Genomic DNA, 72,089 nt, shown 5'->3' with positions numbered 1-72,089 from the left:
CCCTGTCACCTGTTTAGACCTCACCTGTGTCCCTGTCACCTGTTTAGACCTCACCTGTGTCCCTGTCCCTGTCACCTGTTTAGACCTCACCTGTGTCCCTGTCCCCTGTTTAGACCTCACCTGTGTCCCTGCCCCTGTCACCTGTTTAGACCTCACCTGTGTCCCTGTCACCTGTTTAGACCTCACCTGTGTCCCTGTCCCTGTCACCTGTTTAGACCTCACCTGTGTCCCTGTCACCTGTTTAGACCTCACCTGTGTCCCTGTACTTGTCTCTGCTGCCCTTTGACCAAAAGAGGTCTTTATGTTCATTTTCCTTTTTTCCTCTGGTATATTTGTTTTACCAGCTCAACTAGTAAAAGTGAGACGATTGATAATATCAAGAACATGCTTGCACACACATATAACTTACTCACACACAAGTCAGTGTTACTGGCCCCAATTTGGTACAATTATTACTGAAATTATTGAGAATAGAGACATTGTTGACATACGTAAACTAGCTCTTGTAATCTTTAATGTTCGCTAACTAGCGAACTCACTAAAATAACATTAGAACATGTTTGTACTGACAAAACATGACATGAACTTGTGCATTACTATGTTACATTTGAACCAACAGTATGTAAATGGCATTTATACAGTTTGTTTAACCCACCTGAATGAACGAGAATCGTGGACAAGGTTTTAACATGAACGTTATCATGGCTTGTTTATTGAGGAACCGATGTCCCGCTCCAGTGTTGCCAGATAGGCCTACTTTTGGTCACACTGACTAGACGTGTGAATTTGGCAGCTTTTAGACTGGTTGGGCTGGAAATTGTCAAATCCCGTCTGGCAACCCTGCGCTCCACTACAGCGCTTGGCTGGTGGGGTGAGATGGAGCCGGGAGGTTTTGAGTTACCGTTGTGTGGAGTGGATAAAATCACCAACATGACTAAACGTGTTTCAGATTTTAAAAAATGTTAAGCCAGGTATGGCGAGTGCCATGAATTGCCATACCAAAATGACGCCTATTGAGACACAGAGAGTGAGCCACGCACGTTTAATGAATGGATTAAAGAGCCGCACAGAGACAGGCAAAGAGCCGGGTTGGCCACCACTGGACTGGGGCTGCATTCGTAAATTCGCCCTGAGAGCGCCGGAGCGTCCCTGAGACTGCCTCTAGTCCAATCAAATGACTTGGTCCCATTGTGATGTTGAACCCAGTGTGCGCGAATTTACGAACGCGGCCAACATAAAAAATAAAATAAAAATCTCCCGTTCTCGCACTTATTGCTTGCGTGCCACTGTTTAAGCTGTCGCGTGCCACTGCTGGCACGCGTGCCATAGGTTGCCGACCCCTGGTCTAACCTATAGAAGGTCTAACCCATAGAAGGTCTAACCCATAGAAGGTCTAACCCATGGAAGGTCTAACCTATAGAAGGTCTCTAACCCATAGAAGGTCTAACCTATAGAAGGTCTAACCTATAGAAGGTCTAACCCATAGAAGGTCTAACCCATAGAAGGTCTAACCCATGGAAGGTCTAACCTATAGAAGGTCTAACCTATAGAAGGTCTAAACATAGAAGGTCTAACCTATAGAAGGTCTAACCTATAGAAGGTCTAACCCATAGAAGGTCTAACCTATAGAAGGTCTAAGCCATAGAAGGTCTAACCATAGAGGGTCTAACCATAGAAGGTCTAACCCATAGAAGGTCTAACCATAGAAGGTCTAACCTATAGAAGGTCTAACCCATAGAAGGTCTAACCCATAGAAGGTCTAACCATAGAAGGTCTAACCTATAGAAGGTCTAACCCATAGAAGGTCTAACCATAGAAGGTCTAACCTATAGAAGGTCTAACCTATAGAAGGTCTAACCCATAGAAGGTCTAACCTATAGAAGGTCTAACCCATAGAAGGTCTAACCCATAGAAGGTCTAACCCATAGAAGGTCTAACCATAGAAGGTCTAACCTATAGAAGGTCTAACCCATAGAAGGTCTAACCCATAGAAGGTCTAACCATAGAAGGTCTAACCCATAGAAGTCTAACCATAGAAGGTCTAACCTATAGAAGGTCTAACCCATAGAAGGTCTAACCCATGGAAGGTCTAACCCATGGGCAAACTACGGCCTGCGGGCCATATGCGGCCCATTGGGCTTTTTAAACCGGCCCATCTGTTGGTACAAAATTGTCCAAATTATAGTAAAGACCGCATTCATTTAGGCTTTTTCCTGCAATACCCGGCGTTTCAGTTGATCCCACTAGATGGCGCACTCCAGACCCAATTTGACCTTTGCTGGAGTCTGGTCTATCCTCTCACGTGGAACAAGTTAACCAATCACAGCGAGGAGTTTCTCACTTTGTACTTTTGGTTCGCTCCGCTAATGTTAGAGTTGGCTAGTTAACCCCCATCACATCAGCCAAAGTAGTGATTAATATAATTCCACAAATGGATAGTACTTCATTTCCAATCATAGTTAGCTAGATTACCTACTTAGCTAAATGGTAAATGGTAAATGGACTGCACTTATATAGCGCCTTTTTTGCTGCTCCAAAGCGCTTTACAACGGCCTCTCATTCACACATTCAAACACCAATGGCGGCAAGCTACCATGCAAGGCGCTGGCCCGCTCACTGGGAGCAATTTTGGGGTTCAGTGTCTTGCCCAAGGACACTTCGACATGTGGCCAGCCAGGGCTCGAACCGCTGATCTGCCAACCTTGCGATCATTAGACGGCGACTCTACCTCCTGCGCCACAGCCGCAAGCTAAGCTAGCTTACTTACTTATCAAATGTACATTTTGTGATATAGATGCATCGCGCAATCAGCAGGGAGAGAGCCCGCACCGCAGAGGGCATAAGACCTGCCCCGATCCTGAATATCGTTCTACTAAATATAATTACACAACTGTATACTACTTCATTTCCAATCATAGTTAGCTAGCTTACTTACTTAGCTAGACTTATTAAATGCACATTTGTGATATGTTTACGCAGTGTGCATCAGTGGCACTTCCAGTCACTCCCTCGCTTTTACTGTGCTTACTCGGGCCGACAATACTGTACGCGCTGTGCTGTTCCGTCTGTTTATTGTTACTAGCAATAATATTGTGTCTAATTGAGTTAACTCGTATTATGCTTACCATCACCAAGTTCTCCTATACTGTGCTTTTGGACTAGTATAGTATGTTTTTATCAACGGTAATCAGGTGCTTTAGTTGTCGAGCGAACATGGTAATGGTAAGCATAATACAAATTAACTTGCTGTTATATTATTGTGAAAGATATGATGCTAAATACATATAAAGAAGTATAATATATGGCAGATATAGATATGGTATATGGCAGTCTCACGTCTACTACGTTCCAGTTCAACAAATCACCCCACAGATCCTAGTAAAGTGATGAACACCTCAGATCTGTCGTGACAATTGCCACAACCGAACTGACACCAAACTTTGATGCACTGGCAAGTTTTCTTTACTTTTTAGGTAATGTCTTTTACTTGTGATATACCGTATATTGGTTCACACAAACACTCTCCATCCATCTGCTACCGGCCCGGCCCGTCTGTCAAATGTTAAAACTCATTGTGGCCCCTGAGCCAAAAGGTTTGCCCACCCCTGGTCTAACCCATGGAATGAGATCTGTTCATCCAACTGACGTTGTCATGGGACTCAAACACACGACTCAAAGACCAAAAACTTAAAATCCAAAAGAATATTCTCACTTGTAGAAAAGATTTGATACACAGGTAAACAGTCAACAGGCAGGTAATCCACTAGGAGTTGGCAGAGCCGGGTTCTGTACGGAAGTAAACAGTCAGAAAACAAGCACAGAGCATCTACTAGGAAAAACTAAACACTGCTGGGAAGCTTTGACACAGAGGCACACAAGAGGAACCGGCAACGAGATAGAAAGAGAGAGATCCAGAGATACAGGAATGAGACGAAGGAACACACAGACTATGTGCGTGTGTGTGTGTGTGTGTGTGTGTGTGTGTGTGTGTGTGTGTGTGTGTGTGTGATCTAGCTGTACTGGGAGGTAGATACAGAAGGCTGCATCAGGAGGTTGCCAGGTTGGTGGACAGGTGGTCAGACACTGGTATAACCAGATAACACACACACACACACACACACACACACACACACACACATAGTGAGGAGTACTAGTAGTAGGAGTACATATTACTAGTAGTGTGATGACTAGTCTAACTGTTAAGACTAGAACAGCTGTGCATTTTTACCTACTAAAAGAGCCCCTCTTTACAATGCTCAAGCTGCTATTTACACACAACGACCACTAGTTGGCCGCTTGTAAATTAGCCTGCCTCCTATACAGAAAAACGGCCAAATAGCTTTATACTAGCTTATCCTGATGAGATTTTGAAAATGTAAGGATACTGGGTGGTAGAACGCACATATCTAGGAAAAGTCATGAAAGGAGGGTCCTGAAATGTTACATTTTGCAAAGATATAACTTAATAATGTATTTTTTCTTTACTCACAGGGGTCAAATGACTCACGGCTGCTCTAGGATGTACTAGTAGGTGTGATGACTAGTCTAACTGTTCTAGGATGTACTAGTAGGTGTGATGACTAGTCTAACTGTTCTAGGATGTACTAGTAGGTGTGATGACTAGTCTAACTGTTCTAGGATGTACTAGTAGGTGTGATGACTAGTCTAACTGTTCTAGGATGTACTAGTAGGTGTGATGACTAGTGTTAAGGACACATGAGAAAACCAGCCGGTGTGAAGAGTTATCTGACAGATGGCTTTTACGACTTCCTCAGCTTAGAGAATAAAAATCTCTCTCTCCCTCTCTCTCCCTCTCTCTCTCCCTCTCTCCTACATGTGCTAGTACTTCTCTTTGTTGTTTTAGGGTCTCTTAACAACGCAGTACAACGTTGGCGGCCATTTTGAAAATCCCCACTCAATGGGCCTCTATAAAACACCACCCTAGCAACGACCCTGCGTAAAATACCCCCCTGGCAACGAGGACGTCTAGCCACGGAGGACTGGCTGCCCTTATTACTGCGCTGCGTAGGGCAGTGTGATACAGACACACAGGGTGTGAGCCGTTAGTCTTGTGCCTGTGTGTCATAGACCCTCATCTCTCCATCCATGAGCTACAGTTTTATATACACACACACACACACATACACACACACATACACACACACACACACACACACATACACATACACATACACACATACACACATACACACATACACACATACACATACACACACACACACACACACACACACACACACGTCCTATGGTAGTCCAGTGAGAGCTGTGTCCAGGCCTGGCTGTGGAGGAGAGACTCGTTAACCAGCTGTGTTAACGAGATCTTACTGTTAATGAGATCTTCCTGCCACATGAGCCTTTCTTTTACTGCCTTTGTTTTCATGCTGATATACTATCTCACATAAAGCGTCTGATTGGTTGATCGATGATGCCTCCTGCCCTGGCCGGCATTTTTTACAATGTGAAGTAGTGTTCTAGTTAACTAGGCAGCAGTGGGGGGATTACTCACCCAATCCATTGCGTTGCAGCATTTTGGCTCGACTAGCGAATTTGTGTTGTGATTCTCAACAACGCTGAAACGTAGTTCCGTCTTTCAAAATAAAAGTCTGAACATTCTGATCGGTTGCCGACATGCAGACGAAAAAAACACTAGAACGTGTCACAGATCTGTTCCCCCCCAGTGACACAGCAGCCAGGGGGCTAACTAACTTCCCTTTTGTTTTGCTGGTTTCCACAGCGGTATCTGTACTGTAGGGTGCTGGGGCATAACGAATATGGTGTTAAAAATGTGTGGTGCGTCCCTTTTAACGACAGCACGCACGGGGATTGTTAACAGCGGCGGGGCGGAGAGGCGTGTGTGTGTGTGTGTGTGTGTGTGTGAACCTCCTCACTTACTCACCTGGAATGGGACAGCCTTCTAATTGGCCACTTTTTTACGGCTCTGAGCACTTCCATATGCAAATCCGAACTCCATAAAGAAAGTTCGCCGACAAGGCCTCGTTAGCCACGTTGTTTATTCTACATCACCCTCCGATCCGGGGCGCTGCATCGACGAAGGCACATATAAAAGTCATATGTCAAATTACCCACAACCCTTTGCACCCGCGGGGGCCGCGCTCTCCGTGGTACACAAGCAAGGGGTCCAAATTAATCTCTGTCATTAATAATTCAATCGGGGCCTTTTTGTTTAATAAACACTCTGTCAGTGATGTATTGGGCCCGAGTCGCTAATTTGATTGCCTGTGGAACAGGAGGCGGATACACATGTGACTCCACCGCTCAGATAGACAGAATTATTACAGCCGGTTAGCACAGAAAGATCAGGCACACACACAAACTCTCACACACACACACACACTCACACACACACACACACACACACTCACACACACACACACACACACACACACACACACACACACACACACACACACAGCCAGGACTGGGGGGGTGGGGGAAGAGCTGCAATTACCCCCCCCCCCACCTCCAGAAAATGACATAATCAGTCCTGATGGCTGTGGCGCAGGTCTCCAGACAGGAGAATGTCTTTCTCTTTCTCTGGGCTTGTTTTTCTCTTCCCTCCACTCTGCCTTATTGTTGTGGTTTATTGTTGGTGGTTTATTTCATAGCTGAGGTCAAAAGGTCACGTTTTGATGGAGGGAAGCGCGTTACAGAATGATAATGGAGTGGGTGCATGTGGAGACTAAGAGATGAGGCTGGTTCTAGACTTTTTTCTCTCTCTCTCTCTCTCCTTCTCTCTCTCTCTCTCTCTTTCTGTCTGTCTGTCTGTCTCTCTGTCTGTCTCTCTCTCGTTCTTTGTCTCTCCGTCTCCGTCTCTCTCACTCTCTCTCTCTCTCTCTCTCTCTCTCTCTCTCTCTCTCTCTCGCTCTCTCTCTCTCTCTCAGCTGGTGGGGCTCCCTGCCTAAATAAACACATTCATCTTCTTTGCTTTCATTATGGATGGAACCATTTCTCCAAGACAGACACTGCAGGGTCTGTCTAACACAGCCTGTTCACTAGTTACTGAGCAGTCAGAAGTATAGGCATACAGCATGGCATAAGCCTAGTGTGTGTGTGTGTGTGTGTGTGTGTGTGTGTGTGTGTGTGTGTGAGTGTGTGTGTGTGTGTGTGTGTGTGTGTGTGTGTGAGTGTGTGTGTGTGTGTGTGTGTGTGTGTGTGTGTGAGTGTGAGTGTGAGTGTGAGTGTGAGTGTGAGTGTGAGTGTGAGTGTGAGTGTGAGTGTGAGTGTGAGTGTGAGAGTGTGTGTGTCTGACTATGATGACTGAGTTGTGTGTTAGTTGTGTTGTTTTAGTCCAGTATGCCTGAGGTCAGAGGTCAGAGGTCAGGTTTTGAATCCCATATTGCCCCTTTAAGTTCGCCAACGTGAGTATTCCCCAAGCTTATAGGACACCCTTGGTACAGTAACCATAAGGGGAAACACACTGATTTTGCACTCCTAAACTCTCATTAGGAAACTGTGTCTGTCTCCAGCCCATGTTCCTTCTCTCTCTCTCTCTCTCTCTCTCTCTCTCTCTCTCTCTCTCTCTCTCTCTCTCTCTCTCTCTCTCTCTCTCTCTGTCTCTCTCTGTCTCTCTCTGTCTCTCTGTCTCTCTCTCTGTCTCTCTCTGTCTCTCTCTGTCTCTCTCTGTCTCTCTCTCTCTCTAACCCTCGCTCTCTCTGTCTCTCTCTCTCTCCCTAACCCTCTCTCTGTCTCTCTCTCTCTCTCTCTCTCTAACCCTCTCTCTCTGTCTCCCTAACCCTCTCTCTCTGTCTCCCTAACCCTCTCTCTCTCTCTCTCTCTCTCTCTCTCTCTCTCTCTCTCTCTCTCTCTAACACTCTCTCTGTTTCTCTGTCCTCTCTCCATGCCATCTCTCTCATCGAGGCGAGGGGGGGGGGGCAGGCAGGGGGGGGGGCTGTGAACAGGAACATAAATATGGTAATGACCCAGACTGTGCTGCAATCTGTGGAGAGGAGAGGAGAGGAGGGGAGAGGAGGGGAGGGCAGGGGAGGGGAGGGAGGGGAGAGGAGGGGATGCCCAACCGACATGTTGCATCGACACCCTATGTAGACAGACCCTTCCCTCCACACGCCCAGGCTGTAGACAGACCCTTCCCTCCACACGCCCAGGCTGTAGGCAGACCCTTCCCTCCACACGCCCAGGCTGACACCAGGCTGTAGACAGACAGACCCTTCCCTCCACACGCCCAGGCTGTAGACAGACCCTTCCCTCCACACGCCCAGGCTGACACCAGGCTGTAGACAGACAGACCCTTCCCTCCACACGCCCAGGCTGTAGACAGACCCTTCCCTCCACACGCCCAGGCTGTAGACAGACCCTTCCTTCCACACGCCCAGGCTGTAGACAGACCCTTCCCTCCACACGCCCAGGCTGTAGACAGACCCTTCCTTCCACACGCCCAGGCTGTAGACAGACCCTTCCTTCCACACGCCCAGGCTGTAGACAGACCCTTCCCTCCACACGCCCAGGCTGTAGACAGACCCTTCCCTCCACACGCCCAGGCTGTAGACAGACCCTTCCCTCCACACGCCCAGGCTGACACCAGGCTGTAGACAGACCCTTCCTTCCACACGCCCAGGCTGTAGGCAGACCCTTCCCTCCACACGCCCAGGCTGACACCAGGCTGTAGACAGACCCTTCCTTCCACACGCCCAGGATGTAGACAGACCCTTCCCTCCACACGCCCAGGCTGACACCAGGCTGTAGACAGACCCTTCCCTCCACACGCCCAGGCTGACACCAGGATGTAGACAGACCCTTCCCTCCATACGCTCAGACTGACACCAGGCTGGTAGTCATCATATTCAAGGTTTCTGACTATTAAATTCCTCTACATGAATCAGAGTCTAGATGACTAAAAATTAGGGGATACAGTAAAAAAAAAAAAATGATTCTGTCTGTCTGTCTCTTTGTCTCTCTATCTATCTCTCTAACTATAGTCTATCTCTATCTTGTTTTTAAGGCGAAACAACGACATTGGTTTTATGTTAAGTGTTTTTGGCTAATATGTTTTCTAAATGAGTTTTAGCTTGTCATATTTGCAAATGCACAATCATCATTCCATGTTATAGAAAACTGCTTTATCTACAGAGAACAAAGATAACCGTGACCAAACCAGTAATCAAAGGCAGGAGACTTTAACAACTGCTCGCTCCAGGGGTTTTATATGTGGTGCATTCTGGGTGAAATAGTGTGTATCGTGAATCTGTTCTCATAACTGGTAACAGGGATGAAATATTAATGTAATAAAACATCTTATGAACCCAAAGCAGTTTCATTATTCCAATACGTGACTATGTGTGTGTGTGTGTGTGTGTGTGTGTGTGTGCTCGTGTGTGTGTGTGTGTGTGTGTGTGTGTGAGTATAAGCGTGCATGTGTAATCCAGAGAGGACTACTCTAACAGTGCTGTTTCAATACAGGAGTGTATGGTATTGTGTGTGTGTGTGTGTGTGTGTGAAGATCATTGTGTGTGTGTGTAGATCATTGTGTGTGTGTGTGTGTGTGTAGATCATTGTGTGTGTGCGTGTGTGTGTAGATCATTGTGTGTGTGTGTGTAGATCATTGTGTGTGTGTGTGTGTGTGTGTGTGTGTGTGTCTGTGTGTGTGTAGGGGTGATGAGCCCTTTGACAAACCTAGACAGTCAGCGTCTCTGAGGAGGCAGAGCAGAGTGTGTGAAGGTGTGAAGACAGACACACACACACACACACACACACACACACACACACCCACACCCACACCCACACAGAGCAGAGTGTGTGAAGGCGTGTGAAGCTGTACTAATCAGCCACATCTCCACCGGCTCATAACTGCATCATTAGGAGAGCGGGGGGTGATGGTTAACACATTCACACACATCCACAGAACATGACAGCAGTCCCATAATGGGACTTTATATAGACGCTGTGAATGTAAGCATTTGTGTGCGTGCATGTGTGGGTGTGGGTGTGTGTGTGTGTGTGTGTGTGCGTGTGGCCTGTAGTTCAAACCCTTCAGGAAGCAGAGCCAGATTGCAGTAAAACCTGCATATTAACATTAAGCGTGTGTTAAACTTTATTTCTTTTTTGTTTCTTTTTATTATTACTACTCTATCTTTTCAGATTGTAAAGCGTCTTTGAGTGTCTAGAAAACCGCTATATAAGTCTAATGTATTATTATTATTATAATCCATCCTCCATCTCTCTCCCTCTCTTTACCTCCATCTCTCTCTCTCTCCCTATCCATCCAAAGCAGTGACATGCAGTGAGATCAAAGGTTGGGGAGGCACTGGCTAGTATCAGAGCCAGATTTACACACACATGACCCTGATAGAGGTAGCTGGTCAACACACATGACCCTGATAGAGGTAGCTGGTCAATTGGCAGGTCACACAATGACTATTGCCGACCGTATGTTTAATATTTCAGATCAGCACCCTGATATTCATCGCATCTCTAATAGGTATCAAGGTTGACAAGAGAGGGAGAGAGAGAGATGGCAGTAAAGAGGGAGAGAGGGATGTAGGTAAAGAGAGGGAGAGAGAGATGTAGGTAAAGAGAGGGAGAGAGAGAGAGGGATGGAGGTAAAGAGAGGGAGAGAGAGATTTAGGTAAAGAGAGGGAGAGAGAGATGGAGGTAAAGAGAGAGAGAGAGAGATGGAGGTAAAGAGAGGGAGAGAGAGAGAGGGATGGAGGTAAAGAGAGGGAGAGAGAGATGGAGGTAAAGAGAGAGAGATGTAGGTAAAGAGAGGGAGAGAGAGAGAGGGATGGAGGTAAAGAGAGAGAGATGGAGGTAAAGAGAGAGAGATGTAGGTAAAGAGAGGGAGAGAGAGAGGGATGGAGGTAAAGAGAGGGAGAGAAGGATGGAGGTAAAGAGAGGGAGAGAGAGAGAGAGATTGAGGTAAAGAGAGGGCGAGAGAGAGATAGCAGTAAAGAGAGGGAGAGAGGGATGGAGGTATCCGCCCCGTAATTTTCATAGAAGATCAAGTGTGTTGGATTTCACCAGAAATATGTTCATCGTCCATCAAAAGCTGTTCTGAAGGGGGGAGGTGTGGAAGCAGAGAGAGGGGAGGGGGGGGGGGGGGGGGGGGGGGCTTTAACGTCTCCTGAACAGTGGTGGATGTTGTGGTGTCAAGGGGATTCCAGACAGCCAACACATTTCGCTGACAGAGTACCACTTCCTGCCCCGGACAGCTCCCATTTCCTGTTTGACAGAACAAGACTTTCCCTTCTCTGACCGGCAAGCACCACCGGCATGGCTGGAATTCAAGGTCACAACCGTATTATTGAGAGTGAGCGAAGTGTGCGAGGCGAGGCAGGGAGAAGAAGAAGGGTTGTTATTAACGGGCTGGACCGCGGGGCTGGGAGAAGAAGGGTTATTAACGGTCTTGGACCGGGCTGGGCTGCCCATGTTCATTAGGTGGAATCGACTCCTGTAGCGCCCTGAGATGGCGGACCGTAACTCCTCTTTAAACACATTCCGCAGTAACAATGAGACCACCTGGTCATCTGACGAGGAGGGAGGGAGGGAGGGAGGGGCCCTACAGGTCTGTAGAGAGGAGGGAGGGAGGGAGGGGCCCTACAGGTCCGTAGAGAGGAGGGAGGGAGGGAGGGAGGGGCCCTACAGGTCCGTAGAGAGGAGGGAGGGAAGGAGGGAGGGAGGGGCCCTACAGGTCTGTAGAGAGGAGGGAGGGAGGGAGGGAGGGAGGGGCCCTACAGGTCCGTAGAGAGGAGGGAGGGAGGGAGGGGCCCTACAGGTCTGTGGAGAGGTGGGAGGGAGGGAGGGAGGTAGAGGCTGTGGCTCTAGAGATAGAGGCTGGTAGAGGTGGAGGCTGTGGCACTAGAGGTAGAGGCTGGTAGAGCTAGAGGCTGTGGTTCAGGAGGTAGAGGCTGGTAGAGGTAGAGGCTGTGGTTCAGGAGGTAGAGGCTGGTGGAGATAGAGGCTGTGGCTCAGGAGGTAGAGGCTGGTGGAGGTAGAGCCGTCGTCTAATGATCGCAAGGTCAGCAGATCAGTGGTTCGAATCCCGGCTGGCCACGTGTCGAGCAAGATACCGAACCCCAAATTGCTCCCAATGAGCGGGCCAGCCGCCGCCACCATTGGTGTGTGAATGGGAGAAGAATGAGAGGCCATTGTAAAGCGCTTTGGAATAAGGCACTATATAAGTGCAGTCCCCCCCAGCCCTGTAGCCGACGGTCTCCTGAGCAGCACCGAGGTACTGTAAAAGACCCGACCCGCCGAGCATGTCATTGATCACCTCCCCTCTAGCCTCCGGCCCACAGCCGGGCCACTGCGACTGTCTGCCTCCCAGCCGCTATTGATTACGATCATTACTCCGGCACTCGTCCGTAACGAGGAGCTATGAAACCAGAAGTTGACGAGTGGAGAGATAGACACGGCAGATTCATTACCCAGGCCAGGAGGCTCGTATATCACCAGGATCCATACTCCCCCCGACCAGCCCCCATCCATCACCCCCATACTTACACGGGCAGCTGGAGCCACCAGCGAGTGTGTTGTGTGTGGACTGTTTAAGTTTAGCGTGGGGTATGTTTGTACCACCAGTACATATGAATTTAATCTCGTAAACTTATCAGTGTAATAAATGATTAGTGTATTATGGATATCGAGGATATGTAATGTGTTGTGTGTACTGTGACAAGATTTGAACCGAAAAGTCGTCCTCTAAAAGATGCCTTGAGCGTTTTTTTCTGTTATTGTGACTCACATATTTAATAAAATCAGAGGTTGAAATGTCAAATATGTTTAAATATATACAGTATATATACTATGAACCATTCATCACCTCTATGATCCATTCATCACCTACCTCTGTGATCCATTTATCACCTCTGTGATCCATTCATCACCTGACTATGATCCATTCATCACCTGCCTCTGTGATCCATTCATCACCTGACTATGATCCATTCATCACCTCTGTGATCCATTCATCACCTGCCTCTGTGATCCATTCATCACCTCTGTGATCATCCATTCATCTCCTGCCTCTGTGATCCATTCATCTCCTGACTATGATCCATTCATCACCTGACTATGATCCATTCATCACCTGCCTCTGTGATCCATTCATCACCTGACTATGATCCATTCATCACCTGCCTCTGTGATCCATTCATCACCTGACTATGATCCATTCATCACCTGACTATGATCCATTCATCACCTGACTATGATCCATTCATCACCTGCCTCTGTGATCCATTCATCACCTGCCTCTGTGATCCATTCATCACCTGACTATGATCCATTCATCACCTCTGTGATCCATTCATCACCTCTGTGATCCATTCATCACCTGACTATGATCCATTCATCACCTGACTATGATCCATTCATCACCTGACTATGATCCATTCATCACCTGCCTCTGTGATCCATTCATCACCTGCCTCTAGGATCCATTCATCTCCTGCCTCTGTGATCCATTCATCACCTGACTATGATCCATTCATCACCTGACTATGATCCATTCATCACCTGCCTGTGATCCATTCATCACCTGCCTCTGTGATCCATTCATCACCTCTATGATCCATTCATCACCTGCCTCTGTGGTCCAGACAGCCAAAGGGTTCCATCTGCATTGATTCTGTATGACAGCATAAAGCATGGAGGCCCCACAGCCCAGCAGGCAGGAGGCAGGCACCCGCTAGAGGCCCCCATCCATCACCTGCCTCAGCAGGGAGCCACCCAGATAGCGCAAGTACAGTGTGTGTGTGTGTGTGTGTGTGTGCACGTGCGCGTGGATGGGTTGTGTGGGGTGGCTCGCTGGGTGGATGCGTGTGTGTGCTTGTGTGTGTGTGGATGGGTTGTGTATGTGTGTGAATGGGTTGTGTGTGGGGTGGCTGGTGTGTGTGTGTGCACGTGTGCTTAAAGTACAGACGAATGTGGAAAAACTATCAGTATTTTTCCACAGTTAACCCATCTCCCCAGCCTGGCCGGCCCGTTCTGCGAGTGAACGTCCATCAGATATGAGTGAGCGGCCAGCTCTGCCACAGCCTGCGCTCTAGACAAACACGTCGGTGACTGAGTGACTCGTTCCCAGAGTGTTACAGTGCATATGTCCACACGGCACATTCTCCCTCCTGCTCCCCCCACCCTCCCCACCCCTCCAGCCCCTCCCCCCCTCCACCCCCACCCGCTGAGAGGCACCATAAATCCTCCTGCAGACCGACAGCAGGTCAGCCACGGCGCTGTGCTATCCCAGCCTGGATAAACACAGACTTTTAAAAAGTTTCCCTGAAGCTGTAAAGGAGTATGAATCTGTCAAGTTGTGCGAGGGAGGCCTTGTTTTTTTGCGAACAGAACGGGAAATGTGTGCGAGTCACATCACGATGTCGTCTGTCATCGCGGCCGTTCCTGTAATGACCGTGGTCGTAGTTAGTTGGCTAGAGGACTTCGATCGCGAGCACGACTCAGAGACAAAAACAAAACATAAATCCAAAAGAATAGTGTTGTTTACTTTCAAAAAACAGTTGTGTACGCAGGAAGGCAGTGGATGGATAACCTAAACAGATGATCCTGTGAGGAGTAGGTGCTAGCATGGCTCTGTATCTGTGAGGAGTAGGTGCTAGCATGGCTCTGTATCTGTGGTGGTTATGACATGGCGTTTCTGGAGGGGCAGTTTTGTATGACGTCACCATCACAAAAAAGAAAGGTAGTCTACGGTAGGCTACGCTATGGGCTGTGATTGGGTTAGGGTCAGGGGTCAGGGGTCAGGGTTAGGGCTATGGGCTGTGATTGGGTTAGCAGGGCTGCCAAGTTTCACCAAAAGTTTGGAGTGAGATTTGGCGGTGGAGCGACCCAAAACTGTGCACGTTTTGGCAGCGGCGGCCCCTCTCTCCCACCCAATTATTTGTGCTAGTTTCCTGCCATTTTACATGTCGTTCATAATAAACCAGCACAAGAAATGAAAATAATTAACATTTTATAAAACAAGACAACAATTCAGACAATATATCATATTTATGAAATCTTAATAAGCAGCCTACAGACTCTAAAAGAAAACTGGGCCCCATCAACAGGACTCAGCCCCTTGGTCATCATCTTATATACAGTGCATTGCTCATAGATGGCTATCATGTTATACAGTACATACCAGGGTTTTTCCTGGGTCAGAATGAGGGCTTGGAGGGACACCCAATTGTTGTATTTGTATTGTAAATTGTAATTATTATTAATGTACCATGTACCTGGTTATGTTACAGTAGAGAAACAAAAACAGTTACCAAAACGGAGTATTTACTAGCTAATTGGCAAAAGATTGGCGTGGTGCAACCGAAATTAGTAAACGACCAGTTTGAAACTAGCTAGTAACAACTAGGGGTTTAGTAACTACTAAATGCCTGCATTTAGTAATGACTTACGCCAAATTGGTGCAACCCAGTCCAGTAGGCTACCAGATACGATGTTATAATGTATGCACATATTTTGCTACCACGGTCGCCAGATGGAATTGACAATGTCCAGCCCAACCGGTCTAAAAGCTGCCGAATCCACCCGTCCAGTGTGAACAAAAGTAGCCCAATCTGGCAACACTGCTTGCTACGTTCTTGCAGCTCGCATGAACACAGGTTCTTCCATCAGCGCTCACCTGCCGCTTCGATTGCAGACTCAAATTAACGCACGTGCAGAAAGATGCCACGAAACTCATGTCCGGTAGCTTTCTTTCAAGGAATTCTTTTTGTAATCATTGATGTTTCGAATTTGCACTTTTTAATATTTTATTTTATTTTATATGTAAAGCACCTGTGCATCCGTGCTGGGAAGGGTGCTATATAAATAAAGTTTTACTTACTTATTATGCATACTGCAGACACGTCTCTTCAATAACTTGCACGCTTTATCAAAACACAAGCATGCGGCACACTGTTAATTAAGTTTTATCAATTGTATTCAAAGGTCAAATAAATATCATCAGAGCAGAGGCTATATAACACACTACAAAAGCCACATTAACACACGTAAAGTAGGCTAGGCTAATTAATGGAGATATATGAATATACAGCCCAGGAACATACCGATTGTCCTCGGTCTGTTTGTTGTGCTCTGCGATGCTACAGCGATACGCACCATCTAGTTGCGCCTGGATGTTGAGCTGTGCCGGTACACCCAACCTCGTGGCACAATTCAGATGGGACGCAGAGCTTCCATGCTTCGCTGTTCTTTCTTTTATAAAAAAAAATCTGAGTGACACTCATATTTTTCTTTTTATTGAAAGAGACAGTAGAGATTTGACAGGAAGGACGGGTGAGGGAGAGAGAGAGAGAGAGAGAGAGAGAGAGAGAGAGAGAGAGAGAGAGAGAGAGAGAGAGAGAGAGAGAGAGAGAGAGAGAGAGAGAGAGAGAGGGATGACATGCAGGACATGACCACGGCTGGAATGGAACTGGGAACCCTGTGGTTACATGGTCGCCACCTACGCGCCCCTTTGCTGTTCTTTCTCACAGATGTTTAATGGACCTATCGCTAAGCCACGCCCCCTTTGCTCGCTAAGCCACGCCCCCTTTGCTGTTCTTTCTGACAGATGTTCAATGGACCTATCGCTAAGCCACGCCCCCTTTGCTGTTCTTTCTGACAGATGTTCAATAGACCTATCGCTAAGCCACGCCCCCTTTGAAAACTCGGACAAACAAACAACGCTACAGTGACTGACTGACCGACCGTGACTGAATGACATTCTATGACTTACAATGACGGGAGTTGGCAAATTTCTGATTTACCACAGCAAGTACGTTTTTTAACAAGAATATTTCATCTAGAAGCTTTTCACCATCAGATATTAGCGAGTTGTTTGTCCGAGTTTTCTGCCTGTCGTGACTTTTGCTTTAATATGATTGGACAATTTCTATTTTGTGGCGTGGCCAGGGCTGGACTGGGACAAAAATGAGGCCCTGCCATGTGGCTCAGACCGGCCCAACACAATCGGTCCGACACCGCCGATCAACATGCTGGCAGTCTGTTGAATATACCATTTGTAAAAAAAAACTATAGAGCGGAGTAAGTGACATGGACAGCAAGTATACCAATGCAAGTGTGAACCAGTGTACTCACTCACTGTTGACGTACTCCACGGTGATGAGACATGGCTGCTGTATCTGTAGTAGGCCTAGCCCCCACAGTCGATCCAGAGAACATATCTGTCAGTTTCTGACATTTTGAGGCATCTTACTTTTTTTCTCCGTAATTTTCTGGGCACCCCCTTTCACTATCTTATCTACGAACATGACACTGCACTTGGGTTGTCGGCCGAGGGATCAGAGTGGGGGAGAGGGCCGATGGACAGCAGGGCCTAAGCATGTGATTGGGCCAGCCCATGTGTTAGTATAAACGGGGGCCGCCTGATTCAGCGCTAGTTGATGCCGTGGTATTTTGGGCCGTGCTATTTTGGGGTCGGCCGCACTAGTTTTTTTTTTTTTTTTTTTTTTTTGGGGGGGGGGGGGGGGGGGCGGGGGGGCGGCCCGACCGGCCCAAAACTAGCACGGCCCACCTGCCAGCGGGCAGGTAGATTGTATGGCCAGTCCAGCGGTGGGCGTGGCTTAGAGATAGGTCCATTGTCTTTGAATCCAGCCGATGCTCAAACAGTCTCCACCAAAAGCATACATGGGAAACAGAACAGAGCTTTGAGAATTTCTCTCTCAAACCAGTCCAGTTTGAACGTACGGGTCACTTTATCCTCAGCCCGAAGCTGGACCAAGTCTTCTGGTGTGTGTGGCGTTAAACTTTTTATCTCCAACTTCTCTTCCAAAGGCAGAGAATGTACTACTAAACGCGGACGGTCAACAAATAATCTACAATCTGATCTCTGTCTGTATGCCCTGACGCCTGCCTGTCTGCCTGTCTGTCTGCCTGCCTGTCTGTCACCCTCTCACCCTGTCACCCTCTCACCTCAGAGAACACAGGGACCTCACCCTGTCACCCTCCCACCCTGTCACCCTCTCACCCTGTCACCCTGTCACCCTCTCACCCTGTCACCCTGTCACCCTCTCACCCTGTCACCCTCTCACCCTGTCACCCTGTCACCCTGTCACCCTGTCACCCTCTCACCCTGTCACCCTCTCACCCTCTCACCCTGTCACCTTCTCACCCTGTCACCCTCTCACCCTCTCACCTCAGAGAACACAGGGACTTCACCCCGACTCTCACTCTGTCACCTTGATCTCACCCAATCACACCTCTATGCATGGTGGCAACCTAGAGGGAGACAAGAAGTGGTGTGTGTGTGTGTGTGTGTGTGTGTGTGTGTGCGTCTGAAGGCTCAGACTTGTCTACAGCCACTAAAACAAAACAAACAGCCTAATTTGGAGGTTCGCTAGCTCCACCGCGGAGGGGCTACTGTTTAACGTTCAGTCAGCCATCACAAACACAAAGTAACGTGCAGTTAAGAGTGTAATTACAAAGGTAATAAACAAGTGAGTTGGATCAGAGCCTGGAGGAGAGGGTCAGATGGGTTCAGATACGACGGTCTAGAGGTGCCTGGGAGACTCGGCTGTTATCGGTTCAATATCAGACTTTAATATTCCACCACTTCGTCATCCAGTCCAGTCCTGTCACGATGTCAGGAGAGCACCACCACACCCCCACTCCTCCCACCACCAGGAGAACTCCCAGCTGATCTGAGTGTTCACTCATCAGCACAGGAAGTCATCTCTGATAGGCTGCCTGGGAGGAGAGGAGGCGCAGGGGAGAACAGCCGGGGTTAATCGTTCCCAGGCGTGTGTCTCCCTCCTCCTGGTCTCTCATACCGGCCAGCGTCAATAGACTCATACCAAAACCTGCCGTTATCAGCTCCCATCTAAATGTTGGCTAATGTGATCCTGCCTTTACGGTGGCTGGAGGGGCTGTACATTTACATTTTACAGTTTTTTCCCCCCATTTAGCCTTTATCCAAAGCGACATAAAACAAATACATTTGTCTAAGTAAGTGAACCATCTATCCATCAGTCATCACAAGACAAAGTAATCTATGCTAGGACCAGGGGCCATTGGCAGTTTTTAAATTAATTTACAATAGAGAAACTGTACAGGGGGTTAGTGGGGATGAGGAGGTATTTAGGAGGGACAGTTCAAATGTAGCCTGAGGAGATGGAGCTCTTCAGTCTACGGCGGAAGGCAGGTAGTGTATTGGAGGGGCTGGTTGGTTCGAACCCCGGCTGGCCACATGTCCAGGTGTCCTTGGGCACGACACTGAACCCCAAATTGCTCCCAATGAGCGGGCCGGCGCCTTGCATGGTAGCTTGCCGCCATTGGTGTGTGAATGTGTGTGTGAATGGGTGAATGAGAGGCCGTTGTAAAGCGCTTTGGATAAAGGCGCTGTATAAGTCAGTCCATTTAACCGCAGAGCAGAACAGAACCTTATCAGGCCTGGGGCCCTGGGTTTGAACCTACCCTGACCCCAGCAGGAGCAGAGATCAGAGCCCACATCACAGGGGCTGTGGCTGGCTGGCTCCTCACATTCAACAGACTGAGGAAAAACAACGGAAACAAGAACGTCCTGCTTGACTTGGACTCCTGGTTTACTCTCTCCATTTGGCACTTATGGGACATTAAACACAGAAACATTATACCATCTACAGGCAAAAGCACTTTATCTCAGCCTCTCCAATACAAACAAACCAAAGCCGTACAGCATAGAATGTCCTGAGATAATAGTTTTAGACTCTTGATTCGAACAGCAGAGTGGAGCAATACTGCCCTCAGGTGGAGAAATAAGTTAGTCGACATTGTTTGCGTTTCAATCCCAGTTTCCTATGAGAATCCATCTATGTGATTATCCAACATAACCTTAACCGATCTAGCGTGTCATCACAATGTCAAATAATGTCAATGAACTGATCAATATTCATGATACACATTAAATGCAGTAGTAACATGTCAACAACCAATCCTCATATTTTGCAAGATTAAAGCACTTCCTGTAGGTAAACTGCTGTAGACTTGGTGTATTGTATTGAGGGCATCTCTATGTACATTTGAATAAGCTGTTGTCAGTGTTAGGGCCCTTTCCTTTCAGTCTATCCGGACGTTTTCTATCACCAAGACGAGTCATAACAAATAGAGCAAATAAAATGATCTCTGACCCCTCCCACCCTGCTCACCACCTGTTTCAACTGTTGCCCTCTGGACGGCGCTACAGATCCCTGGCCACCAAAACATCCCGCTTCAAAAACAGTTTTTTCCCCTCTGCTATAAGGACTCTCAACACCTGACTCACTGCACTAACCCTGCCAGATGTACTGCACTTTATAAGTTGTAAATATTGACTATGTTTTTGTCTTGTGGTTATGTGTGTACATGTCCATTGTGATAGTCATGTGCAATGTGTGTAATGTGTGTATGTTTGATGTAATTGACACTGCTGTATTGAGCTTTTCCACCTGTACCGACAACAAATTCCACCAACCTACTGTAGGTCGTGTGGTCATTTAACGATTCATTCATTCATTCATTCATTCATAACTAAGTTCACTTCAATTCAACTTTCACTTCATTTGATCTTGTATTGGGTTACTCACGGTAGTCGACTTTTTATGTTGGAGAATTTAAGTTTTATGGTCAAATATATTTATTACATTTCCATTTTTTCAATTGTGTTACAAAAAAGTGCTACCGCCGCATTTTGTAATAACCTGCACAATATGTAATACATGTATTACATAATAAGGCAAACGTTATTACATTTTGGGATTTTATTACATAATGTGCAGGTTATTACATAATGAGGCTTAACAAGCCTGCTAACAATGTACAGTAGTTTTATAGTTAACTGACCACACTCTACGAGCAGACAAACTATTTGGGTATCAGAGCACCAGCAGGGTTAGGGTCAGGCCCAGGTTAGGCCAAGGTTAGGGTCAGGCCCAGGTTAGGCCAGGGTTAGGGTCAGGCCCAGGTTAGGCCAGGGTTAGGGTCAGGCCCAGGTTAGGCCAAGGTTAGGGTCAGGCCCAGGTTAGGCCAGGGTTAGGGTTAGGCCCAGTTTAGGCCAGGGTTACGGTCAGGCCCAGGTTAGGCCAGGGTTATGAATGGTCTTTATTGTCATTGATATAGTACAGGTACCAAACAACGAAATTTGGGAGGGGGGGGCTCCCCTGGTGCTAGGAAAAAAACAACTAAAAACAAGAAGGGAAAAGAGCTGGTTTACATAAATAAAGGCTATGTACACTATCCACTATACTATACTATACAAATAAAACACTGTGCTGTACTCTATGCTATGCTATACCTATTCTAACATTCACTATCTCTGAACCTTATGTACCCGAGGGTTGTCATATTGTACAGGTTAGGGTTAGGCCCAGGTTAGGCCAGGGTTAGGGTCAGGCCACAGACATATTTTAAGGATCGATTCATGGGAGTTTTAAATAAGCATGCACCACTAAGGAAATGTAAGGTTAGGGGGAGGGACAACCCCTGGTTTTCTGATGCATTATCCTCTCTGTTACATGACAGGGATTTAGCCTGGGCAAAGGCAAATCTGGTTTTAATCTGATTGGTCTCCTTTCCGATGCTTACGCCTTAAGAAACGAATGCACCATACAGATACGTAAAGCTAAATCACAATTTTACTTGGATGAGACAACCAGAAACCTACAGAATCCAGCAACATTCTGGAAACATTTCAAGTCTATCAAGTTCCACATCTACGATTCTACCTAAACAAATTAGTGTTAACACTGTACAAATCACTGATAAAAAAGAGATAGTGGACTCCTTTAATCAGCACTTTGCATCTGCCGGGCATCTTTTTCGGTCAGTGCCAATAAATCAACAAGCAGATAGGCCTACACTCTCCCAATGTTGGAAGATCAAATATGTTTTCTTTTGAGCCGTTCTCAAGGGAAATGGTTCTGTTAGCATTGCAAAATATAACTAGTAGGAAGTCAGCTGGACCTGATGGGCTTGATAGTCTCTCCTTAAGCTTGCAGCTGATAGTATTGCTGAGCCATTAATGTAGTTTATTTCTACTTAAACACACACACATGCATAGATTGTATATGATATGGGCCTGTATATATGCTGTGGGGGAGTGTTGTGGAATGGCTCTTGTGGTCTGACCTGCCCCCTGACTTAAGGCCATAGTGACATCACAGGTGACTGCCCTCTTGACCATCTAGGTAAGGTGATAGGCTATGGCCTGTGACTGTATTTGCATATTGTGATAAATAAGGGTGAGACCCAAGGTCTGGCCTCTTGACCAGCCAGCCCAGCAGAGGAGAACAGATACCAGGCTCCAGTGTTGGTACCGTATATGTATACCCTGTTTTTGTACTTTAATTAAATCGTCTTAAACTCAATAACTGTTCTTTGATTCATAACCAATAAGATAAATACACAACATAAACTCACATGTTTAATTCATCCTTGGAACAAAACATTATACCGGAATCATGGAAGACAGCACATGTAACACCACTTTTGCAGGGATCCAACTATATTGGACAATTATCGCCCTATCTCAAAACTTTCAGTCCTGCATGGCTAAAATCTTTTAGTCATTAGTTAGTGATCAATTAAAATAATGTCTAACTTGTAACAGAATTCTCACTCCTTTTCAGTCAGGTTTTAGGAAAAGGCATCGTACCATCACAGCTGCCACTAAAGTGATTAATGATGTTGTCATTGTACTATTGAGTGTAAAAAGTCACGTGCTGCGATATTCATTGACCTTTCCAAAGTGTTTGACACAGTTGACCATAATATTCTGTTACAGTGTCTCAATAAAATCGGGTTATCTACAAATGCTATTGGGTGGTTTAAAAACTATTTCACAAGTAGATTTCAATGTGTCATATGTGATAGTACTACATCAGAGAAGGCAGAACTTAATTAAGAAATGGCTTGTTTGCAGAAAGTTGTTTCCCATTTGCATGTCAAGGACAGTGACTCCTCCCTTCTGAATAAGGACAGTGTGTGTGTGTGTGTGTGTGTGTGTGTGTGTGTGTGTGTGTGTGTGTGTGTGTGTGTGTGTGTGTGTGTGTGCATGCGTGCGTGTGTGTGTATAATGAATCCCAAGTCACAAAGTAAATGTACGTACAGGTTTTTAATCAATGCAAACAAATCCACCATGAAATTCATATTTTATGTTTTCACAGTCTGTGCACCACAGAGTAGATGCTCTTGTTTATTCAGCCTCTTTGCCCTGTGAAGAGAGAGAAAGATAAAATAAGGGATACATATTAATTAACCTCTTATGTATGATCATTTCAAAGAACACATTGTTAAGGGCAAGCAAGTACTTGTCTCTGGGTTTAGCTTCAAACAGGCTCAAACCCTAAAACTATTTAAATCTAATCTAAAAACCTTTTCTTGCAACAGTTATGATTAAACACTAACACATCCATCCATGTCTTTTTATTCATTTCTATTATCTTATTAATTATCTTATATATATATATATAGACAATATATAATATTATATTCTTAACATTCTTTCTGTTTACTATTCTCCTCTTGATGTATTTTTGTAATGCCGTATGTAAAGCACTTTGCATTGCCCCTGTTGTATGAGATGTGCTATACAAATAAACTTGCCTTGCCTTGCCTTGCCTAGCTTGAAAAAGAATGGCCTAGACCCATTTATACTGAACAACTACAGACCCATATCAAAACTTTCCATTAATTCTTCGATTAATTTCAATCAGGCTACATAAGACTGAAACGGCCAAAAAGAAGGTTTATCCGAAGGACACATTTCTCTGAGACAGTTGTGAATGTAAATGTCAATGTTGATGTCTGTGTGTACACTGAACCTGAAATTCTGTTGTTGATGAGGTCATATTTGTACAGGAGTCAGGTATAGGTTTGATAGCAGCTTTGTACCTTTCCAGAGTCGCGGCTCTTAGCCCTGAGCTTGTTGACCTGGGACTCAGCGATGTCAGCGCGCTCCTCTGACTCCTCCATCTCATGCTGCACCTTACGCAGTTTACCCATGTGGGAGTTGGCTTGTTCCTCCTGGGAGAGAAAGACAGACCAGAATGAGACACAGAGACAATAACACTCACAATGTTTGAAATTTTGTTTGAACAAATTAACTAAATTAAAAGGGAACATTATATTACTATATAATAATGGTTATATAGAAGTAAACACTATACACTATGTGTAACATTACTTCAACAGTTATTTGCAATATTGTCATCGTGGATAGACATGCGTCAGCAACAATAGATTCCACTTAACTATGGATACCAAATGTTGTAATGTATGTTGACTATGTACAACATTGTATATGCTGTAATAATATTTGACTATCAGTATGTGACTCACCGCTTCCTCAGCCTGCCTCTTGTAAGTCTTCACTTTAAGCTGCAGCTTGTCGACCAGGTCCTGAAGTCTGGCAACATTCTTCTTGTCCTCCTCAGTCTGTGGGAGAAGATTAAAGAAAGTCAATGCCCACACTTCAATTGCATTCAGATGCCTGACTCTGCCAGAACGTGTGAAGGTGTTTCTGGTAGTCTTACCTGGTAAGTGAGCTCCTTGACTCTACGCTCGTACTTGCGGACACCCTTTACTGCGTCTACCCCCCTTCTCTGCTCGCCCTCCAACTCAGTCTCAAGCTCACGCACCTGTATGGGGGGAACACAGCCGTAACAATCAGTCATGAATTATTGGAAAGAAGTAAAGATCGATTCTTCAAGGCTAGACAATTTATTGAATGCCCTTAGCTCTGCACACTCACCCTGGACTCCAGTTTCTGGAGCTGCTTCTTGCCGCCCTTCATTGCCAGGTTCTCAGCCTCATCCAGACGGTGCTGCAGGTCCTTGACTGTGACCTCCAGGTTCTTCTTCATCCTCTCCAGGTGAGAGCTGGTGTCCTGCTCCTTCTTCAGCTCCTCTGCCATCATGGCCGCCTGAAATGGTAGAGTGTCGATTCATTTAATTCATCCACAATGTGGCACAGATAATGTGCTCAGTCCAACTACAATTGTCCTTTGGTGTAGAGGTCTTTACGGGTTCAAAATGTGAGGGGTTCTTCCTGCTCCAACTCTATCTCGCATTCAATTGCTCGCACGCTCTGTGCAATTGCTTTGTCTGATGGTGCACTTGGCCAGAGGTGCGTACTAGACTATAGAGCAGGTTTAGATGAGTTGGGATTGATGGTGACAACTGTATCGCTATCATGATCAGAGCCGGTAAATAAGCTGTACTGTTATCTAACCGGGTTTCTTGGATCTATGAAGACCTCTATCTTGGGTACAAATACAGTTTATTGAGTTATATTGTTTTGAATATGGGGACTTACATCAGTGATGGCCTTCTTTGCCTTCTCCTCTGCGTTTCTGGCCTCCTGCACTGTGTCGTCCACCTCTCCCTGCACCTGAACCAGGTCAGTCTCCAGCTTCTTCTTAGAGTTCAGAAGGCTAGTGTTCTGTATGAGGAAACCCAATGATTAGTTGAATAAGAAAACACACAAAAGTCACACTGTGGGTAAGATGAGACTGCCTAGGAATCACCCGTACCTGGGAGTTAAGCAGTCCCAGGCGTTCGCTGGCATCCACCAGCTCCGTCTCGGCCACTTTGCGGCCTCTCTCTGTCTGCTCCAGGGCAACCCTGAGCTCCTCAATCTCAGCCACCATCAGACCGTTCCTGCGCTCCACCATCGCTGCCTGCTCCTTCAGATCTTCTGCTGCGCGAACAGCATCATCAAGGTGCAATTGGGCATCCTGGGAACAAACACAGAGTATTAAAACGTGTTGTTGTAGGACAATAGGATGGGTAAGGGATGCTTTCTTTGTGTTCCCTGAAACCCCTTCAATTACTTTAAACATCAGTTCACTTTATTCCTGTGTTCTATGGTATTGGCAAATAGACGAATACCTATCTCCATTTTCACGAGACTTGCAATGTTGCTCCTTTTTTTATTTTCAAGAATTTATTTTTATTTTGGGATTTATTTTACCTTGAGCTGTCCCTGGACGTTCCTCAGCTGTTTCTGGGCCTCGGCTGCCTGCCTGTTGGCGTGGCTCAGCTGGACCTCCATCTCGTTCAGGTCTCCCTCCATCTTCTTCTTCACCCTCAGGGCGTCGTTCCTGCTCCTCACCTCTGAGTCCAGGGTGCTCTGCATGGAGTCCACCACCCTTTGGCTGTTCCTCTTGATCTGCTCCATCTCCTCATCCTTCTCTGCCAGCTTCCTGTCCACCTCACCCTTGATCTGGTTCAGCTCCAGCTGCACACGCAGAATCTTGGACTCCTCGTGCTCCAGTGTACCCTGAACAAAACAAGTATTCACACTTTGTTTGTGGGGGGGAGTTATGGACTGCCACTCATGGACTAAGGGTTGCTCTGGTTAGGGGCCTGCCAGTGTATGTGATTCAAATGTGGGAATACATATAGGTATAGGAGGAGCAGGTCTTACTTAAACCACATATTTGATCTAAATGAGACTAACGTGGACAGGAAAGGTTAAATAAAAGGAGGAGTATTGCTCCAATGAACAGGATTAAACAGCATTAGTTTCTACCTCAGCCTCCTCCAAGGCTGTCTGGATCTCAGACTTCTCTGTCTCCACAGTCTTCTTGGCCTTCTCCAGCTCATGGATGCTCTTGCCAGTCTCCCCGATCTGCTCAGTCAGGTCAGAGATCTCCTCTGCAAACATAAACACAGAAGTCATTCAGAACAGGGAGATTTTCTTTGTATTATATTGTGATAAGAAAATGTGGCTTGATCAAATTAGACACCCCTTCGCAAGCCAAATACAACTGCTGCTGTTGGACTCACGTTGCAGGTTCTTGTTCTCTCTCTTCAGAGTCTCCAGCTGATCCAAAGCCTCCTCATAGGAGTTCTTCATTTTGAAGATCTCCGTGCTCAGAGAACGAGCCTCCTTCTGAGCTCCTTCCAGCTCTGCCTGGCCCTCCTCGAACTTCTGCTTCCACTCTGCCAAGACCTAGAGAAATCCATGTGATTCATGTGATCCATGTAATATTTTGCCATTTTCTGTCCATTATTGTATTGAGGGCTTGGGGCTTTTGTAATAAGAAATATGATGTAACAATACACCCATTTTATCAATTAAATTTAGGCCAATATGACGCTAGCACGGAATATATTTATTTTGTTATTTCACACCTTGTCAAAGTTCCTCTGCTTCTTGTCGAGGTTGGCAGCAAGAGCATTGGCTCTCTCCACGTCAATCATGAGGTCCTCCACCTCTCCCTGCAGCCTCTGCTTGGTCTTCTCCAGAGAGGCACACTTTGAGTTGGTCGCCTCGATGGTCTCCTCTGCCTCCTGCAGACGCTGGGCCAGCTTCTTCCTGTTCGACAGATGAAGGATTTTAAATCTTCATGTCTGAGCGATTGTGTCAGAGAATGTCTGCACATCTGGCTCTTGAGGTAAATGGTACAATATATTGTGTGTGACTCACTTGGCCTCCTCCAGCTCCTCAGTGCGCTGGACGGCATCAGTCTCGTACTTGGTCCTCCACTGAGCCACCTCACTGTTGGCCTTGGACATGCCGCGTTGCAGCTCTGCCTTGGCCTCCTGCTCCTCCTCAAACTGCTCCCTCAGGAGGTCACAGTCATGGCGGGCAGACTGGACACCGTGGGCCAGTGCGTTCTTAGCCTAGGGAGAGAAATAGAAGAGGCGACAGGGATAAAGAGAAGGAGAGAGAAGGACACAGAGAGAGAGAAGGACAGAGAGAGAGAAGGAGAAAGAGAGAAGGAGAGAGAGAGAAGGAGAGAGAGAGAAGGAGAGAGAGAGAAGGAGAGAGAGAAAAGGACAGAGAGAGAGAAGGACAGAGAGAGAATGTGTAAAAGCGTCAGTGAAGCTGTAGTCAAAATGTTGTGGTTGGTGGAGTCTACTTTGAGTCCCTTACCTTGACCTCCTCCTCAACAAGTCTCTTCAGCTCCTCAAGCTGCTGGACGAAGGCCTGTTTGCCTCTGGTCAGCTGGGACACCAGGGCCTCCTTCTCCTCAAGCTGGCGACCAAACTCACCTGTGGGGAACAGAGCATCTGGTTAATAGGGTATCTGTTCGCTGATGGCCAAGTTTTAATGGTTAATGTTCATTGTTGTTGGTGGAGTAAGTTGTGTTGTAATGGACAAAAAGTAATCCTGCCAATACTTGCTATTCTAATTTGTATGTCAAGTTCGATTTATTCTAAGTGTTACTCCCAACTCTATTTCGTTATATAGTACTCTGCGATGACAATAAAGTTTAATCTAATCTAATCTAATCTACTGGTTAAGGGTATGGTATGGCGTGTGTAAGATGGTCCTAGATCAACTTCAACAGTATCTGGAGTATAATTTTTACCGTTCTCAGTCAGGAGTCTTGCCCTCTGTCCGCTCATGTCATTGACCTGGCGCACATTCTCATCATTCTTAGTCTTGATCTCGCTCAGCTGATCCTCAAGAGTACGGCACATCTTCTCCAGATTGCCCTGGTAGAGAAACATAAACCGTTATTACTTTACATGATTATCTTGTGCCAAGCACTGAGTGCCAGGCTTTGGACTTTGTACTTTGTGCTTTTTCACGTTTATTAGAATTGACCCCCAGAAACGCTGATCCATACAAACACTGACCTTAGACTTGGCGACGGCCTCCATGTTGCTGGAGAGGTCATCAATCTCCATCTTGTACTCGCTCTTCTCCTTCTCCAGCTTCTGCTTGACGCGCTGCAGGTTGTCGATCTGCTCGCCAAGCTCTGCCACGCTGTCCGCCTGCTTCTTCCTCAGAGCGGAAGCGGTGGACTCGTGCTGCAGGGTGGACTCCTCTAGGTCGCGTCTCAGTTTCTGGAACTCGGCCTCGCGCTTCTTGTTCATCTCTATCTGAGAAGCGGTAGCACCTCCGGCCTCCTCCAGCCTCTCGCTGATCTCCTCAAGTTCCCTGGAGAGATCGGCCCTCTGCTTCTCCACCTTAGCCCTGGCAGCGCGTTCAGCCTCGATCTCCTCCTCCAGCTCCTCAATACGGGCCTACAATGGGGAGACACAAACAGAGAGCTGAAATCAACAACACAGTCAAAACAAAGGATACACAAATGATTATTTTATTATTAAGATGTGTTTATCCAAAGCAGCTTACAGTTAACATACGGAACGGAGTCTATGGTGTTTAAGCATCATGCTTGAACTAACTGAACCATTGAAAACCAGGACTGTGCTAACACGAGGATAAATTGATCACTGTTTCTGATAGCAATCCTGACCATGGTAACTGTAGTGTTAATGGTAACCATGGTAACTGTAGTGTTAATGGTAGGCATGGTAACTGTAGTGTTAATGGTAGGCATGGTAACTGTAGTGGTGTTAGACACTGTACAGCCAACTGAGCCGTCTGACGGTCCTGTTCGGTACCTGGAGTTCCTTGATCTTCTTCTGGTTCTGAGCTCCCAGTGACTGTTCATCCTCAATCTTGGCGAGGAGCTGGGCGGTCTCGAAGTCCTTCCTGAAGAACACAAACACATTGATTGCAGTTTGGAAGTGGAAGTGGTTCATAGCATTCACTTTGGTTTACAGAAAGACATCTGTCCAGATTTGTGTATTTTCGACTTCAATAGAAACATGTTTTTGTTCGTTCAAACACAATGCTGGTTCTGACTATTGCAACAATGTAAAGAAAAATAATGTTCAATGTATATCAAATCCAACTTTGTGGTCATTTGTTTGTGTTTACTTCTTGATCTTCTCATCAGCCTGCTGCTTGTCATTCTCCAGGTCCATTACGGACTCCTGGGCCAGTTTCAGATCACCCTCCAGCTTTCTCTTGGCTCTCTCTAGGTCCATACGGAGCTTCTTCTCTTGCTCCAGAGAACCCTCAAGCTAGACGAGAAACACACATATTTGTCATCAAAATCTAAATAATGAACAACAATGATAAAGTACACTAGATGAATAAAGTAAAGCCTTTTAGAGCATAAACTGGGGTGCAGGTTCATGATGATTGCCTCAAACTAAACGAGCAACCTTAGCTTTCATACTATAATAGCCATCTAATAATGCTTAGCTTGTATGTGACTGTTTCATGTTCTTGTGAGTTTTAACTTATGGAAGACAATGAGCTTTACTCTTTCATTACAATCTTGGTTGACACTAGCACAGCTTTGTGTTCATTGGCCACTCACATCGTCCACTTGCTGTTCCAGCTTGGTCTTAGCCTTGGTCAGAGTGTTGACTTTGTCCTCCTCTGCCTGCAGGTCGTCCAGTGTCTGCTGGTGGGCCTCTTGCAGGGCTTTCTTCTCCTTGCTGAGCTTTGCAACAGCCTCATCCTGAGATGCCATTTCCTCAGTCAGGTTTTTAACCTGAACACAGCCACAACAGAGTCGCTTGTCACTTCACCTCACAAAGGGAAACAGTTTATATTGAATATACTGTCACTTGTAAATCATGTTCTCTCTTTCCAGGACCAACACAACACAGATTAATTGATTGTTTGACATTGACAGTTTGATCAGAGTGTAGTTTGTATGTGATATGAGACCTTGTTTTCAGTGGCGTGTTTCTCCTTCTCCACTTTGGCCAGAGTTAGCTCCAGGTCATCAATGTCTTTCTTCAACTCAGAACACTCATCCTCCAGCTTCCTCTTCTTGGCTGTCAACTCAGCATTGATCTCCTCTTCATCTTCCAGCCTCTCGGTCGTCTCTTTGAGTTTGGCCTCCTGCTGGATCTTGCTCTTGATGAGCCCCTCGCACCTCTCCTCAGCATCGTTCAGACAGTCTCCTTCCTGGTTTCGGGAGGGAAGAAAAAGTCAATGTGTCTCAATGTGTATTCAAATATAAACTGATTCTAGTCCAAGGGCACACAGTAAATCAATACAAATCTATGACAAATGCAAACTTAGGGACAAATGGTTGTGTGAGAGAGAGAGAGAGAGAGAGAGAGAGAGAGAGAGAGAGAGAGAGAGAGAGAGAGAGAGAGAGAGAGAGAGAGAGAGAATGTGTGTGTGTGTCCTTGTGAGCCCGGTCACTCACAGATGCAACTTGGAGGGCAAGGTCATTCTTCTCTTGCAGGAGTGATACCATCTTCTCCTCCAGGTCCTTCTTCCGGGCCTCTGCCTTAACCAGATTAGCTTTGCATTTCTCATAGTCTTCCTTCATGTTGGCCAGCTCCTTCTCTGTCTCAGCGCTCTGCAGCAGAGGCTTGATCTTGTAGTAGACCTTCATCCATGGCCAATGTTTGACATTCATGAATGAGCGGACGTTGTACTGGATGGTGAAGATGGACTCTCTGGTTGACAAGAGGAAGGCAATTGTCGCATAGTGAGTTTTATGCTTTTGAAAGGCACATTTATATTTAAAAGATTTTGCTAAAGAGATTATCCTCCATCCCATACCTCCTCTCCATCATCTTCACGAACTCCCTCCTCATCAGGTATGCGCGGCAGAGAGCCTGAGTCATGGTAACCAGACTTGCCAACTTCTCATCTCGCATCTCCTCCAAGACACCCAGAAGACCAGCTTTGAAGAACACCTGAGCACAGATAAACAGGCATGTCCAAAGGAGGAGTTACACATTGTAACATATAGAAAAATTGTTATGTGGCAACATCTCCTGACCTTGGTGTGTCCAAACTTGTACTCATCGTGAGGAATATCAATGGACCCGAGCAGCTTCTCAGAAGCCTTCTTGTTGTCCATGAACTGACCCTCAGGGATGACACCGGCATTCAGTACTTTGTACCTGTATGGGGAGAATTGTTAAATATGTTACTGCTGTTGCTTGGGACTACAGATGGAAATCAGCCATGGAGGCTAAAGTTGCTCCATGTACTGCTGTTAATTAATGGGGACTGACACGAAACTATGAAGTAATAAACTAAACTAAAGTAATTCTGTCATGGAAGGGCACTATTGTGTGTGTGTGTGTGTGTGTGTGTGTGTGTGTGTGTGTGTGTGTGTGTGTGTGTTCTACCTCTGCTTGAAGTCAGCATAGAGGATTCTGCTGGGGAAGCCCTTCCTGCAGATCCTGATACCTTCCAGTACACCGTTACACCTCAGCTGGTGGATAACCAGGAAGTTCTCCATCAGACCTGGAAAACAAAAATGCATCTTAACCCTTAAATAAACCTGTACAGTAATGTAAGGATAGTAATGATTAGTAGTTTAATCATGGGCTTAATCTGTCGTATGTCTCTCTGTGTCGTACCTGGAGTCTTTGACTCGTTGGGGATGAGGCAGCGCACAAAGTGAGGGTGGGTGCTCCTCAGGTTGGTCATCAGCTTTTGCAAGTTCTCCTGTGAGGGGTTACAAAACATAGTGCTCTCACAAAAAATGCACACTTAATTCACACTTTTGAAGAGATAGTACTTTTCAACAGACACTGGCAGGCAGGAGGAAAGCTCACCCTGAACTGGGAGGACACAGTCTGCATGGAACCTCCCTTCTTCTTGCCTCCCTTCTTTGTAGTGTCTTTTTCAAAGAGTAAAACAAAGTGTTATAAATCTCTGATCAACTCCCTTCAATGTTTGTTCATTAAAGTAGAAATGGCGCTGGCCACGGAATAGTAAAACATTTCAGCTGTATAGCCAAATAGTCAGGGTCAGGTTAGGGTCAGGGTTAGGGTCAGAGTCAGGTTTAAGGTTAGGGTCAGAGTCAGGGTTAGGGTTAGGGTCAGGGTTAGGGTCAGAGTCAGGGTTAGGGTTAGGGTCAGGGTCAGGGTCAGGGTCAGGCTTAAGGTCAGGATCAGGTTAGGGTTTGACTCAGGTTTACAGCCCATATGTACATTGAGTTGTGGGTAATTTCATGGCTAAAATCATGTTGTGTCTGCCCGGCTTAATGCTAATTATCGTGCTAATGCTTAGTTATTAACATGATGCAAATGTTACCTTCAGCTGCAGCAGCAGGATAAAGGAGGGGCAGCAGTTTGACTGAGGACTTCTGGTACAGCTGGATCACAGAGTCGTTCAGGGGATCCTTGTTCTTGTCCAGCCAGCCAGTGATGTTGTAGTCCACAATGCCAGCGTAGTGCACCAGGGAGAAGTGGGCCTCAGCCTTGCCCTTGGCGGGCTTGGGCTTCTCAAACGCCTTGGTTTTGCCAAGATGTGTGTTGTTCAGCTTGTCCTTGAAGGTGGTGTCTGAAGCCTTGGGGAACATGCACTCCTCCTCTAGGATGGAGAAGATGCCCAATGGCTGTGCAGAAAGAGATTTGAATTAAATTAGTAAGTTGGTATTTACACTATTTTCATGTTTATAACTTCAACAGTCACTGTTATAAGTTGATAGCCATGTGGTGGAAGCATATGAACCCTTTAAACACATTGTTTTCTATATGCAACATCTGGTGTTAAACACTTGGTTAAAGGTGTGTATCAGACTAATGTACAAAAGTAAAGTACTGTATTTAACGAGAGTTCCTAATAAAGACACCTTCTGGTGGCTGATTGTCATAATTACACCAGCGTAAGTTCTCTGGAAAAACTGTCTATAAACAACGGAAATTCTGCTCTTATAGAATTGTCTCACACGTGGTCAAAGGGTGAGTTTCTGAAATTATACATAGTCTGAAAATTCCTACTTGAAATGTTAATGTTGAGTAAATGTTGGGATGCAACATCAGCCGTTAATGAGTGTAATCAGACCTTTATGCTTTTATGGCTCAAAAAAGCTGAATGAAAACATGCATTCAGACTGGATCTCTTTATCACACATATGAGTTATAACTGACTATATATATAAAATAATAATAAAATAAAACATTTATTCATAATAATAACAATAATAACAATAACAACAATAATAATAATAATAATAATAATAATTGCTGCTTACCTTCTCAATAAGCTCAATGCAGGCAGCCAAGTCCATGCCGAAGTCAATGAACGCCCAGACGATTCCCTCCTTCTTGTACTCCTCTTGCTCCAGGACGAACATAGTGTGGTTGAAGAACTGTTGCAGTTTCTCATTGGTGAAGTTAATACACAGCTGCTCCATGCTGTTGTACTGTTGATGGAATTTGAGAATAAAGGAATATTTTCATCATACATGGCTGTTAATCTTTCAGAATAACAACATGTTTTCTTGTTTTGACAACATACTCACATCAAAGATCTCAAAACCAGCAATGTCGAGCACACCGATGTAGAACTGCCTTGCATTCTTGGTGTCCAACTGTTCATTGATACGGATGACCATCCACAAGAACATCCTCTCGTAGAGGGACTTAGCCAGAGCCATAACAGAATTGTTGACCTGGAAAAAAAATACTTCTAGTTAATAACTGAGATATTGACCATGTGTAGGCCAGGTGATGCAGGTGGAGGGTCGTTTTTAGGGTTTAAGGATTAGGGCACTGAATCAGAGAAACTATATACAAGTATTGTGACTGCATGAACTTGGAGAGAGGGAGGGGCGCTGTGTGTTTGTCTTTCTTTTTCTGTGTTGATGTTTCTGTTGGACTTCATTGATATTGGTATTGACTGATTTGGGCATTTGTGTTTTATGACGTCTCAACATTGTTGAACCTCTGGGTGGCACCTACACGCAAGCACTATAAAACCAAGGGCCCTATTATGCACTTCTTAACTTGCCGTCTTAAGTCTTAATTAAGACGCACCGCCAGGTTAAGACCTACCGCCACCCTTATTATGCGCTTCATACGCGCTACTGCTATTATGCAGGTGTCCCTAGGCGCCCACACATAAGACATAAGACTCCCGTGCATATATTACTCATTGTGGGAGTGTTCATATGTTAATGAAGTGCGTTAGGCGCCCCTGCTATTATGCGATCTGAGTTTGCGCCTAGCGCTAAGAAGTGGTTTGAAAAGTTCTTAGGCGCTAGACTTCATGCACGTTTTCAAACACGGCCGCTGCTACTTCTTCCTACGCCTGTTTCACCACCTCGGCTCGGGGAGGATTTCGCGCCGTTCCAAAGATTGCGAACTGACGAGCCTTGACCTCATGCACAAGCTTGTTACTTTCTTCTGCAGAGAAGCGCGCTGACCTCCTTCTTAGGACTTCCATAATAGCATAGCGCTAATGACTTAACGCAGACGGTTCTTAAAGGGAATGGCACCTGGCACGCTGATTGGGTTGATTGAGAAGACGCCCAAAACACACCCATGACTAATTTCTGGGCTTAGCGCCGGGTTTTAGGCGCCCACTACCGCACGCATAATAGCAAAGTGGCCTTGACCACGCCTCCACGTCTTAAGTTTAGATCTACCGCCTCGTCTTATTGCTTAAGACTTATGAAGTGCAAAATAGGGCCCCAAATGTTTTTCAAGATTGTTCACAATATGGCAAAAAAAATATAGATGGTATGATAATAATATGTATGCCCTACCTGAGGCACTGTCTGTCCCTTGGTCACATACTCATTGCCGACCTTCACTCTGGGGTAGCACAGAGCTTTGAGCATGTCGGCTGAGTTCAGGCCCAGGAGGTAGGAGATTTTATCAGCCACTGGAAAGAGAAGGAGCAACAGACTCAAGGACAGAGCCATACAAGACTGCTTGTGTCTTATTCTGTCAACAAGTCCTAGTTTTATTCTGATGTTTCATGATTGATTTGGGCATTTGTGCTAAATGTTGTTTTGTTCATGTTTGGGGCCGGAGGTGGAACTCACCCTCTTGGCCGTCTGGCTCGGCCTGCTCCTCACGCTGCTTCTGCTTGAAGTGCATGTTGCCATGTTGCATGACAGCACCTGTCAGCTTGTAGATGTACGCTTTCTCATCATTGTTGAATCCCAGGACGTCAATGGCGTCCTGAAAGACAGAGATTTCATGTTAGCGAGGACAGAAAACAGTGAGGAATTGAAGATAAACTCACACTGTCAGAATGGATGGAAATGTCAGACTTCTCTATTCCTCTAGTAGACTAGCAGCACAATAGGATTTTGACAATGTTATATAGAGTGCTCTTGTGGATGCCCCTATAAGAGGAGGCATAAACACTGGGTACACCAAAAGAAACATTGATACAAAGAAAAACCCTTTGTGTGACTCACATCTGTGGCGTCCAGCTCGACCTTGTCGTCGATACTGGCCACAGTGATATGCCCCTGGCTGATCATGGGGAAATCATAGGGGTTGGTGGTGATGAGGCACATTTCTGTGGAGAACAGAGAACAAAGTTGTTTATTAAATCAAATACATGATGTGCTCAACCAAGCACATTACTCAACCAAAGCCCAATTCTTATGCCTCTTATACCTAGATCTAGGGTTCTATATCTCTACCTAGATATCTCTTATACCTAGATCTAGGGTTCTATATCTCTTCTCTACCTATATATCTCTTATACCTAGATATCTCTATCTCTACCTACACATCTCTTATACCTAGATCTAGGGTTCTATATCTCTATCTCTACCTACATATCTCTTATACCTAGATCTAGGGTTCTATATCTCTATCTCTACCTACATATCACTTATACCTAGATATCTATATCTCTATCTCTACCTAGATATCTCTTATACCTAGATATCTATATCTCTATCTCTACCTAGATATCTCTGACTCTACTTAGTGCCGCAGCTACTATATGAGTAATTCACTTTCACAGCAGGGAGGTAGTTTTCCCTGCTCTCTGCTTTGACGTACCAACGATCTCAGGTTTGTGGTTGGTCATCATCTGGTAGAAGATGTGGTAACCCCTCTCATCAGGAAGCTGGAAGGACACCCTGGACTTCTCCAGCAGATCTGATAGAGAGAACAGGAGAGAAACGTGTAAAGTATTGCAAAACCTTTTTTGTAGAGTAAGTATGGAGAAATGACTAATACCAACTTACAGGTCTCAATGTCAGCACTAGCCAGTTTGCCGGACGTAGCGAAGTGAATCCTGATGAATTTACCCTAAGGTAGAACAAGGCGGTTAGAAAACATTCAACAAAAAAACTACAACTGCCAAAGTGTTTTCCTCATACTTACAAAGCGAGACGAGTTGTCGTTCCTCACAGTCTTGGCATTACCGTAAGCCTCCAGCAGGGGGTTAGCTGCAATGATCTGATCCTCAAGAGACCCCTGAATGAGACAAAGTTGCTAAAGCGTTAGTAACTGAAAATCTCTCATATTTCATGTCTCTTTCAGCAACATCTGTTCCTTTTAGCTGAGAAGGTGGCTATAGTGAGGTACAGACCTCATGAACAATCCTTTAATGAAATGTGATTGGCTCCCAGTCTAATGCCCATGGTTCCACCCAGCTGTCTCTGAGCCTACTGGCTCCCAACAGCACATATACCCACCCCAAACCCTCTGTCAAACTAGAAGAAATTAGAGAAAAGTTGATGTGTTTTGAATCATTCACCTCAACTTACTCTAAATGGTGACACACAAGCACAACTTACCTTGATTTTACCAGAGCTCCCAGATGATTCTCCCTTTCCTCCTGCCACAGCAATGGTGGCAAAGTACTGGATGACACGCTTGGTGTTGACAGTCTTTCCAGCACCGGATTCTCCACTGGTTAATACACAGAAAGTTTAGGGTTAGGATCATATCAGCATTCATTAAGCAAGAAAATAAAATGACATTGCTATAACTTTTACGTTAACGTAAAACGTTTTATAACCAAATCAATGTTCTCAAATATTCTCACTCTGTTACTCAATATTGACTTCATAATACCTAACATACATAAAGGAACACTTTTTGAAAAGTAACATGTTAGTGAACAACTTACGTAATCAGGACGGACTGATTCTCTCTATCTGCAAGCAAAGAAACACATTGTTCAGACTCATCCCCTGGATTTTGGTACATTATTGCATTCAAGGCATCATCATAAAGTCGCACATCTAACTATCCATCCATCCATGAGAGCTCGTACCAGTCATCATGAACTGAAAGGCGTTGTCAGAGACAGAGAAGATATGGGGTGGAGCCTCCATACGCTTCTTCCCTCTGTAGGCGTCAACAACTGACTGGTCGTACACGGGGAGCCACTTGTAGGGGTTCACCGTGGCGCAGAAGAGACCAGAGTAGGTCTGGATAAAGTGGATAAAATATGTGAATTAGACAAGTCAGATTAGCTGGAATGTGGACGTTTAGGTATCGTTGAACATACTGATATGCTGTATGATGATGTTCTCTGCGTTTGCTAATGTGTGCTAGGTTTCTGGTGTTCACTGATGTGTATGTATCTCTTATGGGTTAGAGTTAGGGTTAGGTTTAGGTTTCTGTGTTCACTGATGTGTATGTATCTCTTACGTAGATCATCCATGCTGCGTAACGCTCTTTGAGGTTATACAGCACAGAGGCTTCATTCAGGTAGGTCATCATGGCCATGTCCTCTATCTTGTCATACTTTGGGGGGTTCAATTGCAGGATGTCATCTTCTTTGAAGTCTTTAGTCTGAAACACAGTGGGAAATCTAGATTACACTCAAATCAACTGCACTGATACCTTTTTACTGATGAAATGTTGGTACAAGGGCAATTGAATCACAGTACCAGTGCTTTACGATCCTCCACACTACTTGAATATTATAATTTTTTATTTTGATCAATAACATTTTTGTTAACTATGTGTGTTGAAAGGTTCAACCTGCTCAAGGAAGCAGCAGTTTGGCTAAAGGTTATATAGATTATAGGTTAAAAGTGTATAGGTTATGTGAAAGGCTTACCTCCTGACTGACTGTGAGTTTCACACTGATTTTTGCACCATCCCTGGCCACAACTGTACCCTTGAGGTACAACTCCACCTTGTCAGTCACATAGCAGGCGTTCTTAGCATCAAAGGGTGCGCTCTGAGCTTCGATCCTCTCCCTCTCTGGCTTACGAAGGTAAATGGCAGCTGCGCCATAAATGGCCATCTCCGCGTCCGTACTCATGGTGGCGGCTCACTAGGAAAGATTAAACAACAAACATGTTTGAGTCTTACTAACCCTCCCCAGTCAACAGAGTTAGAGGCAGTATATTTAACAGAATGTATTCTTAGAATGTAAACACTCAAATATCTCACCTTGTTTTCTCCACCCAGATGAAATCGTTTTCTTTGTGGTCCAAGCTATTACAGTCAGCTAGGAAGCAATCAAAGACAATACTATAATAAAATAAAGGGTGAATACTTGGTAACATATGTCAGGACCTACACCTCAGAAAGTAGAGGCCCATTCTGACCAGAAACAAGTTAGAAGATTGCACCATTAAAGGTCCAGTATGTATAGATGTGTAAAATAGTGAAAAGTGTCCATGATATGTCCATGATAAATAGAAGAGTGCTTAGCATTTTGTAATATCTGGTGTTGGGTTGGACACTGGCCTTCCTTGTGCGTATTTAACGTTTGGTTTGATTGGAAGGATATGCACGTGTATAGTAGATAGAAATAGAAAACAGCATATGCACATTTTCAGATGTTCAGTATGGCCGACATGCAAAACTACATGCTGGACCTTTACATTTTCACTTCAATGTCCTGCTATATACATGCTATATACATGCCACTTTCTTACAAACTGTGTGAAGTCAAAATAATGTATCATCTGTCACAAGGTAATAAAGTAATGCCACTTCAATGTTGAATAGAATACATGAGTTGTTCCAGAGCTAATCATGTGAAGTCCTATGTGGCAGCAAACACAAACAGTCTCACAGAGACACAGAAATCATGTAAGGAGGTGGTGGGTCTTACCACAGAGGATGAATCTGCCTGTGGATGCTGTGGCCTCAGTCTCCTTATATCTGGTTCCAGAGTGCCAACCAAGCAGAAGTTAATTATGGACCACACTGCTGGAGGAGCTGGACTGGATGAGAGACTCAGCTGTTTAACTTTAGGCCCTTTTCTGATGTGATATTCATTTCTTTCTCCTCTCTTGCAAACTTGTTACTATTCCAGATCTTTCCACTGCTACTCCTCCTACAACTTTTAAGATAGAATCACCAATCCAAGTTTTCAACATGCAGAGATGTCTTATTGAAGATGCAATATTTATTATTATTATTAATTTTTAAATAATTGTTATACTTACTCCACTACTTACACTAAAGTATTAACATGGAGGTCTAATTATCAACATGGAGATTTATACAATTAAAAACATGACTTTGTTCTACCTCTTCTGCTCTTACATCTTTCAAAGTATTCGCCTCAATATTTACAATGTGGATATTACGAATCCTGATTAAAAAATACAATTAATGAAATGAAATGAAAAAATGAAAAGAAACTCTCTGATAACTATTATACTTTTTCTGTACCTCCCAAAACTCCCATCTGTTAACATGGTGGACATCCCATAATAATGTTTACATGTACAGCTGGGGCACTTCACAGTCCCTCATGAACTTGTCAATGCAACAGAACTGAGTCACTTTCAAGAGAGAAAAATCATATGGTGTTTATTGACCTTCATTATGGTCTGCTGTGCCAAAAACATTCTCTCAGTGAAGTGACTGATGGGCATTTAGGTTGGACCAATCACAGCATCCATATCTTGGATTACGGGACCAAACTGGACTTCATAGGGAGCTGAGGGTTACTCAACCAAGAGACAAACAAACTGGTGTCTATCTATTAGCCCTAGTGGTTCCCAATGGGGGTCCTTGGGTCTAGAAGGACAATATCAACAGTGTCAAAAGCTGTACAGAAATCAGGAACTGCAATGCCAGAAACAGAGCTCTGGCCTGAAGCAGCAATAAGTCCCCAGCTAGCAGGGAATGTTCCCACAACATTGGCTAACATTCCCTACAAGTTCTGCTAATGTTTTAAAGAAAACGTTTTCATCTAATGTTCAAAGAGCATTTTAAGGATGTTTACCATTTCAAATAATGTTCTTATAACGTTAAATGTTAACAAAGGAAGAACGTTTTACCTGCAATATTCCAAGGATGTTTTGGGGACATTGTTAAGGTAACAGATTATAGAATGTTCTTTTATAAAATGTTCCCACAATGTTACACGATAACAAAGGAAGAACATTCTCAAAGCAACATTCAGATAATGTTTTCAGGATGTTATTACAAATTCAAGTTTCAGACTTGCACCAATAACCGAGGAGGCTGAGGACGTGGCAGACCAATCAAACGACTCTGTTTAGATTTCAGACCAATCAAACGGTTCTGATTAGATTTCAGACCAATCAAACGACTCTGATTAGATTTCACGCCTGACTGAGATGTTCAGTCCACCTCCGTGGTCGGGCACAGGTAGACGGGTTTAGTTGAAGACAGCACAAGGGAACGGGACACTGTGGATTAAACGGTAAGGTTACAATTAGGGCTGCAACTAACGATTATTTTGGTAGTCGACTAATCTGTCGATTATTTTTTCGATTAGTCGCGATTAGTCGTGTGGCTTTTCGCTGCGCGTAAATGGCGACGCAGAAGCATAAATCCGGCTTAACTAGCTATCTAACCTAACGTTACGCCAAGCTACAGCTGCTCACAGAGCTAGTTGACTGGCTAGCTAGCATTGCTGGCTAGACTACAGACAGCTCACGTTAGTAGGCTACGCTTGGCGCTGTTTATCTTACAGACAGCTCGCTGGTGGACTCAACATAATTGAAATAGCATTCACTTATCAAGCATCATTCATGATCATCCACCATGACTACCTGGTATTTTAATAGCGACCACCCCTCACTTCATTTCATCTCGCGTTCTCCTGGCTTCAACATGGAAAACCCCTGCTACGTAACGTTACATACAAGCGCCTCTGTCTGTCACATGCGTGCCACAGGGCAAATAAATTAATAGCACAAACGCTCATAGCATGTACAGCCCTGTCCATGAGACGTTGTTTTCCAACATGTAACAGTAAAGCTAACATAAACATTACGACCCTAACAATATAACGTTAGCCAGTTGGCTAACAACGTTAGCTAAAACTTACCCAGCTGATTCTTGCATGGCTCCCGTTCAAAAAAAAAAAAAAAAAAACCCGTTTTTTAAAATATATTTTTTATGCGATTAGTCGACAACAACATTCCACGTCGACGAATTTTCGTAATCGGTTAGTCGTGACTAGTCGACTAATCGTTGCAGCCCTAGTTACAATAACTGTTTTTGATTGATTAACGTTACTTTGTATGGATAAATGTACTTTCTTGACCACAAACTAACCGTTAACGCGAATAACGTCGAGCGTGTGTGTTGTCAGAAATTGCTAGGAAGCTGGGCGCAAAAATTTACTTTTATCCACCGTCCAAATCGACAAATTGGTGAACGTTCAGATTTTACCAGCCACTCAATAGATTAACGTCATTGTTGTTGTTTTTTTGGCTGGTGCGTGAAGCAAATCTACCAGCCCAAAAGTTTGGGACAGGTTTGGGAGCTAGCTAGCACAATTACTAGCATTCTACTGATAATAATAATGAAATAATGTCTATTTTACATGGATATTACTTGGTTAATTCCAGTAATTACTGCATAATTAACGGCCTGTAATTTAAAGGGCTACCAAAAAGACTTCTGATTAATCAGAAACTATTCTGATTTTAAATACTATTTTTGTTATAATGCAGGTGGATAATACAGGTGGACCATACCATCCATGACTGAGGACAGTGATACAGGTGGACCATCTGTGACTGAGGACAGAGTTCAGAGTAAGGATGAGTCCAGGGATGATGTTTAAGAATGTGTCCAGGTGCAGCAGCAGCACTTGAGGGGAGCAGAAGCCCCACACTGTTCCAGGACTAAATCAAGCAATCAACACTTTGGGAATGCCTGTCTGTCATGAGGATATGTACTGTCAGAGATGTGATGAGAGGTTCTGACTTCCATGTTTTCAGTATGTACAGTATATGATGTTTTGCTTTTTTTTTTTTTTTTTTTATATATATGTTCTCAAATGAAGCTGTGGCTGCCTCTCCCTGTCTCACCTCTGTTGTTAATGTTAATAAATAATGATACATTATGTTGAAAGACTTGAATATTGATGTTATCAAACTTTTACATGTGTTAATACATTTAGCTAAAAACATTTTAAGAATGTTTGGGCATAATGTTTTAACATGGTTTTCAGTAAACATTTTAAGAAGGTTATAAGCAAACGTTTTTAGAATGGTTTTTAGAGCACGTTATCCTAAAACATTCTGGGAACAAACAAAAAACTTAAGCTGAAAATGTTTTGAGAACATAAGGTGTAATGTTCTAGCAATATTGTCAACTCACATTTTAAGGTTATCACACAACATTTAAAAAATGTTTTTAGAGAACATTATCCTAGAACATTCTGGGAACTTAAAGAAAACTTCCCGCTGAAAACATTACGAGAACATTCTAGGTAACATTCTTTGAACATTTGTAGAACAAAAAATTGCTAGCTGGGTCATCAACTACAGTCCTTTGACTAAAGCTACTTTGATGTTGGGGCCTAAAACCTGGCTGAAGGCTCTCATAATTACTAGTGAGCTGCTGGTCTACTACTTTCTCAAGTCTTAGTTGCGGCTGGGCGGCCGGGAGATGCAGAAGCCTCCTCTATCACCTGCAGACCAAAGGCCAATCGGAGCCAAGCAGTAGATGGAGGCTGCGCTCCGATGTCTCACCTCTGCTAACCCGGCCTCCTGGAGTTCCCAGCTGTCCTGGGTTGAGTATGCCTTGCTCTGTTCCCTTAGTTACCAGCCCCCCTTGTTCCCTGCGCATGGAGGAGGACATCATCGAGGACATCATGGAGTAAGACACATCATGGAGTAAGACATCATGGAGGAGGACATCATGGAGGAGGACATCATGGAGTAAGACATCATGGAGGACATCATGGAGGACATCATGGAGGACATCATGGAGGAGGACATCATGGAGGACATCATGGAGGAGGACATCATGGAGGACATCATGGAGGACATCATAGAGGACATCATGGAGTAAGACATCATGGAGGACATCATGGAGGACATCATGGAGGACATCATGGAGTAAGACATCATGGAGGAGGACATCATGGAGGACATCATGGAGTAAGACATCATGGAGGAGGACATAATGGAGGAGGACATCATGGAGTAAGACATCATGGAGGACATCATGGAGGAGGACATCATGGAGGACATCATGGAGGACATCATGGAGGAGGACATCATACTTCCCAAGGCAGAAGGCTTTTAGCTCATCTTTAAGCCAATCTGCCTGTCAAAGTGGCATAGGGTTAGGGTTAGGCCCTACGAGCCAGAAAGATCGCAAGGATTCTAACCCTAACCCTAACGAATTACTAAACCGAGGGAACGGATTACTAAACCGAGGGAACAGATTTACTAAACCGAGGGAACAGATTCACACATCAAATATTGTTTTCTACCATGTAACCCCAGGGGGGCTCCGTAGGTTTGTTTCGAGTTCGCTGTCGTTTAGTTTAGTTTTGAGTTTCCTTTATTCCGCTATATAATTTGAGAAGCCATGGGCAAGTGTAGATTTAATGAGCTGTGGTTAGAGAAAAGCGCGTTTAAGGCTTGGTTTAAAGCTGTAGATGGAAATGAGCAAAGAAGCCTGTTGGACTTTGTGGGATGAGGGGAAAGTCCAGTCAAGGTACCTGGGGTCCCAGTTCATGGGACATGCAACAGCGCAGGACTTGTTGGCGAATGTCAAAGTAAGTAACGCAAAAATCAATTATTGATCGGTTCCATTTGGTAGCTATTGTTCTACAATGCCACTAGCTGTAGTGTGTCACAGCTAACTTTATATCAGTGGGCCTATTGTAGGCTAACGTTAACTTAGCCTACTTGTCTCATCTGTGAACATACTACATGTATATTGATTGATTGATTATTGATTGATTATACTTTAATGTCCCTGAGGGGAAACTTGTCTTGGGCATGGTACTTTCTACTACCTAATACTTTTCTATATTAATTTCAGCTTCATAGGAATGAGTGTTTGAGTACATTTGAAATGATTGTTGTTAGCCAATATTGCAATTATCACAGACATTTGAATATTCTCAGTCACCCTTCCTGTAGCTGCAATTAAGTATATGCCTACACATTGTTCATCCTGCAACCCTTGTTGTTTTCATTTGTAATGCTGAACTCTGCTATGAACAACATGGATATGTTGCATTCATGTTTATGTTTCAGGAGTGTGTTAACCAGCTCCATCTAAGGAGAAGAGGCAGAGGCCAAGTCTGGCACGAAGATGGCAGAGCGAATCTCCAAGTCAAACATCCTGCGAAAGGGCAGCAAGGAGAAGTTGGCTGAGCTTGAGATAATTGAGAAGGAGATAGAGGCAAAGAGAGCAAAGCTCAGAAACATTAAGTGAATTTTGTTGTTGTTGGGGACCTGTTCGGTTTTCACAGAAATGCCCCCAAGTAGTTCCTCCCCAGCTCTGTTACATCTCTTTGTCTCTTTGTAGACAGTATGTAACATTAAGCTGTTATAAGCTTTTGTACACGTTGTTCTCTTCACGTTGAAGTGACTTTCTACTGTTAACTGTTAATTTTAATACATTTACTTTTGAGTAATTATGAGACTTATTTATTTTATATTAATTATCCTTCAGACTTTTTTGTCTGTATGGCAGTGAAATCCCGAATTTCATCACCTTGAGGATGACAAAAAGCTATCATACGGTGTCGCGAATAGGTCTAAGATTATAGTAGTAGAGTGGTGGGGGCAGTAGAGTGGTGGGGGCAGTAGATTAGTGGGGGGCAGTAGATTGGTGGGGGGCAGTAGATTGGTGAGGGTGAGTAGATTGGTGGGGGGCAGTAGAGTGGTGGGGGGCAGTAGAGTGGTGGGGGCAGTAGATTGGTGGGGGTGAGTAGATTGGTGGGGGGCAGTAGAGTGGTGGGGGGCAGTAGAGTGGTGGGGGCAGTAGATTGGTGGGGGGCAGTAGAGTGGTGGGGGCAGTAGATTGGTGGGGGGCAGTAGAGTGGTGGGGGGCAGTAGATTGGTGGGGGTGAGTAGATTGGTGGGGGGCAGTAGAGTGGTGGGGGGCAGTAGAGTGGTGGGGGGCAGTAGAGTGGTGGGGGGCAGTAGAGTGGTGGGGGCAGTAGATTGGTGGGGGGCAGTAGAGTGGTGGGGGCAGTAGATTGGTGGGGGGCAGTAGAGTGGTGGGGGGCAGTAGAGTGGTGGAGGGCAGTAGATTGGTGGGGGCAGTAGAGTAGTGGGGGGCAGTAGCTTTGTGGGGGCAGTAGAGTGGTGGGGGCAGTAGATTGATGGGGCAGTAGAGTGGTGGAGGGCAGTAGAGTGGTGGAGGGCAGTAGATTGATGGGGCAGTAGATTGGTGGGGGCAGTAGATTGGTGGGGGGCAGTAGATTGGTGGGGGCAGTAGATTGGTGGGGGCAGTAGATTGGTGGGGGGCAGTAGAGTGGTGGAGGGCAGTAGATTGGTGGGGGCAGTAGAGTGGTGGAGGGCAGTAGATTGGTGGGGGCAGTAGAGTGGTGGAGGGCAGTAGATTGGTGGGGGCAGTAGATTGGTGGGGGGCAGTAGATTGGTGGAGGGCAGTAGAGTGGTGGGGGCAGTAGATTGGTGGGGGCAGTAGAGTGGTGGAGGGCAGTAGATTGGTGGAGGGCAGTAGATTGGTGGGGGCAGTAGAGTGGTGGGGGCAGTAGAGTGGTGGGGGCAGTAGAGTGGAGGGGGCAGTAGAGTGGTGGGGGCAGTAGAGTGGTGGGGGCAGTAGAGTGGTGGAGGGCAGTAGAGTGGTGGGGGCAGTAGATTGGTGGAGGGCAGTAGAGTGGTGGGGGCAGTAGATTGGTGGGGGCAGTAGATTGGTGGAGGGCAGTAGAGTGGTGGGGGGCAGTAGATTGGTGGAGGGCAGTAGAGTGGTGGAGGGCAGTAGAGTGGTGGGGGCAGTAGAGTGGTGGGGGCAGTAGATTGGTGGAGGGCAGTAGAGTGGTGGGGGCAGTAGATTGGTGGAGGGCAGTAGAGTGTTGGGGGCAGTAGAGTGGTGAGGGCAGTAGATTGGTGGAGGGCAGTAGATTGGTGGGGGGCAGTAGAGTGGTGGAGGGCAGTAGATTGGTGGGGGCAGTAGAGTGTTGGGGGCAGTAGATTGGTGGAGGGCAGTAGAGTGGTGGGGGCAGTAGAGTGGTGGAGGGCAGTAGAGTGGTGGAGGGCAGTAGATTGGTGGGGGCAGTAGAGTGGTGGAGGGCAGTAGAGTGGTGGAGGGCAGTAGATTGGTTGGGGCAGTAGAGTGGTGGGGGCAGTAGATTGGTGGAGGGCAGTAGAGTGGTGGGGGCAGTAGAGTGGTGGAGGGCAGTAGAGTGGTGGGGGCAGTAGAGTGGTGGGGGCAGTAGATTGGTGGAGGGCAGTAGAGTGGTGGGGGCAGTAGAGTGGTGGAGGGCAGTAGAGTGGTGGAGGGCAGTAGAGTGGTGGGGGCAGTAGAGTGGTGGAGGGCAGTAGAGTGGTGGAGGGCAGTAGAGTGGTGGGGGCAGTAGAGTGGTTGGGGCAGTAGATTGGTGGGGGGTAGTAGAGTGGTGGGGGCAGTAGAGTGGTGGAGGGCAGTAGATTGGTGGAGGGCAGTAGAGTGGTGGAGGGCAGTAGAGTGGTGGGGGCAGTAGAGTGGTGGGGGCAGTAGATTGGTGGGGGCAGTAGAGTGGTGGAGGGCAGTAGAGTGGTGGAGGGCAGTAGAGTGGTGGGGGGCAGTAGAGTGGTGGGGGCAGTAGAGTGGTGGAGGGCAGTAGAGTGGTGGGGGCAGTAGATTGGTGGAGGGCAGTAGAGTGGTGGAGGGCAGTAGAGTGGTGGGGGTAGTAGATTGGTGGAGGGCAGTAGAGTGGTGGAGGGCAGTAGAGTGGTGGGGGCAGTAGAGTGGTGGAGGGCAGTAGAGTGGTGGAGGGTAGTAGAGTGGTGGGGGCAGTAGAGTGGTGGGGGCAGTAGAGTGGTGGAGGGCAGTAGATTGGTGGGGGCAGTAGATTGGTGGAGGGCAGTAGAGTGGTGGGGGCAGTAGATTGGTGGGGGCAGTAGATTGGTGGGGGCAGTAGAGTGGTGGGGGCAGTAGATTGGTGGGGGCAGTAGATTGGTGGAGGGCAGTAGAGTGGTGGGGGCAGTAGATTGGTGGGGGCAGTAGATTGGTGGGGGCAGTAGAGTGGTGGGGGCAGTAGATTGGTGGGGGGCAGTAGAGTGGTGGGGGCAGTAGATTGGTGGAGGGCAGTAGAGTGGTGGGGGCAGTAGATTGGTGGAGGGCAGTAGATTGGTTGGGGCAGTAGAGTGGTGGGGGCAGTAGATTGGTGGGGGCAGTAGAGTGGTGGGGGCAGTAGATTGGTTGGGGCAGTAGAGTGGTGGGGGCAGTAGAGTGGTGAGGGCAGTAGAGTGGTGGGGGCAGTAGATTGGTTGGGGCAGTAGAGTGGTGGGGGCAGTAGATTGGTTGGGGCAGTAGAGTGGTGGGGGCAGTAGAGTGGTGGGGGTCAGTATTTGGCAAGTCGCCAGTTGAGTCACTGCAGCATTTTTTGTAACTTGATTAAACTATTTGAAATGCCCCCTCAGTGATGTCTTCTAATTTAGGATTTGGCAGGTTTGGGATTGTTGCTATCTGAGCTGGACACCAGGCAACACCGCCTTCTAGGGACCAGATCAGAGTCTATTTTTAAGTTTATTTTAAGGTTTACGATTTAATGAGACCACAGTCTGTGGAAGAGAGGTAGAGAAGAGAGGACAAGTATATTACAACAGACAACATCAATAACCCCCGTGGCCATTCCCCCACACCCCCGACGCTCAAGGCCAAGGGTGGGGGCTGCTTTTGGGGTACGGGGTCCTGGGGGGCAGGAAACATGTCCAACCCTTCTATTGCACAGGTTTGGCCTATAGAAAATTTGGGCTGGGTTGCACCAACCTGGTTTAAAACTAATCCTGGTTTAAATCAGGGTTTATCTACTAATCCTGTTGCACCAAACTTTAGCTTAAACCTAGTTTACATTTGGAAACCTAGCAGTGAAGTCATCTCTCTCTCCACTCTGAGTAAGTAGACTATCTAGTAAGCTGGACTTCTGATAAGTTGATACCTGTCTTGTTATTAGTAATAGAGTAAATAACTGTCTGTTTTAAGGCTATCTAGTTAAAATTGGACTACTGATACCTGTCTGTTCATTAGTAATAGTGATAGGGAAAGTAATAGGGTGATTGCTGTCTGTTTTAAGATTATCTAGTTAAGCTGTCTGTTTTCAAAACAAAGGCTTCAGAGTCATTCTGGTGAAACTAACCAGTTTCTGACCAAGTAGGTGTTAACTTGTAGTAGGAGGAGACTTCTAGCTCCCCTATAATAGTGGATAGACCAAGGCCAGGGAGGTCATACAGGCGACTGTGAGAACACCTGTCAGTCGTTGTCATTAGTGCTCGTTAGTGAGGAGTGGCTACAAGCCTGCTAGTGTCCATAAATATCTGGCCTGTCTGAGAGCGACAGCCCCTGCGACTAAGACTCGTGACAACAAGACAAGGGAGTCTATCTGTGGGAGTCAAGACTCGTGACAACAAGACAAGGGAGTCTATCTGTGGGAGTCCATCGAGGAAGGCCTGAAAGGAAGCCGGAAGCCAGGGTACTAAGTACCTTCTCTTCCAGTTGTTTGTAGTGTTGCTGCTGTCTTCTCAAGTCACTCCGGTCTACTGAGTGCGCTTAGCTAGTCCTAGTTCTGTTGGTTCCTTAGCCCTCTTCCCCTCTACAGACTTTTGCCACAATGTGCTTTCTCCCTATCCCTGTTCTTCTGACACTCAGGAGGACACCTAGATGCTACATCCCCCCTCGCAAACCTTCCAATCTCATCTACCCACCTCTTTCTACTGACCATGACTTTATCGCCGCAGGCGGTCTCTGGAATTGCCAGTCGGCGGTCCGGAAAGCTGACGCTATCTCAGCTTATGCATCTCTTATGGCCCTCAATTTCCTTGCTCTCCCTGATGATGGCACTCCGCTCGTACTACTAGGTGACTTCAATTTCCAATCTGAGAAGCTTCTCTCATCTGGAGTACTTGACCTTCTCCTCTCCTTCGGCCTTACCCTGTCCCCCTCTCCTCCGACTCATAAGGCAGGCAATCAGCTCGACCTTGTCTTCACCAGATCTTCCCACACTTCCAACCTTACCGTTACCCCTCTTCCAGTTTCTGATCACCACTTTATATCCTTCTCCCTTCCCCTCAACTTCCTCTTCCCTCTCAGCCTCTAACCACTTAAGACCCTCTCGTCGTAACCTACGTACCCTGTCCCCCAGCGCCCTCTCTTCTTCTGTCCTATCCTCCCTACCCTCTGTCGAATCCTTCTCCCTTCTATCCACTGATGCGGCATCCTCAACCCTTCTGTCCGCTCTCACCTCATCCTTCGACACCCTCTGTCCACTAACCTTGAAGCCAGCTCGATCCTCTCCTCGAGCTCCCTGGCTCTCTGAAACGCTACATGCTTGTAGACTAGAGCTCAGAGCAGCTGAGAGGAAATGGAGAAAAACTGGCCTTTCTGATGACCTTAACCTCTATCACTCTCTCCTTGCCAACTACGCCTCCTCGGCATCAGCTGCTAAAACATCCTACTATCATTCAAAAATACATTCTTCTGCCTCTAATCCTAGAAAACTGTTCTCCACTTTCTCTTCATTCAGCAAAACAAAGGAGTTGGTGGTGGATTTTAGGAGGAAGAGAAGGACCCCAGCCCCCATCACCATCAAGGGGGTGGAAGTCGAGAGGGTGGACTCCTACAGGTACCTGGGAGTACAAATTAATAACAAACTGGACTGGACTGACAACACCGAGGCTCTTCTCAGGAAAGGGCAGAGCAGACTGTTTTTCCTGAGAAGGCTGAGGTCTTTCGGTGTCTGCAACAAGCTGCTGCAAATGTTTTATCAGTCGGTGGTTGCCAGCGTTCTGTTCTTCGCCGTGGCCTGCTGGGGTGGAAACATCTGTGCCAGGGATGCTGCGAAGCTAAACAAACTGGTGAAGAAGGCCAGCTCTGTGGTGGGGACCGGGCTGGACAGCCTAGAGGTGGTGGCAGAACAGAGGATGGGGAAAAAACTGGCGGCCATGCTGGCCAATCCCTCCCACCCGATGTACTGCGAGCTGGCAGGGATGAGGAGCAAGTTCAGCCACAGATTTGTTCTCCCCCGTCAAAGTACAAAAAGATTTGGACAGTCCTTTGTTCCAGCTGCACTCCGACTCTACAACCAGGCCCTGCAGGGTGGGGGAGACCTGGAGCTGGAACTTTTGGAACTTTTTACTTATTGAGCCTGCACTGTTTTATGTATTTTATTGAATGTTTTTTCTGTTTTCTGTACTGAATGTTTTCTGCCCTAACTGAGCTGTTTGACAACAAAATTTCCCCATTGGGGACAATAAAGGTTTTCAATCAAAAAACTCCTTAATCCACCTCCTCCCCCTCCTCCTTCCTCCCTGTCCGCCGATGACTTTGTCACCTACTTTGAAAAAAAGGTGGACGACATCAGCAGCACCTTTCTCCCCCCACCGCTCCCTCCTCCCACTAACAATGCTAACACTGTTCCCACCCCTTCCAAACTCCCCCCTCGACACTCGATCTCTGGATTGTCATCTTTTCCCCCCCTCTCCCCCGATGAGATTCTCACACTTATCACATCAAAGCGGGCAACCACATGCCCTCTTGACCCCATCCCCTCCCCCCTTCTCCAATCCATTTCCGCCGACATCCTTCCTTACCTTACCACCCTAATCAACTCCTCCCTATCCACTGGATCTGTCCCAGCGGCCTTCAAAATAGCCAGAGTCAAGCCTCTCCTCAAGAAACCTACCCTTGACCCATCATCTGTCCACAATTACAGACCGGTATCCCTTCTCTCCTTCCCTTCCAAAACCCTTGAACGCGCGGCATCTAAACAACTGATTGACTATCTCCGGAAGATGGATCACTTAGACCCCCACCAATCCGGCTTCAAGGCTGGGCATTCCACTGAGACTGCGTTCCTTGCTGTCACGGAAGCCCTCCACTCTGCCCAAGCTTCCTCCCTCTCCTCTGTTCTCATTCTCCTTGACCTGTCTGCTGCCTTCGACACAGTCAATCACCAGATCCTTCTCTCCATCCTCTCAGACCTGGGCATCTCTGGCACCGCACACTCCTGGTTTTCTTCCTACCTGGCGGGCCGCTCCTCCAGGTGACCTGGAGAGAATCGCTATCTTCTCCACGAACCCTCTCCACTGGAGTTCCCCCAGGGTTCCGTCCTAGGGCCCCTACTCTTCTCCCTCTACACCAAGTCTCTTGGCTCGGTAATCTCTTCACATGGGCTCTCCTACCACAGCTACGCAGACGACACTCAACTCTTCCTGTCCTTCCCCCCGTCTGATGTACACGTGGCAACCCGTATCTCAGCATGTCTCGCTGACATTTCAACTTGGATGGCTGACCACCATCTCAAGCTCAATCTTAACAAGACTGAGCTCCTCTTCATCCCCGGGAAAGCCCACCCTCTCCAAGACTTCTCCATCACAGTGGAGAACTCTACTGTAACCCCCTCCCTGACAGCCAAGAACCTTGGAGTGATCCTGGATAACCGACTATCCTGTGCGGAGAACATTGCAGCAACGGCTCGCTTCTGCAGATTCCTCCTCTACAACATCAGAAGGATACGACCATTCCTTACCAGAGAGGCAGCGCAACTCTTGATCCAGGCACTGGTCATCTCCCGCCTGGATTACTGCAATGCACTCCTGGCGGGGCTCCCCGCTTCAGCCATTAGACCTCTGCAGCTCATCCAGAATGCTGCTGCCCGGCTGGTATTCAACCTCCCCAAATATGTCACCCCTCTCCTTCGCACCCTGCACTGGCTCCCGATTGCAGCTCGCATCAGATTCAAGACCCTGGTGCTTGCATACCAGGCAGCTAAAGGGACAGCCCCTGCCTACCTGAAGGAAATGGTAACCCTCCAAACCCCTGCCCGCTCACTCCGCTCCTCCACCTCGGCTGGCCGACTGGCCCCTCCTCCTCTACACAGCAGTCGGGCTGCCCGATCACGTCTCTTCACAACACTGGCTCCCCGCTGGTGGAATGAGCTCCCCACGGCTGTCAGAACGGCAGAGTCACTACCCATTTTCCGTCGTAGACTGAAGACCCATCTCTTCAGGTTACATCTTAACTGCTCCTCCTGAGACATCTTCCGACCCTCACCTCTACGTCTCCTAAAGACACCCGCTTTCCCCTCTACTGTGTCCCTAGAACTTCTATTGCCCCCCTTGTACTGTTTCTCAGTTTCTCCAGTAAAAAAAAAAAAGAAAAAAAAAAAAGAAGGTTTTAGTAGAAGGCGATAATAGGGAGAAGGTTTTTCCTTCTATCAGTGGCCCCCGGCCCGAGCTAGAGTACTCTTCCTGCAACGAATGGTGGACTGCTGATTCACATGCTTAGTATTCAAATGTATTGATTGTAAGTCGCTTTGGAATAAGGCGTCTGCTAAATGCCAAAAATGTAAATGTAAATGTTTAAACCTGGTTTAATTTAATCCTGGTTTAAATCTAAGCCTCTGCTAATCCAGGTTTAAACCAGGTTGTTAAATCAAGTCTGTTGCACCAGCAATTTTAAACCTAGTTTAAACCTGGATTAGCAATTATATTTAAACCACCCCTGGAGGAGGTTTATGTTAGGTTTATTTCAGTTTTAATGACAACATGGCTGCATATCTTCGCTGGATGAGAATAAAGGAAAGAGTTTCTCGCAGGAAAATTCAAGACAGATTAAACCCAATTGAATTTTATTACATTTTAATTTTAATAATAATTTTATTGTGATATCATTTTATAGTGATATAAAGTGAATAATTCAAGTGTGAGTTTTCCCAATGGTATAGCTTTACAAAATACTGTTTACTGTCATATACCTCAATGGGAATGTTGCACCAGCTATCAAGCATGGAAGTAAGAGGAACTCTCAAACGCCCTCCAGCATGTCTACTACCTACATGGATTGTACAGTATTCAGAACCATCTTCAAACCAATATGAATAATGAACACACCAACCAAATAATGTGATTGATTTAGCTGTTCATATTATAGGGTCTGATATCTATTTCATATGCAATGTCCTGTCCTTTTTACACATACTCAGTATTTTGTTTCCCTCAAAAGTAACACTGCATTGAACCTGAGATTTACTAATTCATATTACACCTCTTGGAAGAGGAAAGGGAAAGAAAAAAAAACATAGACAAGGGTGCAGTTATATTTTGTGTACCCTTGTAAATGCACAATTGTCAGTGTGAAATAGCGCTAATGGTACAGGGTAGAGTGGTAACAACACTGCTCCCTGTTTTATTTTAGATTCAATGCATGACATTGAGCCATGGTGACAGAATCAATCAAGTTTATTGTTACATCCCATTATACAAGTATATTTTTGGAGTTCACTAGACTAGTCCACAGTGTGCAGAATTGTCAGCAATGTATCAAAAGTATAATAATATACCCCATGCCTCCATCTACCGCATCGCGCAAGCCTACCACCCGGCAATCACTCGCAAAAAACTCCGCTAGCACCATCGGTGGTCGGGCAGGTGTGTGGAGGTGGAGGAGAGGAGTGAACGGGCAGGTGTATGGAGGTGGAGGAGAGGAGTGAACGGGCAGGTGTATGAATGAATGAATGAATGAATGGTCTTTATTGTCATTGCTACAGTACAGGTACCAAACAACGAAATTTAGGAGGGGTGGCTCCCCTGGTGTTAGGAAAGGGGGAAAAAAAGACACAAGAAGGGGAGGAGCTGGTTTACATAAATAAAGGCTATGTACACTATCCACTATACTATACTGTGAGTAAAAAGTGAGTACACCCCATAGTGAACATGTCTAAATTGTGCCCAAAGTGTCAATATTTTGTGTGACCACCATTGTTATCTAGCACTGCTTTAACCCTCCTGGGCATGGAATTCACCAGAGCTGCACAGGTTGCTTCTGGAATCTTCTTCCACTCCTCCATGACGACATCACGGAGCCCACGGATGTTGGACACCTTGCACTCCTCCACCTTCCTCTTGAGGATGCCCCACATGTGCTCAATTGGGTTTAGGTCTGGAGACATACTTGGCCAGTCCATCACCTTAACCGTCAGCTTCTTCAGCAAGGCCGTTGTCATCTTGGAGGTGTGTTTAGGGTCATTATCATGTTGGAAAACTGCCCTAAAAAACGGCCCAGTTTCCGAAGAGAGGGGATCATGCTCTGCTGCAGGATGTCACAGTATATATTGGAATTCATGTGTCCCTCAATGAAATGCAGCTCCCCAGTGCCGGCAGCACTCATGCAGCCCCAGACCATGATGCTGCCACCACCATGCTTGACTGTAGGCAAAACACATTTGTCTTGGTACTCCTCACCAGGGTGCCGCCACACACGCCGGACACCATCTGACCCAAACAGGTTTATTTTGATCTCATCAGACCACAGGACATGGTTCCAGTAACTCATGTTCTTGGATTAATTGTCTTCAGCAAACAGTTTGCAGGCTTTCTTATGCATCGGTTTCAGAAGAGGCTTCTGTCTGGGGCGACGGCCATACAAACCGATTTGATGCAGTGTGCGGCGTATGGTCTGGGCACTGACAGGCTGACATCCCACTTCTGCAACCTCTGCAGCAATGCTGGAAGGACTCGCACGTCTATTTTGGGAAACCAACCTCTGGATATGACGCTGAGCACGTGGACTCAACTTCTTTGGTCGACCCTGGCGAGGCCTGTTCTGAGTGGAACCTGTCCTGGAAAACCGCTGTATGATCTTAGCCACTGTGCTGCAACTCATTTTCAGGGTGTTGGCAATCTTCTTATAGCCAAGGCCATCTTTGTGAAGCGCAATAATCCTTTTTTTCAGCCGCTCAGAGAGTTCCTTGCCATGAGGTGCCATGTTGTCCAGCATTCAGAGAGAATTGTGCCCAAAACACCAAATTTAACAGCCCTGCTTATCATTTACACCTGAATCCTTGTAACACTAACGAGTCACATGACACCAGGGCGGGAAAACAACATCATTGGGCACAATTAGGACATGTTCACTATGGGGTGTACTCACTTTTGTTGCCAGCTGTTTAGACATTAACAGCTGTGTACTGAGTAATTTTCAAAGGACAATAAATCTATACTGTTATTCAAGCAGCACACTGACTACTTTAAGTTATATCAAAGTTTCAGTAGGATAATGTTATCCCCTGAAAGGATATAACAGAATATTTGCAAAAATCTAAAGGGTGTACTCACTTTTGAGATATACTGTATATAGCACATATTCATACAATTTAATGCAAACTCATAGTGCTTTTACATAAAAACATGCAACTAAATAACAATTAAAAAGTGAAAATGAAAATAGGAGTAAAATAAATAAATACCGTACAAATATCAGTCAGTTAAACACCTAGCCTAGCCTAGCCTAAACTGTCAGTATTTAAAATATAGCCTAGTCAATGATATAATTATATATATAATAATAATATGAAACCTGTGACTGAGTGTTATTGTCCAAGGCAGCCCTAAAGATGTCAGTCAACCCTAAACCTAACCCTAACCCTGACCATGGCTAACCCTAACCCTGAACCTGTCTAACCCTGAACCTGTCTAACCCTGAACCTGTCAGTGGAATAAAAACAAATCAAACATACACATACAAGAGGCTTCCATAGGGCTTCCCTTTGCTCTCAAAACAGCCTCAATTGTCCATGGCATTGATTCCACAAGATGTTGGAAAGATTCCTTTCAGCATTCAAGCGATAATTGATTGGTATGAACGGGCCCAAAGTGTGCCAAGAAAACATTCCTCACACCATTAAACCACCTGAGTGAATGAGAAGGAGTACATGTGTTCCTAATAAAGTGTTCAGTGAGTGTAGGCGGGTAACAATAGGACAGAGGCGTGATCTGACTTACAGAGGGGTCAGGGGTCATTTGATAATCAGATGTTGAGAGGATCTCCACTTAATATTATTCTTGTTTTCATTTTCGTATTTCGTCACTCATTTATTTATGGATGTATTTCTGTGTACAGTGATTCATTGCCCCCTAGATGACAGCGCCTGGCTGAACTGTTCATAGAAATGTTGTTAACTGCCACTTGGATTGAGTTAACAAATTAAACTGCCATGGACTGCAGTATATTTTAGGTATGTCTGCAGTAGTATTGGGGATCACATAGTTATGTTTATTGGTGTAGTCACATAGTGGTTCATTAACTGCATGAACGAGAGTCTGTTGGCTCATATCAGCATATTTTGTAACTTGACTAAACCATTAAAATGTCTCCACAGTAAGAAGCTAATCTGGGATGTGAAATGACACTTGGCAGAGGGTCATAAAACAGACCTCTAGGCCCATTTGAAGAGGCTCATAAAACAGAAAAATGATTTCGCCTACAGGTAGCTCTTTTCATTGTCAGTTGTCACATTTTATCTTCCAACATTGGGAGAGTGTAGGCCTATCTGCTTGTTGATTTATTGGCACTGACCTAAAAAGATGGTGGTGACCGCGGTGGTTCCCCCCTCAAACTGAGAGGAAGTGTAATATATAATACACTTTGAATGGAGTCGATACGACACTCCTGTCGGCTGTCGCGATCGGCACAGCGAGAAGCGAATTTCGGGACTTCGTGCATGTTTAAATCCCTGTTAATTGAGTTTGCGGTCCAAAGCATCACTTCCCGGTGTGCCACCGCGGAACTGGGTTTCTACCACCTTCCTAGCGGGTGTTATTCACTGACAAACAGGGTGCCCGGTCGGACATTCTGCGGCTTCATAGCGTCGCTTCACCGTGGGTTAGGGAGACAATTCAAAGGTGTCCGGAGAGGGGAGAGGAAGGGGAATATAATACACTTTGAATGGAGTCGAAATGACAGTTTATTGTGTATACAGTACAGGCCAAAAGTTTGGACACACCTTCTCATTCAATGCGTTTCCTTTATTTTCATGACTATTTGGTACATTGTAGATTCTCACTGAAGGCATCAAAACTATGAATGAACACATAGGAATTATGTATTTAACAATAAAGTGTGAAATAACTCTAAATATGTCTTATATTTTAGATTCCTCAAAGTAGCCACCCTTTGCTTTTTTGTTGTTAATAAAATATATAATAATAATATTAAATATAATATGTGTTAATAACAATATGTTATTATATATATATATATAATATTATTATTATATATTTTATTAACAACAACCATTTTTTATTTTATTAGAGTTATTTCACACTTTTTTGTTAAGTACATCATTCCACATGTGTTCATTCATAGTTTTGATGCCTTCAGTGAGAATCTACAATGTAAATAGTCATGAAAATAAAGGAAACACATTGAATGAGAAGGTGTGTCCAAACTTTTGGCCTGTACTGTATATGTACTTAAGATACCTCAGGTGCTTCTCATGGCTATATTCAGCCCTCCATCTACTACTCAGCTGAAAACATATACTGGTGCAGCTCATTAAGTTGGCCATATTAGTCAGTTCTGAATGTGGCCTGGAGACTAACGTGTGAATGAGCCTCTTCAAATGGGCCTAGAGGTCTGTTTTATGACGCTCTGCCAAGTGTCATTTCACATCCCAGATTAGCTTCTTACTGTGGAGACATTTTAATGGTTTAGTCAAGTTACAAAATATGCTGATATGAGCCAACAGACTCTCGTTCATGCAGTTAATGAACCACTATGTGACTACACCAATAAACATAACTATGTGATCCCCAATACTACTGCAGACATACCTAAAATATACTGCAGTCCATGGCAGTTTAATTTGTTAACTCAATCCAAGTGGCAGTTAACAACATTTCTATGAACAGTTCAGCCAGGCGCTATCATCTAGGGGGCAATGAATCACTGTACACAGAAATACATCCATAAATAAATGAGTGACGAAATACGAAAATGAAAACAAGAATAATATTAAGTGGAGATCCTCTCAACATCTGATTATCAAATGACCCCTGACCCCTCTGTAAGTCAGATCACGCCTCTGTCCTATTGTTACCCGCCTACACTCACTGAACACTTTATTAGGAACACATGTACACCTTCTCATTCACTCAGGTGGTTTAATGGTGTGAGGAATGTTTTCTTGGCACACTTTGGGCCCGTTCATACCAATCAATTATCGCTTGAATGCTGAAAGGAATCTTTCCAACATCTTGTGGAATCAATGCCATGAACAATTGAGGCTGTTTTGAGAGCAAAGGGAAGCCCTATGGAAGCCGTATGTGTATGTTTGATTTGTTTTTATTCCACTGACAGGTTCAGGGTTAGCCATGGTCAGGGTTAGGGTTAGGGTTAGGGTTAGGGTTGACTGACATCTTTAGGGCTGCCTTGGACAATAACAGACTCAGTCACAGGTTTCATATTATTATTATTATTATTATTATTATTATTATTATTATTATTATTATTATTATAATATATATATATATATATATATATATATATATATAATTATATCATTGACTAGGCTATATTTTAAATACTGACAGTTTAGGCTAGGCTAGGCTAGGTGTTTAACTGACTGATGTTTTATTTATTTATCTTACTCCTATTTTTATTTTCACTTTTTAATTGTTCTTTAGTTGTATGTGTTTATGTAAAAGCACTATGAGTTTGCATTACATTGTATGAATATGTGCTATATAAATACATTTGCCCTGCCTTGCCTTGCCTTTGGCATTGTCAATGCAATGTTAAAAGCGTGTGTGTGTGTGTGTGTGTGTGTGTGTGTGTGTGTGTGTGTGTGTGTGTGTATGTGTGTGTAGTGAGACAGACAGGTAGTGAGACAGACAGGTAGTGAGACAGACAGTTTTTACCTCCATGCCATAAGACTTTTGAACATCTAACAGATGCCAAGTAACAAGTCACCAGCTTCACCCTGGACCTGGTTTGGCAGGTCTGGTCTAGTTCTATGTCTGGTCTAGTTCTATGTCTGGTCTAGTTCTATGTCTGGTCTAGTTCTAGGTCTGGTCTAGTTCTACGCAACGTCGGCGGTTCGATCCCAGACTGGCCACTGGTTGAGGTGTCCCTGGGCAAGACGCTGAAGTCCAAATTGCTCCCAATGAGCGGGCCGGCGCCCTGTATGGTAGCTGGCTGCCATTGGTGTGTGATTGTGTGTGTGAATGGGTGAATGAGAGGCCGTTGTAAAGAGCTTTGGAATAAGGTGTTATATAAGTGCAGTCCATTGAGTTGCACAGCCCAGTCCAAGGTTGGCAGGTCTTTTGTAGCAGCACAGCCTGGTCTAAGGTTGGAACAGTGTTACTAGACAGCTCACAGAGACGCTAAGGCAATGCTATGCAGAATAATTTAATTTGGATCCAACAAGTAATCAAGACTACAGTTTCACAGCCTACTACATCCTACGCTTTTGATTTGATCTCTACATAAAGTTGACTGCTGTTATGACGTGTAGTGGTTCTAGGCCTCAAGACATGGTGGGCTGGATGACAAGACTAAATAGCTGAGGCTCCATTCATCCCGTCTGAAGTGAAGTCCTGTGGTCTCCACAGTGTTAAGCCAGAGACAACAGCTGCTCCTTAGAGGAATGAACAACCTCATACTGAACAACCTCAGACCGTATTGAACTAATTCATAGAAATACAAGAGGGAACACTTTAAATGGTTCTACTGATTTACAACGTTTATAATATTCCAAGTGTTCTAGGCCAAACCTGTTCAATAGAAGGGTTGGACATGTTTCCTGCCCCCCAGGACCCCGTACCCCAAAAGCAGCCCCCACCCTTGGCCTTGAGCGTCGGGGTGTGGGGGAATGGCCACGGGGGTTATTGATGTTGTCTGTTGTAATATACTTGTCCTCTCTTCTCTACCTCTCTTCCACAGACTGTGGTCTCATTAAATCGTAAACCTTAAAATAAACTTAAAAATAGACTCTGATCTGGTCCCTAGAAGGCGGTGTTGCCTGGTGTCCAGCTCAGATAGCAGCAATCCCAAACCTGCCAAATCCTAAATTAGAAGACATCACTGAGGGGGCATTTCAAATAGTTTAATCAAGTTACAAAAAATGCTGCAGTGACTCAACTGGCGACTTGCCAAATACTGACCCCCACCACTCTACTGCCCTCCACCAATCTACTGCCCCCACCACTCTACTGCCCCAACCAATCTACTGCCCCCACCACTCTACTGCCCCCACCACTCTACTGCCCCCACCACTCTACTGCCCTCCACCACTCTACTGCCCCCACCACTGTACTGCCCCCACCACTCTACTGCCCCCACCAATCTACTGCCCTCCACCAATCTACTGCCCCCACCAATCTACTGCCCCCCACCAATCTACTGCCCCCACCAATCTACTGCCCCCACCAATCTACTGCCCCCCACCAATCTACTGCCCCCACCAATCTACTGCCCCCACCAATCTACTGCCCCCCACCAATCTACTGCCCCCACCACTCTACTGCCCCCCACCAATCTACTGCCCCCACCACTCTACTGCCCCCACCACTCTACTGCCCCCACCACTCTACTGCCCCCCACCACTCTACTGCCCCCACCACTCTACTGCCCTCACCACTCTACTGCCCTCCACCACTCTACTGCCCTCCACCACTCTACTGCCCCAACCACTCTACTGCCCCCACCAATCTACTGCCCTCCACCAATCTACTGCCCCAACCAATCTACTGCCCCCACCACTCTACTGCCCCCACCACTCTACTGCCCCCACCAATCTACTGCCCTCCACCAATCTACTGCCCCAACCAATCTACTGCCCCCACCACTCTACTGCCCCCACCACTCTACTGCCCCCACCACTCTACTGCCCCCACCACTCTACTGCCCCCACCAATCTACTGCCCTCCACCAATCTACTGCCCCCACCAATCTACTGCCCCCACCAATGTACTGCCCCCCACCACTCTACTGCCCCCCACCAATCTACTGCCCCCACCACTCTACTGCCCCCCACCAATCTACTGCCCCCACCAATCTACTGCCCCCCACCAATCTACTGCCCCCACCAATCTACTGCCCCCACCAATGTACTGCCCCCCACCACTCTACTGCCCCCCACCAATCTACTGCCCCCACCACTCTACTGCCCCCCACCAATCTACTGCCCCCACCAATCTACTGCCCCCACCAATGTACTGCCCCCCACCACTCTACTCACCCCCACCAATCTACTGCCCCCACCACTCTACTGCCCCCACCACTCTACTACTATAATCTTAGACCTATTCGCGACACCGTATGATAGCTTTTTGTCATCCTCGAGGTGATGAAATTTGGGATTTCACTGCCATACAGACAAAAAAGTCTGAAGGATAATTAATATAAAATAAATAAGTCCCATAATTACTCAAAAGTTAATTTATTAACATTAACAGTTAACAGTAGAAAGTCACTTCAACGTGAAGAGAACAACGTGTACAAAAGCTTATAACAGCTTAATGTTAGATACTGTCTACAAAGAGACAAAGAGATGTAACAGAGCTGGGGAGGAACTACTTGGGGGCATTTCTGTGAAAACCGAACAGGTCCCCAACAACAACAAAATTCACTTAATGTTTCTGAGCTCTGCTCTCTTTGCCTCTATCTCCTTCTCAATTATCTCAAGCTCAGCCAACTTCTCCTGGCTGCCCTTTCGCAGGATGTTTGACTTGGAGATTAGCTCTGCCATCTTCGTGCCAGACTTGGCCTCTGCCTCTTCTCCTTAGATGGAGCTGGTTAACACACTCCTGAAACATAAACATGAATGCAACATATCCATGTTGTTCATAGCAGAGTTCAGCATTACAAATGAAAACAACAAGGGTTGCAGGATGAACAATGTGTAGGCATATACTTAATTGCAGCTACAGGAAGGGTGTGTTAGTGCAAATTATCAATAATGGCAGCCTGTTTCGTTTCAAGATGTATAAGAAAATATATTTAATATTCTTCTGCAGAAGGAGGAAGTTTACAGGTTCGTCAGACGCATCTGAAGATTCAAAGTTCCTCGTAAAGTCCCGATCATTCATTACATCTCAGTATTTATGCACTCAGGTACTCTCAGGTAAGAGGTCCGCCCTCGGGTGGGGTCTAGACCAATCATGAGTAAGGGGTGTGGGTTTGTACATGGATGAAGATGATGGGGGATGAAGGTTAAGGGGAAATCGGCCCCCACTTTCTCCTAGAGACACAAAAGTGAAAAAGGAACACAATAGCCACAAACTGGTTTAGTCTGGTCTTAGAGTACTGGGTCTGGGGAAACACAAAAGTCCAAAACTGTTCTAGATGGCTTAGTCCATCTAGGTATAAAAGAGAGCAATCAGGTCATTGTAATCATTTAAATGTGTCTGTTGTCTAGCCAATGTCAAGCTTCAAGTAGAGAAACTGGTTTCATTGTGTGGTTACAACAGGAAATCAGTTTCTATAGCTTTGCCCTAGATATCCAAAGTTTGAATCTTAAATGTAGATTTTTTTTTACATATAATAATTTTCTCTCACAGGTGACTGAGAATATTCAAATGTCTGTGATAATTGCAATATTGGCTAACAACAATCATTTCAAATGTACTCAAACACTCATTCCTATGAAGCTGAAAATTAATATAGAAAAGTATTACGGTAGTAGAAAGTACCATGCCCAAGACAAGTTTCCCCTCGGGGACATTAAAGTATAATCAATCAATAATCAATCAATAATAATAATAATAATTTATTAAATTTATATAGCGCTTTTCCAAGGCTCAAAGACGCTGACAATATATGATACACATGGGGACACACAAAAACAACAAGTAACAACAACAAGTAACATGGAACACAGAGTCAGCGAACGGGGAGGGGGGGGTGGTGTAGAGTCCGGTGTTGATGTTGCTGGGAGCCTCGATGGATGTGGCGGCGGCAGCGGAGAATGCCTGCCTTGGTGGCAGCAGCAGCAGTGAGGCGATGGTTGTGGTTCAGTGAGTGTAGGTGAGACGAGAGAAGGGCAGGGGGAGGTGGGGGGCAGGTGAGATGGCCGGGAGTCCAGGGCAAAACGACAGGCGGTGCCGCCGTTGCCGTTGTCGTCAGTATTGCCAGCCTGGGACCGAACCCGCGCGGCCGGCCAGCCTAGCCGTGCCATGCCAGCGACCAAATCGCGCAGCAGTGAGTGAAGGTTGGGAAGGACCGACCAATCAATATACATGTAGTATGTTCACAGATGAGACAAGTAGGCTAAGTTAACGTTAGCCTACAATAGGCCCACTGATATAAAGTTAGCTGTGACACACTACAGCTAGTGGCATTGTAGAACAATAGCTACCAAATGGAACCGATCAATAATTGATTTTTGCGTTACTTACTTTGACATTCGCTGTTACGAGGGGGGTCAGCGAGGATATTTCCCCGATGCCTCTGCTGGTTGAAGAGCTGCATCACTCCAGCCCTGGACTTATTACGTGATTATTGTCACCTGTGAGTGTTTGTTTGTGTATTTAGGTGTGTCCCATTTCCCTTTTCCCTTTTCAGTTGTTCGTATTTGTTAGCGTCTTGTGAACCCTCGTCTTTCCCTAAAGACTATTGTGCATGATCCTTGTCCCTGTCCTTTCGGTCCTGGAGGACTTTACTATACTTGTGTTTTGATTTGTTTGTGTTTAAGTGAAGTTTGCTTTTAGTAAACGGAGCCTTGTTTGCTCATCTTTTGTTTTCGCTACTCGCAAGTGTTTTGTTATTGTTATTATTTATCGACTCGCTACGCAGAGCCTTGCTTGCTCTCCTTTATTTTTTTGTGGTTCTGTATCACGGTCCTATGGATATTCAGTGTACTCATCTCAGTAAAGAGAACTTTATTTTATTCATGTCTCGACCTCAATTCCCCTGAGTCGCACCGCACATGGGTCCAACACCACTCTACATTTAGAACATTATTCCAAAACGTAACAGAACAACTGACCATCATGGACCCAGCGGAGGCAGCTCAGATCCGGTCGGTGCTGGCTAATCAAGGTGCCAAACTCACCCAGCATGACCGGGTTCTACAGGAATTAACTGAATCCATTCGCCAGATGTCCACTGCCGTCAAACGCCTGGTGGACTTCCACGACGTGGCGCAGACCGTCGCCGCAGCCGACGCATCGGCAGCACCACCTCCTTCACCAGCTCCTGCCCCTCTCATCCCTGCACTTCGTGAGCCTCGTCTGCCACCCCCAGAGAGATACGATGGACACCCAGATGGTTGCAGGGAGTTCGTAGTCCAGTGCAGCCTCGTCTTTAGCCTACAACCAGCATCATTCCCCACCGAGCAGTCCCGGGTAGCCTACATCACCACCCTGCTGACGGGACGTGCTCTCTCCTGGGCGACGGCTGAGTGGGAGAGACAGACACCGCTGTGCTTCAACTCCCAGCTCTTCATCACGGAACTACGGAAGGTGTTTGACACTACCAGGGTGCTCTCGGGCTACGAGGCAGGCAGGCGACTCACCGCCTGCAGACAGGGCGATCGGCTGGTAGCAGACTACGCAGTGGAGTTCCGCACCTTGGCGAGAGAGACCGGGTGGGAGGAGCGCGTTGTGGTAGTCCTGTACGCTCAGGGGCTCTCGGAGGTCATGAAGGACGAGTTATCCTTCCGAGAGCTGCCTGAGCGGTTGGACGACTTAGTCGACCTCTCTCTACGGGTGGACAATAGACGCCGTGAGCGGGACCGCGCTTCTCCGCCCTACGCCGGGTGTGGAGCCGGCTAGGAGCTTCATGGAGGCACCACACTACGACGAGCCTATGCAATTGGGGGCGGCTCGCCTTTCTCAGACAGAGAGACATCGCCGTCAGAGAGAGGGGCGCTGTCTCTATTGCGGACGGAGTGGCCATCTGCTCGCCACCTGCCCAGACAAGCCGGGAAACGGGAGGGCTCGCTAGTGTCGGGACGGGCATTAGTGGGCCGCGAACCACCCTCAGCTGTGGGCGATTACCGGACCTTTTTTTGGGTAACGCTGCAGTGGGGACGCAGCATACGACGGGTGTGGGCGTTGGTTGACTCAGGGGTGGCGGGTAACCTTATGGACACGGGCCTGGCCCATGAGTGGGGCTTAATGCTCACAGACCTCCCGGTTCCGGTCCCGGTGCGCGCCTTGGATGGGCGGCCACTGGGTTCCGGAGTCATCACCCAGTGCACAGGACCAATTCGACTCCAAGTAGAGGGGGAACAGTGGGAGCAGGTTCAGTTTTTTATTATTGAGGCCCCTGACTCTCCTATCGTCCTGGGGCACCCATGGCTGACATCCCATAATCCCTGTATCAATTGGTCCACAGGGCGAATCACCACACCTCCCTTAGTTCCAGCCACTACCCTCCCTACTTCATTCCCATCCCCATCTCCAGTCTCGTCCCAGTCCCTAGCTCCACCCCCTAGACCCCTTTCCACTCTGACGGCCGCTTCCACAGACATTCCAGCGGTTCCGGCTATAGTGGGCGTTCCCCAAGTCTATTGGGACCTGGGGGAGGTTTTCAGTAAACAGCGGGCCAAGGTGCTACCCCCTCACAGGTCTTACGACTGCGCCATTGACCTCCTGCCGGGCGCCACGCCCCCTCGGGGGAGATTGTTTTCCCTTTCTGGACCTGAGACCCTGGCCATGAAGGAGTACATTGTGGAAGCACTCGCCACGGGCCACATTCGTCCGTCCACTTCCCCGGCGGGTGCAGGGTTTTTCTTCGTGGCCAAGAAGGATGGGGGGCAGCGGCCGTGTAATGACTACAGGGGGTTAAACAATGTCACGGTAAAGAACAGGTATCCCCTTCCGTTGATGACGACGGCCTTTGAATCCTTGCAGGGGGCCCGGGTCTTCACTAAACTGGACTTACGGAATGCGTATAACTTAGTGAGGATCGGGGAGGGGGATGAGTGGAAAACGGCATTTAACACCCCCAGAGGCCATTATGAATACTTAGTAATGCCGTTCGGTCTGGCCAACGCGCCAGCGGTATTCCAAGCCTTAGTTAATGATGTCCTACGGGACCTCCTCGACCACTCGGTGTTCGTCTACCTCGATGACATTTAATTTGTTTCCAAGGACTTAGCCCAACACCGTATACACGTACGGCAGGTGCTCGAACGCCTTCTCCGTCATAAACTGTATGTTAATGTAAAGAACTGCGAGTTTCATGTCGACACTGTCTCCTTTCTGGGCTTCGTGGTGGACAAGGGGAACTTACTGATGGACCCCGGGAAGGTCAGTGCGGTGTTGGACTGGCCACGACCCTCCTCTCTTAAGCATTTGCAACGCTTTTTAGGATTCGCCAACTTTTATAGGAGGTTCATTCGCGGGTTTAGTGCCTTAGCGGCCCCGTTGACAGCCCTCACCCAGACTAGCCTACGCCCCTTTTCTTGGTCCCCGGAGGCTGAGACCGCTTTCACTGCTTTAAAACAGCGCTTCACCTCAGCCCCCATCCTGGTGCACCCGGACCCGTCCCTACCGTTTGTAGTGGAGGTGGACGCTTCTGACATGGCGGTGGGGGCGGCTCTCTCACAAAGGTGTACGAATGACAGTAAAACTCACCCCTGTGCCTTTTTTTCCCGTCGCCTGTCCGCAGCGGAGCGGAACTATGACGTGGGGAACCGGGAGCTGCTGGCGATTAAACTCGCGCTGGAAGAGTGGAGGCACTGGTTGGAGGGGTCCGTGCACCCTTTCCTTGTGTGGACGGACCACAAAAACCTGGCATACATCCAGGGGGCCAAGCGATTGAACTCTCGACAGGCCAGGTGGGCACTATTCTTCACCAGGTTCCAGTTTACGATCTCCTACAGGCCGGGCTCCAAAAACATCAAGCCCGACGCGCTGTCTAGGCAGTTCGATCCTGTGGACCTGGTGGAGAGTACAGAGTCCATCATCCCCACTGGCCTGGTCGTCGCCCCCGTTTCCTGGGGGATCGACAGGGTGGTGAGGACTGCGTTGAGGCGGGAGCCCGACCCGGGCGGGGGTCCGCCGGGTAGGCTGTACGTGCCGAAGACTGCGCGCGCACGGCTGCTGCAGTGGGCACACGCGTCCTCCCTCACCAGCCATCCGGGGGCCACCAGGACATTGGACTTCATTCGGAGGAGGTTCTGGTGGCCCACAGCAGAGGGGGATACGCGGGCCTTTGTGGCAGCCTGTCCTCTATGCGCGCGCAGTAAGACCTCCCGGCAACGGCCGGTGGGACTCCTGCGTCCCTTGTCCATCCCCAAACGCCCCTGGTCCCATATTTCACTGGACTTTATATCGGCCCTCCCACCATCTGACGGGTTCACCACCATACTGGTGGTAGTGGACCGTTTTTCTAAAGCAGCCCACTTTATTCCCCTTCCCAAACTCCCCTCGGCCCAAGAGACGGCGGAACTTATGGTCCAGCAGGTGTTCCGAGTGCACGGACTACCGCTGGAAATGGTGTCAGACCGGGGACCTCAATTAGCCTCCAGGTTCTGGAGAGCCTTCGCCACCAGCCTCGGCGCCTCCGTCAGCCTGTCCTCCGGATTCCATCCGCAATCTAATGGGCAGACGGAGCGCGTCAACCAGGACCTGGAGGGCGTTTTGAGGTGTTACGTCTCCGGCAATCCGGCGACTTGGAGTCGGCGGCTGGCGTGGGCTGAATACGCTCACAACACCCTCCTCTGCTCATCCACTGGCCTCTCCCCGTTCCAGTGCCAATACGGGTATCAGCCCCCCCTATTCCCCGAGCAGGAGGAGGAAGCGGCTGTTCCTTTGGTTCAAGCCCATGTCAGCCGCTGTCGCCGTACCTCGAAGCGGGTGAGGGCGGCGCTCATGCGAGCCTCGGAAAGATCCCAACGCCAGGCTAACCGCAGGCGCCGCCAAGCCCCGATCTTCCGCCCGGGCCAGAGGGTCTGGCTCTCTACCCGTGATCTTCCCCTCCGGGTAGAGTCACGGAAGCTGGCTCCACGGTTCGTGGGTCCTTTCAGAGTGGTTCGGCGGGTCAATACCGTGACCTATAGACTACTATAACTCCCACCTTCCATGCGGGTCCATCCCACGTTCCACGTCTCCCTACTAAAGCCTGTGGTTTATTCCCCCATGGTTCCCCCACCCCGCCCCGCCCCGCCCCCCCGCCCAGTCTCATTGATGGACAGCCGGCCTACACGGTTAACAGAATCATTGACTGCCGGAAGGTGGGTAGGGGTCTCCAATTTCTGGTGGACTGGGAGGGATATGGGCCTGAGGAGCGTACCTGGGTGCCTCGGCGGGATATACTGGATCCGAGCCTCATTACGGACTTTCGCCGGCTCCATCCCGAGGTACCCGGGTGAACTTCTGGTGCCGTTCATCGGGGGGGGCGCACTGTTACGAGGGGGGTCAGCGAGAATGTTTCCCCGATGCCTCTGCTGGTTGAAGAGCTGCATCACTCCAGCCCTGGACTTATTACGTGATTATTGTCACCTGTGAGTGTTTGTTTGTGTATTTAGGTGTGTCCCATTTCCCTGTTCCCTTGTCAGTTGTTCGTATTTGTTAGCGTCTTGTGAACCCTCGTCTTTCCCTAAAGACTATTGTGCATGATCCTTGTCCCTGTCCTTTCGGTCCTCGAGGACTTTACCTTACCTGTCGCTACGTCCAGGTATTATTGACTATACTTGTGTTTTGATTTGTTTGTGTTTAAGTGAAGTTTGCTTTTAGTAAACGGAGCCTTGTTTGCTCATCTTTTGTTTTCGCTACTCGCAAGTGTTTTGTTATTGTTATTATTTATCGACTCGCTACGCAGACCCTTGCTTGCTCTCCTTTATTTTTTGTGGTTCTGTATCACGGTCCTATGGATATTCAGTGTACTCATCTCAGTAAAGAGAACTTTATTTTATTCATGTCTCGACCTCAATTCCTCTGAGTCGCACCGCACATGGGTCCAACACCACTCTACATTTAGAACATTATTCCAAAACGTAACAATTCGCCAAAAAGTCCTGCGCTGTTGCATGTCCCATGAACTGGGACCCCAGGTACCTTGACTGGACTTTCCCCTCATCCCACAAAGTCCAACAGGCTTCTTTGCTCATTTCCATCTACAGCTTTCAACCAAGCCTTAAACGCGCTTTTCTCTAACCACAGCTCATTAAATCTACACTTGCCCATGGCTTCTCAAATGATATAGCGGTATAAAGGAAACTCAAAACTAAACTAAACGACAGCAAACTCGAAACAAACCTACGGAGCCCCCCTGGGGTCACATGGTAGAAAACAATATTTGATCTGTGAATCTGTTCCCTCAGTTTAGTAAATCTGTTCCCTCGGTTTAGTAATCCGTTCCCTCGGTTTAGTAATTCGTTAGGGTTAGGGTTAGAATCCTTGCGATCTTTCTGGCTCGTAGGGCCTAACCCTAACCCTATAACACTTTGACAGGCAGATTGGCTTAAAGATGAGCTAAAAGCCTTCTGCCTTGGGAAGTATGATGTCCTCCTCCATGATGTCCTCCTCCATGATGTCTTACTCCATGATGTCCTCCATGATGTCCTCCATGATGTCCTCCTCCATGATGTCTTACTCAATCATGGTTCCATGATGTCCTCCATGATGTCCTCCTCCATGATGTCCTCCATGATGTCCTCCATGATGTCCTCCTCCATGATGTCTTACTCCATGATGGTGCGGGATGACCTGACCTGGAAGGACAACACAAAAGCCACCATCAAGAAGGCACAACAGCGGCTATACACCCTGAGAGTCCTCAGGAAGGAACACAGCAAGCAGGAGATACTGGTGACCTTCTACCGCGGCGCAGTGGAGAGCATCCTCACCTACGGCATCTGCAACTGGTTCTCCAGCTGCACAACAGCGGAGAGAAATGCGCTACAGAGAGTCGTGAGAACAGCACAGAAGATCACCGGCGCCCCCCTCCCCTCTCTGGAAGAGCTGTACAACACACGCTGTCTCAGGAAGGCCTCCAAGATCTCCAGGGACCCGACCCACCCAGGGTACGAACACTTTACCAGGCTGCCCTCGAAAAGGCGGTTCAGGACCTTGGCCGCAAGGACAAACAGACTGAAGAACAGCTTCTACCACAGGGCCGTCCAGGCCCTGAACACAGCAAAGACCTAGGTTCTGGGCCCTGGACAGTCTGGACGGATTGATGGCAGCTGCTGGACTGAAAAAAATCAGGTGTAGTGCTGAGGCACAAATATGTACATTTCAAATTTATGTGACTTTAAATAAATGTGAAATAACACTATTGTGCAATATGACAACCCTAGTCGTCTATCTGTACAGTATAGTACAGTGGATATTGTACATAGCCTTTATTTATGTAAACCAGCTCCTTCCCTTCTTGTGATTTAAAAAAAAAAAAAAAAAAAAAAAAAAAAAATCCCTTTCCTAACACCAGGGGAGCCACCCCTCCTAAATTTCGTTGTTTGGTACCTGTACTGTAGCAATGACAATAAAGACCATTCATTCATTCATTCATTCATTCCATGATGTCCTCCATGATGTCCTCCTCCATCATGTCCTCCATGATGTCTTACTGCATGATGTCCTCGATGATGCCTCCTCCATGCGCAGGGAACAAGGGGGGCTGGTAACTAAGGGAACAGTGCAAGGCGTACTCAACCCAGGACAGCTGGGAAATCCAGGAGGCCGGGTTAGCAGAGGTGAGACATCGGAGCGCAGCCTCCATCTACTGCTTGACTCCGATTGGCCTTTGGTCTGCAGGTGATAGAGGAGGCTTCTGCATCTCCCGGCCGCCCAGCCGCAACTAAGACTTGAGAAAGTAGTAGACCAGCAGCTCACTAGCAATTATGAGAGCCTTCAGACAGGTTTTAGGCCCCAACATCAAAGTAGCTTTAGTCAAAGGACTGTAGTTGATGACTTATTGCTGCTTCAGGCCAGAGCTCTGTTTCTGGCATTGCAGTTCCTGATTTCTGTACAGCTTTTGACACTGTTGATATTGTCCTTCTAGACCCAAGGACCCCCATTGGGAACCACTAGGGCTAATAGATAGACACCAGTTTGTTTGTCTCTTGGTTGAGTAACCCTCAGCTCCCTATGAAGTCCAGTTTGGTCCCGTAATCCAAGATATGGATGCTGTGATTGGTCCAACCTAAATGCCCATCAGTCACTTCACTGAGAGAATGTTTTTGGGCACAGCAGACCATAATGAAGGTCAATAAACACCATATGATTTTTCTCTCTTGAAAGTGACTCAGTTCTGTTGCATTGACAAGTTCATGAGGGACTGTGAAGTGCCCCAGCTGTACATGTAAACATTATTATGGGATGTCCACCATGTTAACAGATGGGAGTTTTTGGAAGTACAGAAAAAGTATAATAGTTATCAGAGAGTTTCTTTTCACTTTTTCATTTCATTTCATTAATTGTATTTTTTAATCAGGATTCGTAATATCCACATTGTAAATATTGATGCGAATACTTTGAAAGATGTAAGAGCAGAAGAGGTAGAACAATGTCATGTTTTTAATTTCATAAATCT

The 72,089-nt window shown here is 46.5% G+C and overlaps 1 pseudogene across 1 annotated transcript; it reads right to left on the bottom strand.

Moving 5' to 3' along the window:
- Positions 1–26,042: 26,042 nt before the first annotated feature.
- Positions 26,043–38,730, bottom strand: LOC308162932 (myosin-4-like; annotated as a pseudogene). Its single transcript has 32 exons — positions 38,524–38,730; positions 38,109–38,252; positions 37,729–37,885; positions 37,582–37,609; positions 37,247–37,361; positions 36,831–36,923; positions 36,692–36,755; positions 36,504–36,602; positions 35,906–36,009; positions 35,525–35,663; positions 35,243–35,361; positions 33,998–34,147; positions 33,728–33,898; positions 32,785–33,088; positions 32,304–32,368; positions 32,106–32,193; positions 31,872–31,989; positions 31,517–31,640; positions 31,294–31,430; positions 30,932–31,187; positions 30,442–30,684; positions 30,086–30,262; positions 29,638–29,783; positions 29,319–29,409; positions 28,548–28,937; positions 28,277–28,403; positions 27,838–27,956; positions 27,388–27,584; positions 27,093–27,276; positions 26,745–26,910; positions 26,488–26,612; positions 26,043–26,235 (listed from the first exon to the last, which is right to left on the bottom strand). The product of its transcript is annotated as a myosin-4-like (transcript).
- Positions 38,731–72,089: the final 33,359 nt, after the last annotated feature.

This window comes from Nansenia antarctica (assembly GCF_963989245.1).
Source record: "Nansenia antarctica genome assembly, chromosome: 7".
Taxonomy (NCBI): Eukaryota; Metazoa; Chordata; class Actinopteri; order Argentiniformes; family Microstomatidae; genus Nansenia; species Nansenia antarctica.
The sequence above is the reverse complement of the archived record's forward strand: the minus strand, read 5'-3'. Positions and strand labels throughout refer to the sequence as shown.